The sequence below is a fragment of the Simochromis diagramma genome, unplaced genomic scaffold, assembly GCF_900408965.1.
Source record: "Simochromis diagramma unplaced genomic scaffold, fSimDia1.1 OVJJ01000553.1, whole genome shotgun sequence".
Classification (NCBI taxonomy): domain Eukaryota; kingdom Metazoa; phylum Chordata; class Actinopteri; order Cichliformes; family Cichlidae; genus Simochromis; species Simochromis diagramma.
The window spans coordinates 3561014-3627951 of record NW_024387095.1 but is presented as its reverse complement, the minus strand read 5'-3'; the positions used below and the strand labels follow the sequence as shown (position 1 = coordinate 3627951).

Genomic DNA, 66938 nt, shown 5'->3' with positions numbered 1-66938 from the left:
CTTGTCAAGAGACCAAGACAACAGCAGCTGAATTGAAGTTGTGCTTGCTGGCAAACTCTCTCAGTTCCAGTCAGTGATTCAAAAGTGTTAACAGGTGGACTAACTAGCAAACACGATTATTGCTAAAAGGCTTAACTGAGAAACTGAGAAGATACAGAAAGCTCTGAATTTTACAAGCCTTACAGATTTTCTAATGCCTAATAATATTTATAGTGTACTTTCCTGATGCATCCATTATATTTAACTATGTTCTTTTCAATATGGGTTCATTTTCGTACCAAGCTTCAGGCGGCTGCAAATATTATTTGACAGGCTGGTCTCGTTGCAAATAGATTACTGAAATGTAATCTATTTATTTTTGCATGAAGTCACAAACATGACTGAATCTACAATATACTTCAACGGAAGAACATTTTGTGTCTGAAGGACATGTTGATATGCCCACACTTCAACTGGGATTCATCACCATTGCAAGAAAAAAATTACAAGAAAACCAGACATTTGAAACAGTTACAACCAAAACAGTTATCATTTTTTAACCTGGTTGTTTTTCATGCTTAAACCCAACCAAGTAATTTTGAATGATTTAAAACGTTCCAATTTTAACCTTGGCGACAGCTCCCTTTGATACCTTTCATCTAAAGTTTGTGACCAACAATGTAAAGAAGTCTGAGTGAGCTGTAAATAACATGTTTGTTTGTATGCATTATATTACACTTTTTTCACATAATCTTACGCACAAAGCCGAAAGATTTATTTAGTTGATTCAGATTTAGATTTAGTTGCTTCATTTAAAGGAGTTGTTGGACACATATAAATAATTAATAGTTAAAGGACACTTTGTTTTCCCAAAATACAAACTCAGTTTTATTAAAAATTGTACGATCTCATTTTAAGGAAAAAAAGAAACACACCTACCACATACAAAAATAACTTTTGTAAGCAGCCATTTCTGCTTCTTAATGTGCTTCAGCACATCTGAAATGTGCACCAGGCTTACACTGGATTTTCTCATTGTCATCTGTTCTGCTGATTATCATCGTCTATTGTTCTCTTGACCTCCTAATCAGTGGGCTCAAACTCTAAACATGACATTTAGACTTCCAACTCTGAGTCCTTCCTCATGTCCTCCTTTCCCTCCACCTTCTTCCTCTGTGATAAGTGGGCACACTGGTGCTTGTTGCTGTAGGGTTTAGTAGTACTTTTCATCTGTCCAACAGTGTCACCCAGGGCCAAATGTTTGCATTCCACTTATGATATATATAGCACACACTCAATTAAATTATCTTGGGACAATAGTAGTGTATGCCACAGGAAATAGGACAGAGTTTTGCCACACTCTTTGTACATCATAGTAATCCAGTACAAGAACGGTTGTGAACCTGTCTTGTACTGGAAAATGTCAACAAGACAAGTTAAATCTAAATTTAAAGATGCTTTTTACAAAGGACAAACGTTCAGCTGCTAGCTGTCGTCTCTGCTCCTGCATTCTTTTTTAAAAGGCCTTTCAAGAGCAAACATGTTAGCTTTCACAGCATAGCCACAAAACACCTGTTTTTCATTTGTACATACAGTAAAGCCGTTCCATGAAAAACTCTTGCCAGTTTTCCTTCAATTTAAATTTTCAGTTGACATGACAGATAGTGATTTTATAAATAAACAGTAAATGTGTCAACAACAGGAATGGGATTGATTGTGTTAAGATACTGTTTGTTTTTCTGTTTCGTCAGTTCTGTACGGATTTTCACAAATGTAATTCATACCTTTCCATAACACATATTTTGAAAAATTAAAGAAACCCAAGCAAGAGGAGGAACCATCATGGAAGGACAAGCCCCTGCACGGTGTGTAGAGGACAGAGGAAGGTCCACAAAGCTGGTCTGAAAGACAGGACAGTGGCACAGAGGCACTAATCATGGCAGCACAGGAACAAGCTCTGAGCACAAGAGCCATAGAGGCTGGGGTCTATCACACCACGCAAGACCCCAGGTGCAGGCTTTGTAAATAAGTCCCCGAGACATTCCAGCACATAACAGTAGGGTGCAAGATGCTAGCTGGCAGGGCATACATGGAACACCATTACCAAGTTGCCGGGATAGTACATAGGAACATCTGTGCCGAGTATGGCCTGGAAGTCCCAAGGTCAAAATGGGAGACGCCCCCAAGGGTGGTGGAGAATGACTGAGCTAAGATCCAGATACAGATGGCTAACCAACTGAACATAGTAGCGGTAGACAAGTAAAGGAAGATGGCTGCAATGATAGCCGTAGCGATACTGAATGACAGCAACGTCAGGAAGAAGGAACATGAGAAGCTGAAGAAGTATCAAGGGCTCAGAGAAGAGCTCGAGATGATGTGGAGGAGGAAGGGAACAGTGGTCCCAGTATTAATCGGAGCGCTCGGTGAAGTGGCCCCCAAGCTGGGTGAGTTGCTCCAGCAGATCCCAGGAACAACATCCGAGATCTCTGTCCAAAAGAGTGCAGTCCTAGGAACAGCTAAGATACTGCGCAGGACCCTTGAAAGCCCTTTAGTACCAAATTCAGCATTGCTGACAATATCCATCCTTTTTATTATGACAGACATCTTTTGATGGCTGCTTCCAGCAGGAAAACTCACAATGTCACAAAGTTTAAATCATCTCAAGCTGCCTTCTAAAAATCTGAAAAAGTTCACTGTACTGAAATGGCTTCCACAGTCACCAAATCACAATCCAACAAATTACCTTTGGGATGTGGAGGACGTGCAGCAACTGTATGATGCAATCATGTCAGTGTGGACCAAAATCTCTGATGAATGTTTCCAGCTTTTTAAATCTATGCCACGAAAAATCAAAACACAAGGAGGTCCTACCCAGTACTAGCAATGACAGGAGTTTATTAAAAGCCCTAAAAAGAACAGAACAATTTTTACAATTACACATAACATAGTAAAGTTTTTGAGACACATGTTTTCGACAAGGGCACTGACATCACAGAAAGTGCAAATCTTTCAGCCACTGACTGCACGTGAGCTACAAAATACACAACGCATACTTTAAAGGCTGATGGTTGACACACAGAACACTTGACATAGATTTCCAGGGGCCTTGCTTAATCTTACGTGGAATCTCAATCAGAAGTGTGGATTCCTTAGTGATCCCTGAGAAGGTCACAGTTGTGTGGGCACACAATGAGCCTGGCATAGCAGCTGACCACAGTGGTCGGCTGCAGAGGTTGCATCCCCTGAATGACAGAATTAAGGGCACATGGGTTGGCTTTGCTCCGAAATGCATTTGAGGAGGATGGGGTTGGTCAGTGGAGTACATGGCATGATCTCATATCTACAAATTTGCAGCATGTTTTTTGATCCTGCTGCCTAGTTGCCATTTTTAAATGGAAAATAAATAGGCATAGACATGAGGCCGTCTGCGCAGGGATTTTTTAATGTTATGTTAAGACCCTCAATGCATGTTCCACAAATATTACAGCTGTTGACATCAATTCCTAATGGAACAAGCTGTCAGTATTTTGGACTGGCAACATAAAAAGGAAAAAAATAAGAGTATATAAAACAAACAGGTACAAATTCTATGGGGAAAAAACATTTTCAGTGAAGCTAAATAGCTTGGAAAATCAGGGTAACACAGAAAGAGATGGGACACAGTGTTCATTCTCTGTTGGTAGTTCCATACATGGCAGCTGCAGAATCTGTATCAAATATGTAACACCTTATTTAATTGCATCTAGGGAACATTAATGCTAGGGTTATAAGGTCAGTATTGTAAACATGCAGCTATCTGGGGTATCGGTGATCTCTCATTTGCCAGGGTCTGTTCAGCATGTGCTCAGGCTGATATACACACACTCGCACAAACTTCACTGACAACTTAAACCCACTAACCTGCCATGCATGAACTTGTACCCTGAGTCATTAATGGACCAGTGGAGTGGTGGATGATCAAGCAGCAGAGAATTAGCACCCAGCTCTGCATCTCCACCGGGCATTTTAGCTCCTTTTGGCACTTGTGTTTGGATTTTCAGAAGCTAAGTGTCTTTATGTTAAAAAGAATCAAACATCAAACATATCATAAATATGCCAACTTGGGGGGTAAAGTCATACCAGTTTGTATAAACTGTAAAACTCGAGTGTTGTGTATTTTACAACACTCATGAACCATACAGAATGTATTGAAGTAACTTATTTAATTTTACGTGAAATGCAGTGTTTTTCTAACTAAGAGCAGTGAATAGCTTTAGCTATTAACAGGACATCTAGCTATTAACCTTGTTAATAGCTTAGGAACACTCTTTTTTTTTTTTTTTTTTTAAATCAGCATAGCTGTGAGTCTGTTGACCTTTTAATAACTAAACACTAAAAATCACATCAAACATTCACAAGAATCAAAGGACATTTCTGTGTGCCGAAAGACAGACAACAAAACGTAGCAGTTGACAAATGTAAAAGTCACATGTAATCTTCAGTTCTATATGCCAACTAAATTAGAACCAAGAGTATGATGAATATTCAAACCAATGTTAAATGAATGCTAATGTTCTGTGCTTTGAGGATGGACCCGGTGGCAGTGGGCGTTTCCCTTAGCTTAACAGGGATTCTGGAGGATGGAGGAAATACACATGGTTATGACTAGGGTTAGGGTAAAAGAAAAGCACACATTAACATGATAACGCATTTCATGATCAGCATGTTCCATTTCTACTTCTTTGATTTCACCTCACAAAGCATGGCCAGAGTCAAACCTGTAGCTGACTAAGAACTCCAAACTCCAAAGAGAATAGTTTAACTTGTTATATGGTTATATTTATATACATGTATATACAATAGTTCCATAACTTCATGTAGTTGTAGTTGTAGCTGAAAGTCCTTGGCTGACATCAGACATTGCTGTGGAACATCATCATTATGTCTTTTTATATTCTACAATGGGGTTTTTCCTGCTGTGGTCTAGTAGGCTGGCTTAGGGGACACTAGCCTCAATTTGTGTTGTAATATGTGCCCCAGGAGAACCTGATCATTTAAGCCATACTGTCTGAGAGTTTAGAACTGTTTAACTGTGCTTCTGGGATATTAGTGTGCCCTAAATGTGCAGGCTGAAGGACAAAGGTAGTAAGTTAAACACGCCTCACATACACACACTCCTTCCCCTGCCTTTGCCTCCTGCTGCTGGTGGAAAGCTGGTCTGTTTTCATCTCACTCTCGTAAATAAGTCAAAATAACAATGATGAGATTTATGAAAGGTCAGGCACTCTTCCAACATGGCCCCCCTGTTGCTGACAAGTGCAACATATTGAAGAGAGAAGTGTAACACCATCAAATACTGGGTCAGGGAAAGGCACAGAACATACAGTTCAAAATACCAAAGGAACTATACGACTGTCCAATGAAAATCAGCTTTTTAATCCTGTGTACATATCCATATGCTAAATGAACTGTCTATTACATAGAGCCTCATTCACACAAGCGCTTTATCTATCTAAAATTCACACCCGACGAAAGGATTGGAGAGCAACTTGGGGTTCAGTATCTTAAAGCCACCCACTCTCTCTTTTTTCATGCTAGAAGAATATCATGAAAATAACAAGCTACCAGTATCAAATTCAGGCATTTTAATTTGGAATTGACTCAGTGGACTCAGAAAACTGGGGTTATGTAGCAAACCTGAGGAACCAATCCTGTCACTTTGGTGTGGCTAACCTGTCAGAACTTCCAATCAGGTAAAAACGTTTCTGTAACACTAGGAAGACATTCACATAGATGTTGCAGTACAGACTGCAGCAGTTTCACAGTGTTTGAGCAGAGTCGGCTGCAGATAAAGGAGGAGACCGAAATAGAGATCAGTGTCTATGTTTATAGATCCACCCAGAGGGAGTAAATGTGTAGAGTTATATCTCAGCCACTTTGAGCCTTGAAAGGATTTTAAGACTGTATGACAAAGGCACAAAATTAAGATTATTCATTTATAGCTGGATAATATAGTTTGTTATCAATACACAAATAAACTGTGTATCTTATTATTATTAAAAGTTTCGTTTCACCCCAGTACCTTTATCATTATGTCTACGTTGTAACAAAAAATGTTTAGTTAACATTTGCAGCCATTTCCCCTGTAACTGTGTCTTTCTAACATTTGTTCAAAATGTTATTTATGTAATGCTGAGCAGTTCATTTAAAGAATGAGCCAGCTCTCCCGCTGACCCTTGTAGGTACCCCCGTTCCCTGGAATCCACCAATGGCAGGGGGACAGGGATCATACGGACCTGGGGCCACAGGTGCAGCAGCACCTCGAAGCCCCACAGAGCCTGGGGCAGCCCACACAGAGCCTGGGGCAGCCCACACGACCCCCACGCAGAGGAAAAGTACACCCACACCAGCATTCAATGGACTCCCAAAGACACCCAAGTTGAGTTCATCCTCCACTTCTGCTATATCCCTCCCCCACCTGCAGAGGGGGCAGTGATTCTAGCTTAAAGGTACTCTGCAGGTTGTTAAATGTCGTGTTTGTGTTTGTCAGGTGTTCTGTTTAAAGAAAACACTTTGGAGCCACTTGGATGCATACAAACAAATTCACAAGAGGACCAAACTGATTTGAAGGAAAATAAAAATGCTCAAATTTTAAAGATTGTGAGTTATTTTTATGGGCAGAAATCTGTGCCATCAGAAACTGAATTTGAATAAGTTAAATTCGAATTTGAATTGCTCGGATTGAATCTGAATTGTAACTTGAATAAATGCTTTTACAAACTGATTATGAATTACCCCAATTTGAAATTAAATTTATTGGTTTGAAAATGATCATCACTAAATTGAATTGAATTTTATATTTTGAAAATGAATTCATTTGCTTTGAAACTGTATTTTATCGTTTAAAATTTAGCTCTCGAATAATTTCAGATTCACACCATTCAGTTTCAGTTCTACAATTCAATTTTTTTGGGACTTACATCCGGTTCCGGTTCAAGAGTAGTCAAGCGCAGATTAATAGAACTACGTTTTACTAGCAGACCAAAAAAAGTGTTACTGACGGGAATCTACAGCGTCTTGAGCTGAATTAACACTTCAGAAGTCATTCGTCATGTCGAATGACCAGCGGATGAACTCTCAGGTTGGTAATAAATGTATTACATGTATAAGAACAAGCGTCATGTTAACAAATGATAGCCGTACAGTAACTTTTATCCTTATTGTAGCTGTTAGCTAAAAATGCTAATTTAGCGTAGTTTGCCCTGGATTCAGCTTTGACAAACAAATATGATCGACTGTTTCTAGTAGAATTCCAGAGTTGTCATCTTGTACCCTCTGAGAGTACCCCCTCTGTATGCTTGTAGAGACCCCTACAGTAGGGAAACATGCAAAACGGTGTCCAAACCTTTGTATTTTAGCTTTATTTATGTCTTACACAGCATCCCAACTCTTTAGCTAACTTAACTTTAGCTAAAGTGAATAGTTAGTCTAATTCATGTCAAAGCTGAATCCAGGGCAAACTATGCTAAAGATTTCTGCCCATATATTTTGTTCATGTGTTAGATGAAATATAATGACATGCTGTCAATGACATGCTGTCATTATATTTTAGTCAAGTTTTTGAGTTGAAGAGAATACAAGGATATTTATTGAGTTGCAGTGAAAGAAAGTGCCTGTAATGTAGATAGAATTTTCCGTTTTATAGTTAAAGGAAATGTCTGTAAATAGTAAAGAAGGACATACTGTAAATCTACAGAATTTTCCATTTTACCATGTACAGAAAAGTCCATGAACTTACATGAAAAACAGAAAATGTCATTGTAGAAAATTACAAGGAATTTTTTTGTTGAATATTTTTTATAGTGCACTGCCTTTTGATACTGGAGCATGCTGACAGGACACAAAGATTATTCTGCTGTTAACAGAAATGCCAGTGCAGGAAAACAACACTTCAGAGATGGATGTTAGGAGAGGTAGAGTTTGTGTGTTTTCTGAAACAATCTCAGGATAGTCTACCTCTTTGAATAAATGTTTGTTTTTATCAGTCTTTACATCATACACACAGACTCTAATCAGGTTTCTGCAGTAATGAACATGGAGAAAAAACACAAAACAAAAGAGCCCTGCTCAAAAGCAGTAGTATGTGACTCTGGCTCCCTCTTGTGGTGAATACATGTTTATTCAGACTTAAGTTTCAGGATTTCTGCATCAGATCTTTTTTTTTTAATTAACTGACTAAGGCTAGTTATTTTTATTCCACCTCTCATTGTGAAAACAAAAAACAATACAAAAAGAAAAAATAGAAACAGACGTGACCGGACAAAAAGCAACTTTAGGCATCTACGTCACCAAGGTCCTCACCTGGACACTGGCCAGGCTGTATTTCCTGAGGAGGCTGAAGAAATTTGGTATGTCGGCCAAGATCCTCAGCAGGTTCTACAGCTGCACTCTGGAGAGCACCAGGACCCCGCTACCCTCTCTGCAGAGCATCTACCATCGCAGAGTCTAGAGGCTGCCTCCATCTTCAAAGCCCACACACACCCCCAACACAGACTGTTCACACTTCTCCCCTCAGGACGAAGGTTTAGAAGGTGAAATCCAGAACATCTCGACTCATCAACTCCATCTTCCCCACTGCTATCAGACTCTTGAACAGCTGACCTATTTTAACAGTAATAATAATTTTTTGCACATCAGGTCATCTTACATATCAAACCAGCATATTAAGCTCACAGCTCTTTTGCACACACATCTGTCTACTTCAATTTTGTTGTCTCCATTTATTTATTCATACTATTTGTATTTATCTGTTCTAGTTCTATTTGTATATATTAACCAGCATCTGTGTGTGGAAAAAATTTCATTGTACAGAGAAATGCTTTTCTTTGTACACATGACAATACACACTTTGAATCCTTGAATCCTTTGAACATAAAATGTAAACATCAGATAAAACATTCATATATTAAAGAGATTAAATAAATCATTTTGTTTAAGTGATTATTAAAGAAACAAATTTTTTTTTTTCCACATTTGGACATCAGATACATCAGACACCCTCAAGCAGGTGACCCAGTTAGGTATCCAGGTAATCTGCTGTCCTCTGCAGATCCACTGCCACCTGCAGGATACTTCTGCTGCTTACTGGGCCTTGAGATGCCTAAAACCAGGGGTGTCAAACTCCAGGCCTCGAGGGCTGGTGTTGTGCAGGTTTTAGATCTCACCCAGGGTCAACACACCTGAATCAAATGATTAGTTCATTAACAGGCTTCTGGAGAACTTCAAGACATTTTGGCTGTGTCCCAATTCAGGGTCTGCATTGTCCCGAAGGGTTAAAGAAATCTGAGCTGGCAGCAATCACTTCAGAGTGTCGGGTCAGAACACTTGCAAATGTTCAGATGTGAGAGGAACAAACAGGCAGAGTCCAGGAATAAAGTTGTCATTCTTTGTATTTACAATTGAGAATGTGCCCGCAGCTGGGCGAGAGAGTGTGTGTGGGTGTGTGTGTGTGTGGTTTCTGCAGACAAAGCATAATGATACAAATCAATTAGGAATCAGATTACATAATAAACATAAAGATACAACTGAGGTGTACTCAAGTACAGTATATAACTAAATAAGCTGACATTATACTTCAGCCTGGTTACATAAACTTAAAGTCAGACATTATGCATCAACACACCGCATACAACTATGCACTGAAGGCAACTTTACATCGGTTTATCATCTGTTACACAGAGCACAGAATCAACAACACGATAACAACGAATCTCTCTGCTAGAAGCTAATTAGCAAACAAATCTGTTATGCTAGCGAACTGCCACTTGTACATAACGTCACTTAAACAGAAGCAGAAACTGCTGGTAAGTCATCAAATACACTCATGGCTGAACACCAACATAACTGAGTGAAGTAAAACATTAACTTACGGTCTTATGAACGCACACACTGTCTGTTGTTAAGCTGCCGTTTGTCTCTGAACTAAAGTTGCGGACATGCACCCCGATGGTGCATTCAGGGGACATAGGAAATCCCATACACAAACCTAACCCTTTTGTACATGCACGCTTGAAGTACGCATTTTAAGTGCGATTACGTCACCGCCACGCGACGACGGCTGTCCCAATTCGAAGTGTACTTCAAATGCATACTCCAAATGCGCCGTCGATTTCCCCAAATATCAAGCGTGGTCCGGTGCACGCTTCGTGGTCCCATATATCCCACAATTCATAGCGCGGCGGTGGGTGTGGATAATTTTGCCGCAAAACACGGCAGAAGGGAGCGGCCGAAGAGTGAAGTGTCAAAAGTAAGTACTGAATATGACATCACTTATTTATGTGCGAATGTTTAATAATGACGAACATTAAAACATTACTGTTGGCCACATGTCGGCAAAGTTGTGTGACATTAGCGATGTTTGCACTTTCAGCGTTAACTTGGTTTTAAAGCATATATATATATATATATATATATATATATATATATATATATATATATATATATATATATATATATATATATATATATATATATATATATATATATATATAGAGAGAGAGAGAGAGAGAGAGATGGATAAATTGATATATCTCATAATAATCTGACAATACTATAATATTGGCCATATTATATTTACATTACCACAGTGAGATGATTTTAGTCTCATGAACAACATTAGCTAATTGTTATTTACTAACTAATCTTAAATGACTGTTCAGTACAGAAATAAAGCCCAACAATCGTGTTTTACAGTCCCGTGGTCTCAGCCTCAGATACTCAACTAATCAAAGTGATGTCATGACAAAAATTAATGACCAAAAAAACATTTTTTTTCTCCTTCATTTATATCAAACAAAGCTGTATGAAACGTTTCTCGTGGTTAGTATCGTGGTTGCTAGGCAACCTGAACAGCGCGACGAAGGCTAGACCGTCCCATTTCACAAGCCTCTCACTTCCGCACTTCTCGTACTTATAGTACGCACCGTACGTAGTACGCGTAGTGCGCGTACTTCAAGCGTGCAGACCCTGAATTGGGACACAGCCGTTGAGGAGGTAATTTAGCCATTTAAATCAGCTTTCTTGGATCAAGGACACATCTAAAACCGGCAGGACACCGGCCCTCGAGGCCTGGATTCGACACCTGTGCCTAAAACAGAATGGGCTGCAATATTGGGGGCCCTGGGTTGCTGACCCAGTGCTTTGTGTTTAATTATAATTTTAAATCATTGTTATTCATGGTTTTAGTTCTTTTGAGGTTATTTTTGTTTTTCTAGTTTCAGTCAATGTGCCTTACCTGTATCCGTGTTACTACTCTGTGCTGTTTCTCCTGTCCCATGGTTCATCCCTCTGTTTAGTATCAAGTCTGTACGTCTGTGCCTGTTGTCCTGTTTTAATTTGGTAGTCTGTGTCCTATGTTAATGTGTCGGGTTTTGCTTCCCTTGTCTCGTTAGCCCTGATTTGTCCTAGCTTTATTTCCCTCCTGTCTCCCATTCCCTGATTGCTCCTTCTGTGTATTTAAACCCTGTGTTTTTCGTGGTCTGTGTTGTGATCTCCCTTGTTCTGTACTGTGTGCTCTGTCTGCCAAGCCTGTTTAGTTTATTTGTAGTTTCAGTTTAGTCAGTTTTTGTGTCTAGCAATAAAGCTGTTTTTGAGTGCATCTTTGCCTGCTGTGAGTCTGCACTTTAGATCCACCATTCCTGCCTGCACACAGCCTTCACTTGACATGCAAACCCTCTGCATATGACGTTACGGGCCAAGACCTTGCTCAAAATCCCACACTTTGGTAATGCATTCATCTCCTATCTCTGTGTACTTTATTGTCCTTTTAAAACATTGTATGGGGGTGTATTACATCAAGTTTTATTTAAAGAACAGCAAATTGAGATCAAATGTTGGGGATATTTTGTAGATGTCTTTACTTTATCCTTGATTTGATAATGATGAATACTTTATTGATCCCTGTGGGGAAATTCCTCCCTGCATTTAATCCATTCACTCAGTGAAGCAGTGGGCAGCCACCAATCTAGCGCCCAGCAATGTGTATGGATGGTACCTTGCTCAGGGTGGCCTTTCATTGAACCGTTCGAATTCCCGACCATGGGGCCACCACTCTACCTACTGAGCTGTCCCTGCCTCCCCTATTTACCTGCAATAGCTCAAGAACTGTTTCAGCCAAAATCTGTATTTTTTTTTTGTAAACGAAAAGAAAAAAACTGATTTAAAAAAAGCAACAAAAAAACCCATTAGAATTTCTGTTAAAGACCAGCTTTTGAATTGATAGTTAAACAATGCAGTGGAAGGAGAGTTACAAGAGAAATGGTAACATAACAGAGAGGCTTGGAGTCTAACAGCTGTCATTAATCAGGGAGGTTTATCATGTGTCTGTGGCTAACAAAGCTTTAGCATACAGTGAGCCTTTGTGTAAGTCACTCTACACAGTGAATCACACAGACACACCTGTGTGACCTCTGCTCCATCCTACCTGCCTACGCATACTGTTTATTAAAAAATAATAATAATTAGCCATTGCAGGTGATACAAAAAGTTGTACTGTGACATAAAGACAAAAGAGCTTCATTTAGTTTCACTGGAGTCAATACGGTACACACAGACAGCTTTCAGAAAGGCACGTTTTTTGTGAGGTAAACTTCACATTTAACGCTTTGCAACTTCAAACCCCCTCTATCTGGAATCCTGAAAACCAAACTTAAATAAATATTTACACTAAAAAAGAGTGGTAGTTTTCACATCTGAGTAAGTAGTACTATGTACTTAATGAATCTTTACTTATATGCTGTATACCACATATTTGGACTGTAATTAGTGATTACAGGACGTTATTTAAATATAGTAAATGTAGTTAATGTACTGAATGTACCGTCCACTACTGAATCTGCACACCAGAGAAAGTAAAATAACCGCAAAGGTTACTAAAGGTCAATTACATTGGTAGTTGCCTCAAAGCACTTTATATTGCAAGGTAACGACCCTACAATAATACAGAGAAATCCCCAACAATCACACAAGCCCCTTTGATCAAGTACTTGCAACAGTGGGAGGGAAAAACTCCCATTTAACAGGAAGAAACCTGCGGCAGGACCAGGCTCAGAGGGGGCAGCCATCTGGTCTGACCAGTTGGGAGTAAGGGGAGGAAGATAGGACATTGGACACAATGTGTAGGAGAGCCAGCGATTCAAAATGCCTAATGATAGGGAGTGAAAAGAGGTGAATGAGCGTTGTCAAAATGACAAGTTTTAAGGCAAATCTTAAAAGTAGAGAAGGTGTCTGTCTTCTGAATCCAAACTGGGAGCTGGTTCCATAGAAGAGGGGCCTGAAAGCTGAAGATTCTTCCATCCATTCTGCATTTAAATATCCTAGGAGGTTCCTACAAGTGCTCTGCTGTTTATCTTTTGTACAATGCTCAGTGACCGCCAGCTAACCTACTGCTTCTGCATAAAGAGAGACTGATATGTACAATATGTGATCTGCACAGCCTCCCCTAGCTAGCACTGCACCCTAAACCACCTACCCTGTTTCTCCTCCCACAGCTGAGCTGAGCCAAGAACCACATCCCGTACCCACAAACTGGCTTTTTATTAACAGAGATTTCGCATGTTTGTACCGAAAAAAGAAACAAAGATAGAGGAAACAAACAGTCATGCATTAGCTGTGGAAAGCTGCTGGGTATAGGAGTTATTGTTCCTGTGTATTCACAGTACAATACAGAATTGACCACACTACCAAAATGTGCAAACTCAAAGTTAAGACACGTTAAAACATGATTCACTTTCCAGCACACCAACCACACCCATTCTGGATAGATACCAATTAAAATACTCATTTAAAGGTCTACTTAATCCGCAGCTAGCTGTACCATGAACATTTTCTTTAACATATCTTTATTTTTTTTATACCTACGATAAAGATAATGGCAATCCCACAAAAGTACTACTGATTCGTCACTTCTCTGGGAAATATTGTCACCATTCCCAGAAAGCCCCTCTGACATCAGGGTGTGAACAGGATAAAGGTTTAAAGTTCGTGGAGGTTGTCTAAACTCTTTTTCATTCTCAATGAAATGAGCATAATTAAGAAATATATTTAGATGTTTTCTCCTTCTTCTTCTGGCCACAAGCAATTTAAAGCTGTTTCATCATTCTACATGTCTTGATAGTAATATAACAGTAAAACAGGGAAACTTAACCTTTTACTTGTTGTCATTGAATATAATTTACAAGTACCCACACTTACTGGTTTAAGCTACAAATTTATACTTGTATTTCATTTGAATGTGCTTTCTATCTTGCATTCCCACACATTTACACACTGATTAACACATCAAGAGTAACTCAAGGTTCAATATCTTTCCCAAGGATACTTTGGTACACAGACTGGAACAGCCACAGATTGGAGAATCAACCTCCAGATTAGTAAATGACTTGTTTTGGCTGTAGAATTATAGTTTGCCCTTATTTTATAAAATACTCTCTTGTGCTGCCAGTTCACCTAGTCCATATTTGTGATTAGTAACACCTTCCCTCTCACATGAATGTGCTCATACCTGGAATGGGTAAGCCTGACTTTATGACCACCAGCTCGTGATTGCTTAGCCTGAATGATGTAAGTGTACAAGTGAAAAAAGATAAGGAAAAGATATTGTGAAATATCCTGGATAGTGGTAAGAGCCATGGGTCCTACTCACATTCTTCCCATATTAGCTTGTTGAAATTAAGCTGCATTAAGCATGAATTTTTTTTCCCAATCAGGACAAAAGACTGGTTATTGCGTCCTGTCTGATTCCCAGTGTTTCTATGCTGCAGATGGAGATTTTCAAGGATAATTCTGATGCTAAAATATTGTGAAATAACATTGTATTCTCCACCAAGCTGAAAATCTACCTCGCAGTGTATATAAGACTAAACCAGGGGTGTCAGACTCTTTTTACATCGTTGGCCATATACAGCCCACTTTGATCTTAGTGGGCCAGACCACTAAAAGTGTCCTTTCTGTTACTGTACAGAAGTTTATTTCCACATTTAATCCTGGCGATATCCTAATATAAGAAAAAGGTGCAATTAAATCTGTATGTTGTTTTGTACTTGACAGAGAAATGCTGCAGCACTAAATGAAAGAAATCTGCATGATTCGTTGGTTTTAAATTGTAAGAAATAAATGTGTAAAACTGCAGAAAAAGTTCTGGTAGCTCATTGTCCAGACTGCCCTGTAAGTTTTTTCTTCTTTTACCTATAGTTGCAATAATCACGCAGTAATTTCTATAATAGAAAGAAAAACAGAAACTTCGTCCAATGGGCCTGATTGGAGTGTTTGTTTGCCTGATAATGGCCCCCGATCCTTATTTTTGACACCCCTGATTTAGACTATAGTTTGAAGACATTACACAGATTTACATTAAAAAAAGTGAACTCTGCTTTGTCAGCAAGTGTTACGCTAGTTGCCACTCAGGTAGATGGGTGGGGTTTTGTCTTGGTAAGCTCACCACGCAATCTTTGAACAGCATAAAAAAAACCCCCATATATTAAATAAACACACGTGAAAAACGTGGATGGAAGTTTTGTGTGGTGCCGACAGCACAGTGTGGTGTTCTACAGGTTGTACAAACACGTCCACAGCTCTGTCCAACTGCATTTTTGTTTCTTCCTCAGTATAATACCGTGTTTTGTCACCGTCAGTGACTTATCGCCCATTCACGCGTTCCACCCACCCACACTGAAGCCTGTCCTGTCACACCACACTGTGCGCTCTGTATAAATGAGCAGCGGTCAGCCTTCGGATCCCCTCACCGTTTCTAGGATATTTTGGGGAAATTTTGCCTTCCTTTACGTTTTGCTTTCACTTTCCCTGTTTTTCTGCGAGCAAACCGTACTTCAGCCGCAGGAACATTCGGTAATGTAAAAACAACTTCTGCTTTCGTACCAACGCACATCGAGCGACGAGCTGTATTTGTATTTGAGATGCGTATTTACACCTGCTAAAGTTGACGTGTGACGGTTTAAATCCCGGTAACTTGCCTTATACTTTTATCCCGTGTTTTACATTCAGCTGCTTCTTGAATTTGCTCTATGTTTCTGTAGTGACGGTTTAGGGTGTTTAAAATGTAAAGGTTCATATGCATTGCGGATTGTGTTACATGACAAAATGCGTATAGTGCATTATTTATTTTTAGTTTTGTTGCACTTTACAGGAAAACCGTACGTCGTCAGCCATGTCCGCCGTCAGCAGCTCAAACACAGCCTTTGCCTTGGAGCTGTTCCGCACTCTGAGCCAGGCAAACTCTGCCGGGAACATCTTTATCTCTCCTCTGAGCATCAGCTCAGCCCTGGCCATGGTCTACCTGGGAGCTAAAGGAGACACTGCAGCTCAGATGGCTCAGGTCAGCACACTGTCACTTGTTCCCTGCACTGCATTTTTGCACAACTTTTAGTAGTCCTAAATAAAGTAGTGATACATTATGAGAGTTTTTAAAAAATATATATATATATCTTGTGACTTTTGCGCTTAGTCTATCAGTATTGGCCCAAATACCCGCCTAACCATAAACTGAAAGGTGTGTCCTGGGAGAGGCACTGAAACAGCATCTGGACTTTGACCTCAATAAACGCCTCTCAACAAGATATCTATTGTTTGCTTAAAAAACAGAACACTGTAAAAGAAAAACTGGCAGGTGAACATTAATTTCAGTTTAAAAAAACAGTTTGGTTTTGACAGCTTTAATCCATAGTTATAAATCCTCGCTTGTCCTTTACATAGAATAATGACTTTTATACTGGGAGAGTTTCATCTAATACAGTTTAATCTCCAGTGTGACAGGCAGCAGGCTAATGAATGAATGATATTACGGTAGTATCAGTTTCACAATTTGGATTAGAAACCTCAATTTAAAAAAAACTGCAAAGAAGATGATTAACTTCCAAATGAGACTAATGTGTGTAACAACAGCACAAACAAATCATGGGTTATTTTTGGAGACTCTTTCTGCATTGAAGTACTCCCCGAATAGAATGGAGTACATGGATACAAATCTTGAAAGATTGATGTACATATTTGTGTACGTCAATCACCAAGGGCCATTAGCGTGCTGCCTGCTGTAACCCATAATTTCCTTCGGGATTAATAAAGTATTCTGATTCTGATGTCGCATTAAAAGAGATAGAAGCTTCAAAAGTGCCTTACTCAGTGGTTAACCCTCTCAAGGCAGGCGTTGCAGATTTGCAACAGTTAAAAGCTAACAACCTGATTACCCCACATACATATTTTATGAGGTTTTTTTTTTACTCAGAAATACCACTGCAGGTATTCTTTTGTGCATTAGCAACAAAAACTTAATTTGAGCCTGAGAGGGTAAAATGGGTCAGTGTTTTTTGTTTATCTATGTTTTTATTTATTTATTTATTTGGCCACAACTGTGGAATGAGAGCAGATCTGCATAAGTTGTGGTTGTGGTACTTCACCATCTAGCTAGCAATACTGGAAAGGAGCAAGCATAAAGGGAGTGATGTTTTTTGAGTGGCAGGTAGTCTTAAAGGCAAGGTTTCTATCAGCTCAATAAATATCAGCAAACACACAAACTGTTTGTGTGGAGTTTGTCTCACAGTGTGTTGTTACCTAAAGGTCCAGCTGCTGAATTTCACAGAGGGAGAACAGAAAGAGAGCTAGCTGTTTTGTTTTGATGATATTGTGAAACATGCTACTAATCAAACTGAGGTAGACGACCTGTGTTATTTAAAGACTACATTACAATGCTCTGCAGTTTAGTGCAGGATAAACAGGTTAGATTGCAGTACAGCATTAACTGAATTCCTCCTTTATTCCAGTTTTTTACTGTCTAGTATAAAGACAACATAAACAGTGTACTGCCAGTGTAGAGGATGGAAGTCAGCCAGCACAACTTCTGCTGACATGTTGTTGAATTTGGTTGTGTAAATCCACAACGAGCAGTAAATCTCAGAGCAGCAGTAGCTCAGATCAGCTGATCACAGCTCGTACATTAAGAAAATCTAAAACTCACAATAGAAATTATTGCGAGATGAGATTCTTTCCCCCACGCTGAGCTAATGTGACCGATTTTAGGGTTCCCTCATCTTTCTGTATCCCAGTTTTCTCATTCTTCTTTCAAAAGTCTTGTTTCTGTTTTTATTTTGGTTAAATAAAATGTTTTTTCAAGGTGCACCATGTGAACATTAATTTTTATCACTTGGTTGAAGGCTGAGCGCAGGGTGTCCTTCCAAGACTGCTCCAGCAGAAACTCTTCCAGGAGTGAATAACTCAAGCCGGCAGCGCCACACGACCCCCGCATCACCACTTAGCGCAGCACAGACGCTGCAGGTTATTATACCCCGGCCAATCTGTCCCCAGAATTAAGGGATGTGTCAGCTGTGGGTTAACTCCAGCCTTTACTCTGTGTTTTGCCCTTGTATTTAATTTGCAGCTGCACTATGGGATGTTCATGTATGTCCCCATGCACACAGCTAAGCTCCACCCACTCTGCCTCCAACAATTCCCTGGTTCGAATCAGTGTTTGGTGAACCAGGGTCTGCGTGCAGCCCATGTCCACCAAGGCCTGGTGTATACCCCCTTGACACCTTACTGGTACGCTGTATACCCCTCTCAGATCAAGGAGAGGATGTGTAGCCACCAGGACCTGTGGAGAAAAAGCAGAGGTAAGCAGGTTAGTGCCTCTCGCAGCTGCTGCTCCGTGGCGGTGGGCCATGGTGGTGAAGAACTCCTCCAGCCAATGGGACGCTTCTGCTGTGGCCCAAAAGACCTCCAGGAAAGCATGGGGGCCATCTCCCTTTCCCGTATGGTAGTGGGACACAGCTGGGAGCGGCAGATGTGTCGGCAAATAGCCAGCCCGAGCGACCTGATGCTCGACTACATTCAGATGCTCGACTGGTCCTGCAGCTGTTCCTACTGGCGGTGAAACACTGAAGCATTCTCCCGCTGCATAGCCGCAAGCTAGGCCATTTCCCGGGTGTTAAACGTTTATAGGTGTTTTTTTGACATGGTTTTTTTTTTTTACCTACTTCGTTCGCGCAGCTTTTCAGATGCCTTCTCCTTTCAGCACTCCACATGGCTTCCTACTCCGGTCCCAGCAACATCCTTAAAAGGAGAGACATGATTTGATGATGGTCAGGTGCGTGAGTCAGCCTCTCCTGACACCACACCCTGAACCCACTGCTCCACCCCTCCCCTGCAGCTAAACCACAAAAATTTAGCTGCAATAAGAATTTTTGGAAACTGGGACAGTGGTCAAGCACATGAATAATAAACTCTAGCATAACACATCATAATAGCCTCCTATAGACATGAAAAGTAAATATTAAATATATTAACAGCATATAGCAGTTTCACAGTAAGGCTTATTATTAAACATGATGCTGAAAAAATAAAGTTGTCAACTTTCTGCCTTTGGACCATAAATTGTTACATTAGGGTCACTCAGGCTCAGTGTCACATCCTTTCAGTCTTTGTCTTCAATGCCACACAGGCCCTCTCATTCAGCTCAGGTGAAGGCGTCCATGCAGACTTCCAGAAACTGAACGCTGACATCAACTCACCGTCTGCATCCTACATCCTGAAACTAGCCAACCGTCTTTATGGAGAAAACACTGCCCACTTCCTCCCAGTGAGTGTCCACATCAATGATTCTCTTCATAAAGTTCTTCATTACAAAGACTGGATTAATAAACAGATGTCTGCTCTCTGCAGGACTTCCTTGACGCCACACAGAAGTACTACCAGGCAGACCTGAAGACTGTGGACTTCATCGGAGCTCCAGAGGCGTGCAGAGCAGAGATCAACAGCTGGGTGGAGCAGCAGACAGAAAGTGAGAATGTGCATCTTCCACAGCCTGAACAGCAGGGAATCATTTTAGCATCCTCTGTGGATTATAATGAAATATTGTGGTGTTTCTGTATTTCCTTTCAGATAAGATAAAAGACCTTCTGAAGCCAGGAACAGTACGCTCAAATACCAGACTGGCTCTGGTCAATGCTATCTACTTCAAGGGCAACTGGAGGAACCCATTTGATGAGGCAAACACCAAAGAGATGCCCTTTAAAATCAAACAGGTAAAAATTAAATGTAATCTTGTTTTAAGTATGGGGACATACAGTTTAAACAGAGAAAGCAATTTAACTCAAGTAAGATGGATTTCTTGTGTTTGCTGTTTGTCAGAATGAGACCGTACCAGTCCAGATGATGTACCAGATGAAGAAGCTGCCCTACAACTACATTCATGACCATGGTCTGCAGATCCTGGAGTTGCCCTACGTGAATGAGGAGCTCAGCATGTTTGTTCTTCTACCTGCAGAGTCCTCGGACGGCTCTGACCCTCTGCTGAAGGTAAAGAACTTAGTAATAAATACCTATAAAGAAAAGTCAGCATTTTGCTTTATTATCAAAGTTTAATGACTATAGAGTAGCTCTCAGGTGATGTTTACAATGTTAAAATTAAACAACAAAGATGCCATAAAATGTATTAACTGTGTTCCAGCTGGAGAAGGAGCTAACACAGGAGAGGCTGAATGAATGGACCGACAGGAAAAACATGGATGTTGATTCAGAAGTTGTCCTTCACCTACCAAAGTTCAAGCTGGAGGAAGACTACGAGCTGAATGATCCTCTGGCTAAACTGGGTATGAAGAACGTGTTCTGTGCAGGAAGCGCTGACCTGTCTGGCATGAACAGTGAAGGGGGGCTCTTCCTGTCTACGGTGGCCCACAAGGCCTTTGTGGAGGTGAACGAGGAGGGCACAGAGGCCGCTGCAGCCACAGCTGGAATGGTAGCATTCTGCATGTTGAGGGAGGAACACTTCAGAGCAGATCACCCCTTCCTCTTCTTCATCAGACACAATAAGACCAAGTCCATCCTGTTCTTTGGCCGATTCTCATCTCCTCAGTAAGGGAAAAGGATGGTTCAAATTAAAATAAAACATCTTAAAAACAGTATAAATGAAGCCTTTATTTTGTGATGTTGAATTAATTAAGAAATTGTATTTTGCTTTATTCGCGAATAAAGTTTGATTATTTTACATTAATTCATTCTTAATTACGTTGGGTTTTTGTTGGGGGGGGGGGGGGGGGTTAATATTGGAAACAGTGGCTGTAGAAATGAATGTAGAAATTAAGGCTTTTAATCGGTCCAGTCTTTTATTAGTTTATTTTGAACAGAATGGTATTGTGGCACAGATTGCATCGACACAGCTTCTCAGTTGCACACAGTTCTTTATTTATAAAAACACTGATGCACTCTGCTTCTCAAACAAGTCACAAGTCTGGCTCTTGTTTTACTTTTTTTACTACAAGAATACTATAGAATACACTAAAGATCAGTATGGGATTAAAACTACTTGTAAAATGAACAGAATTGTCTGTGTTGTCCCTTAGACCAGAAAACCTTTTTCATATTTTTGTTGCTCACAGTATTTCTGCTGAAAATCATAAACCTTATGACTTTCTAGTCACCCATTTTTGTCCCTAAAAGTCCATTTGTTTTTGCTGAGTGTCCATCATGGAGTGGCTCTTTAGCTAAAAGGTGTGGACCGTGTCAGGCCCTGGTGTTTTTAGCTCTTTATGCCTCAGACTCCTTGTTGAAGTCTCGATATGTGATATAGATTCGTTTTGTTCAGCTATTAAAACCATTAGCCATTTGATGCTGGTGTAGTGTGATGCTTCTTTCTAACAGACATCTCTCCAGTTTTGCTCAGTCTCAGCTTCGGGAGGGCCTCCCCTTGTGCCATTGCTCCCTCGTAGCTGGGAATTCATCCTTGACAAGTCTTTGAAAAACATATAATTTATTCTCTAAAAAAGAAGAAGAAATAAAGGTCATAAGAACTTTATTTATCCCAAATGGAAATGTACTGTTTGACATAGCTCATCTGCTATTTTCATGAAAAATAAAATGCGTGATGGCTGTGGGTGTGAATGGTTTTAGAGAGAGAGGAGTCTTCCAGTACTGATGTTCTTTGTTTGATGAAGTTGCTGCAAAGTGGCTGATCAGAGTTATTAAGGATGGCTCTTTAGTGTGCATATTCTATTGTTCTAGACCAGCAGCCAGAGTTTTGACTCTTTTTTTATTATTAGATTATAAAGCCTCACTTATGGACATATTGCACTTCTGTTTTTTTAACCCAAGACCTGACTGAGCTACGGCCATAGCCAACTAACTCTTAATAACAAGCTGCCAACAAGCCAACTCCCTCTGGCCTTTTGGATCTTGGTTTCAAACCTTCCATCACATATAAAGCAGTCATTGCGCTTTGTATTCTGAATCTTATAGCAAAGTATCTCCAGGGCTAAAGACTAATGGGATAATGTTGCAGTGACATATAAGGTTTATTGGTTTCTGAGGCTGGTAGTGGCAATCTTATCTCAAGACCTCACAGTAGAGCACTTCACTTCCAGACTGCAGGCTTACTTGTGGTTCCTACAGTAGCGGTTTTTGATACGGGCGACACGGGCGGTTGCCCGGGGCGGCATCGTGGTGGGGGGCGGCATCACGGGCATCGGCAAAAAAAAAAAAAAAAATGCTCGTACTCATGCTGCCCCGACGTCAGCCAGCGCATATTGGGAATGGCATAGGCACCGATCGGTTTTCTATCGCCCATTTCCTGGGAGTAAGGGCGCCCTTCGTCTGCGAGGTGCGCCTGCTGCTTGCGGCGCAGAGAGGAGAGGGCGGGGCGGCGGGGGATTCTCTGACCGGCTGGAGCAGCATCTAAAAACCAACTCGCAAAATAAAACAAAATAAAAACAAACCAACAAACAGGAAAACAGCAGACATTATAATACAGACTTATAATTTGCACCGATGTTTTTTCGAAATTCTATACACGAAAAGTGAGCGCGAGAGCCCTCGGTGCGCCTGCTTGCTGCTGAAGTCAAAGTAAACTTTATTGTCATCTCCGCTACAGTCCAGTATATAGAGAGACAAGACGACGAGGCTCCAGTTACAGCAGTGCAAGTAAACAAACAATATATATAATAAGAGTAAGAAAATAAATATACACTTTAGGACCAGGGGTAAAGGGATCAATAACAATTTAAAATTTACAGTTTGATGATTTAAAGTCTCACACACAACCCGTCAAAAGGGGAGGGGGCCCTGCTGCTTCCAAATAGAGCGTATTTCATTTATAATGTTGTAAATCCAAGCCCATGATTTGAATCCTGGGTTGTGTGAAATCTCAGAAATGCACCCTAGACAAAGTGAATCTGTGAACTAAGGTTTAGGTGTGTTAGGACATGTTGTGGTGATCAATGGATTGAGGGATGGGTGTTCATACTGGAGTACAAAATTAAAACCAATGGAAGATGGACAAGAAAATTTCAAAGCCATCAGGTGCTCAGTTTAGAAAAAAGAGAAAAGAAGAGGAAGAGAAACGAGCAAAAGATACAGGTAAGCAGATGTGTCATTGGATAATGGCATGTCATCCTGAAACAATCAGAATACTTTATTAATCCCTAAGGAAATTATGTGCATTACATTTGCTGCAAGAAGAAATGGTAAAAATAGTAACAGTAACAGACTAAACTCCAAACAATACATTATGTTACAGATTTTAATATTAATTAGTCATTGTCAATTGTTGATTTGTCCTGTTCTCATTGTATGACGAATTATGATGGCTGTTTGGTAGCCGTTTGCATACTATGCATACTCTCTCTCTCTTCATATGTGTGTGTGTGTACAACAGCTTTATGTTAATGTACAATCCTTAATATGTTTTGTCTGTGTGTGTGTGTGTGTGTGTGTGTGTGTGTGGGGGGGGGGGGGGGGGGGGGGGGGGGCGCCAGAGGGAGTGTTCGCCCAGGGCACCAAACAGGCTAGGACCGACACTGGGTTCCTAGGATATTTAAAAGTAGAATCGGGGGCAGAGCCTCCTGCTTCCAGGCTCCTCCTCTCCAGCTTCTAACTTGGATTCAGCAGACAGACACCCAGGTTTAAAACAGGGGTGTCAAACTCAATTGCATAGGGGGCCAAAACTCAAGGCACACTTTATGTTGCAGGCCAAACAAGATAAACATTTTTTAAACACACTAAAACAATGTTTTTTTTAAAAAACATAAATATGAATAAAAACACAGGAATATTATTCCAGAATAAATAAACTTAAAAAAATAAACTTTAACTTTAAATATTTTGCTCTCCATAAAATATATATCCTGTCACAATTATGCAAATTAGAAATATGAACATGCTGCCAAAAACCACAGAAAAAATAAATGAAAGCATACACAAGGTTGGAGCCGCATGTAGACGGAGCAAAGTCCGCTGACTTGGTTCAACATTACTTGGCAACAGGGAAAGTGAGGCAGGTTGCACTGGTGCATTTGTGACAGTTTCACTTGAAATGCCTTCACCGCATCATACATGCCATATCCATGAACTGACAGATTTCCTTGCTGAGCTCAAAAACTCTATGGAGAGCTTTTCCCCCAACTCAGCCAACAGACCTCAGTATGATAAGGAATGTCGGCAAACTCTGAATCTATTTCCCACATAAAAGACTGAAATTGAAGGTGATTTAAACTTTTAGCCCAGATAAAATTTACGGTTTGCGGTACGGTGATCATTACGTGCTCATCATTTTTAGGACTGTACCACACAGCGTTTCCTGGTGTGTGATGCAGTGATATGCTGTTAACTCACCGGTACAGTTCTCCTCCTGCATCTTTACTAGATCCTACATCCTGCACAACACTGCAACACCACCAGCGCCCGATCTGTTGTCCCAGGGCAATCATGTCGGTTACACTTTGACATACGTTTAAAAAAAAAAAAAAAGTATTTTCCTGTCGTTGTCCCGTGCATCGATTTAATTTCTAATATTTACACTCCACGGATGAAGATGGTCAGCTGTGCAATGTCCATCATGTCTGTACTTTCATCCACAGCAAGAGAGTATGCAATGAAGTTTTTGCTTCTTTCACACAACTGTGTTCTTAAATCAGGCTCACATTTGCCAAAATCTGCGTTTTGTCTGGACACAAGACGTCGCACACCTTCATCATGCAGCTCTTCAGAGTGGTACTGGGCTGATTTGGCTATCTAGCAAGGGACTGCAGTTAGACTCGTGTCTCAACATGTAAATGAGGTAGTCCGCTGGATTTGTCTTCGTTTTAGTAGCTTGTAGTCTCATATAAGTGAGCAGAGAGTCTTTGCTGACAAGTTTCTGAAACGGGCTGCACCGTGTCCGGTGTCTTAGGTTCAGTGGGTGGGGCAGCTCCGGTTGTTTCTGTCTGTATGCGCTCTCCTAAAAAAGTCACTTTTTCTCGATGCTTTAATCTAAAGTCTCTTGTTGTGTTTCCGGTATGTAATGCTGTAGCAGCTTAAACGGTTGTTTGCATGTTACAGGAGAACACCATCAACCATGTCCGCCGTCAGCAGCTCAAACACAGCCTTTGTCTTGGAGCTGTTCGGCACTCTGAGCCAGACAAACCCTGCTGGAAACATCCTTGTTTCCCCTCTGAGCAAGGATGGACCATGGCCAGGGCTACCTGGGAGCTAAAGGAGACACTGCAGCTCAGCCATGCAGACACTGATGGCTCAGGTCAGCTCACTGCACAGGCACCACGCCATCAGTTGATCTGCTAGCATGGTGCCTGTGCAACTTCAAGACCTCGTTGCATTTTAAAAGCAGTCAGTCTGACCTGTTTTCACAAAACGTCTTGTCAGATATGGCCGTCTGCGTTTTTCCATATAGAAAAAAAAAACATTTCTGTTTTGTTTGTCTCTATAAAAAACACACATTGCTGCTGTCTATAGATAAACTGCATAATCTCTCAACCTCTGTAAGTTTATGAATAAATAAAATTCACCTTTTGGTATTTAGTTTAAACGTGTTTCAAAAGCTTGTGGGAAACAAGCTATTTGCCAGACGTCAATGGGTCAGTGTTTTTTGTTTATTTATGTTTTTATTTATTTAATTGGCTACAACTGTGGCATGAATGCAGATCTCCATAAGTTGTGGTTCACCATCTAGCTAGCTGACAGGGGATTTCTAAAAATCTTTAAAAACAGGAAGTGGTTTAGTAGCTGAATAAGTTCATCACAAAAGTATTTAGGTGAAAAGTCACATAGACATATAGATTGCTTAGTAAACAGAAAAAGCACATTTCATGAAGCTGATCAAATTATATAAAAACAAAAATCCCTTGACACTAGCAATACTGGAAAGGAGCAAGCATAAGTCTCACAGTGTGTTGCAGCTAAAGGTCAAGCTGCTGAATTTCACAGAGGGAGAAAAGAAACAGCTAGCTGTTTTGTTTTGTTTTGATGATATTGTGAAACATGCTGCTAATCAAACTGAGGTAGACGAACTGTGTTATTTAAAGACTGCATTACATTACAATGCTCTGCACTTTAGTGCAGGATAAACAGGTTAGACATGTCTGACTAGTGCACAGTGGCTGTGGTGCAGAGTATGACAGAGATGAATGTATAGCACTTTACTAGTCCCTGAGGACCCCAAAGCGCTTTACACATCCAGTCATCCACCCATTGGTGATGGCAAGCTACATTGTAGCCACAGCCATCCTGGGGCGCACTGACAGAGGCGAGGCTGCCGGACACTGGCGCCACCAGTAGGCGCCAGTGAAGTGTCTTGCCCAAGGACACAACAACTGAGACTGTCCAAGCCGGGGCTTGAACCGGCAACCTTCCGATTACAAGGCAAACTCCCAACTCTTGAGCCACGATCGCCTGAATTTGAAGCTCAGCTGATGATGCTTGAATTTAGTAACTGAAGAAAAATCCTTTAATTGTCCAACAAGGGAAAATTTGGGTGTAACAGCAGCAAGAAAGACACATATACAAACAAACAGCACACAAGCCACAGAACAGAAACATACACAAATTTTACATATTTATATCAAGGACAATGGTTACCAAAAACAGAGTACTGTACCGTTATTAAATTCAATAAAATTAAATACAGATAAGAGGCAAACACTGGTTATAGTGTGAATCGGTTGATAAAATAGTACAAGTTACTGCACTGATGTAAACATCTATGTTTGTTGGGAGCAGTTCTGATTGTACAGTCTGACAGCTGATTTAAAATCTCTCCGATTCACAAGGTCCTGATTTAATCCCCGATTCAGAGAAATTTATCAGTACTGAGACTTGCGAGACTTCATCAGAGGTGTGAGCATCACAGCAGATGCCTTTGTGCCAAAGTAACCGAGGATAAAACACATTTCTGCGGTATTGAACAGCGGAAATGAGGCTTACTTGTCGGAGGTCATTTGTGGGGGGGGGAACAGCGTAATAAGCAAACAAATAATCAGAAAACAGACATTTGAGATGGGAAACTGTTCTTGAAGTACTGAGAGACAGAGCTGTGCAGGAAGTGTGAATTTTATCGTGGTGGAAGAAAAACAGCAAAAGTAAGAGGGAATTAATGACGATGTTTATCAAATGTGAAGCGCAGTTTTGATCTTATTTTGCTGCTGGTTCAGTGAATTTTGGTCAGAGTGACAAAACCTGCAGCTTCAGAATCTGTGAGCCATCGGCTTTCAGCCCTGACGGCGTGTCCGTGTACGTGTTGTTGGGTGAGAAAGCTGACATCTCAGTTTCTGATGCGTCGGGTCTGTGCTTGGTGTTTACGTCTTTGTGTGGAATTCGTTTATTTGCTCTCATTTGCTGTTTCAGCTGTTTGGTGGTTGTTGAAATGAAAGATTTAACCTGAGATTCTGGCATTTCTGGCAAAATATATTTATATTTAAAAATAATAATATCCATTATTCAAGCTAAAATTGATTTTAATCGATAAATCGATAATTGAAACCCAGCCCTACTCCTCAACATGTCTTGAAGTTCTCCAGAGGTAATGAACTAATCATTTGATTCAGGTGTGCTGACCCCGGGTGACATCTAAAACCTGCAGGAGACCTGCCTTTGAGGCCTTGGAGGTCCCCACCTCTGGTCTAGTATAAAGACAACATAAACAGTGTACTGCCAGTGCAGAGGATGGAATCCATCAGGACAACTTCTGCTAACATCTTGTTGAATTGAGTTGTGTAAATTCACAAAGAGCAGTAAACCTCAGAGCAGCAGTAGCTCAGATCAGCTGATCACAGCCTGTACGTTAAGAAAATCTAAAACTCACAATAGAAATTGTTATGAGTTGTGATTCTTTTCCCCACATTGAGCCACTGTGACCGATTTTAGGGTTCCCTCATCTTTCTGTATCCCACTTTGTCTCTAAACAGGATAATGAGTAGGGAATGGGACAAAGTCACACTCTACAATGTAGGCAGCATAAAAACAAAGGTTTTTTTTCCCCCATATTTTATTTTATTCATCTTCTACTTAACTGATTCAAGCTGAGGACATTTCTTAGAATTAAGATAAAGTTTGTTCCCTTCTTCTAATATTATTTTATTTGTACACTCAATAAACACTTCCATCAAAGCCTCAATAGGCAAGTTGTAGTAACAGTTTTTAAAGGATATTTCCTTTAAAAAAAATGTAGTTAGTTTTCCATTACTAATGTCATTTCAGTTAATTTAAGATTTTATTTCAAAAGTCTCGTTTCTATTTTTATTTTGGTTAACTAAGATGTTTTGGTGCTAAACCCTGATATATTGCCAGTGCCAAGCAAATGCTTTACACTTGCAGCTTTTCTGTAAGAACCACTGCAAAACATGCAGTCGTTCTGAACCTTAACTCTATGGATGTGCAAATAACATATATCAAACTGGCTTTAGTAGCAAAAGAAGTAGATCTTCCACATGTTCATCCCATGTTAGTGTATTGTTAGTGTGTTGAAAACAAACCATTATTTAAGATTGTAACCAGAATAAGGACCCATCCACACTATAGACTATATGCATTAATACATACAGAAATACATGAAGTCTGGGTATACAAGTCTGGACTAAGTCTTCTTTCAGAAAGACCGCAGGAGTTGGGTTAACTGTCTTTAACTAAGTTCCACAGAAGAATTGTTTACATCAGAGATGTTTCCAGGCTCAATCCAAATTTGGTGCAGCCATACTTGAACTTATTGTTGTGGAGTATACAGTAGGTGTGACTTATGAGCATGATTTTCTGAAAACAGAAACAGGCAATATCATAATTAGTAGAGTCACAATCACATCTACTCATCACCGCAATATCTCAGTGTCCACAAGGGGTCACTGTAGACCAGTGTTTCCCAACCACTGTGCCGGCGCATAGTGCCGTGAGAGATGATCAAGTGTTACGTTGAAGATTATCTGGTTCCTGCGACCGGCGTGAGTAACTTGCAGAACAATTACGTTGTCTTCCACTAGCAGGCAGTACAACTACCTGCTCTAATTAAATTAGTTGCCAACTGCCAGTAAGCAGAAGAAAACGAAGAAGAAATTACATAATGGTCATGCTGTTAGACGATACAGCGTGTGTAATAGCAACAGAAGAGAAAAAGTAGTCAATCTGACCTGGGCCCTGGAGAAATTTCTCACCTGGATGAAGGCCCTAGCATGAGTAGTGGTCAGAAAAAAACAACAAAAAAGTTATACTGGGGACAAACTGAGCTAATTCTTCTATACCTGGTGCGCGGGGAAAAATTGTCAATATCCTTTTTTTGTCATTTTTGTTTGGTGGTATGCCGTGTGATTATTATTTATTTTATTTATTTTAAGTAAGTAAGTAGAGTTTATTTATTAAGCGCTTTTCATAGACAGGCCGTCACAAAGCGCTGTACACAAAGATTAAAATAAACAGAAAGTTAAGTAACAAAATAGACAATATACACAATATAAAAGATTAAATGAAAATTTAAAAAGTGTTGATCAACAGAAGGCTTGTTTAAAAAGAAAAGTTTTTAACTGCTTTTTAAAGGATTCCACAGAGTCAACCAAACGTAGTTGTGGTGGTAAACTGTCCCACAGCCTTGGTGCCACAGACTGAAAGCATCTGTCCCCTTTGGTCTTCAGTCGTGTACGGGTAACAACCAACAAACTCTGAGTCTGTGAGCAGAGACAAGCAGCAGCAGTATATTTTATGAGAAGCTTGGATAAATGATCTGGGTCCTGGCCGTTTAGTGCATTTAGTGTTAAAACAAGAATTTTAAAGTGTATTCTAAAATCTATTGGGAGCCAATGTAAGAATATAAAATAGGAGTAATGTGAGCACGCTTGCTAGAAGATGTTAGTAGCCTGGCCGCTGCATTTTGTATAGTTTGGAGGCGAGAAAGAGATGATTTGTCCAAGCTGGTAAACAGGGCATTACAATAATCTAAACGTAATGACACAAATGCATGAACAATTTTTTTCCAGTTCAGCTAAGGAGACTATTTTTCACAGTTTAGAAATGTTCTTTAAATGAAAGAAACAGGAACGAGACAGAGATTTTTTTCAACTTTACAACTTTTACAAAACTCGGCAGCTCATGTGCTGATGAAGACCAGAGGGCGGGCCCACATTACACCGGTTTTAGAATCGCTACATTGGCTCCCCGTGTGTTTCAGGATCGATTTTAAAGTTCTTTTATTGGTTTTTAAATGTCTTAATGGTCTTGGGCCTTCTTATCTCTCAGATCTGCTTTTACCATATGAACCCTCGCGGACCCTGAGGTCCTCTGGCACTGGCCTTTTGATTGTCCCTAAAGTCAGGACACATACTCACGGAGAGGCAGCTTTTCAGTGGTATGGCCCTCGTCTGTGGAACAGCCTGCCGGAGGGTTGGGGGGCTTCTTTGCCTCCCTCCTGCTGTGTGCCCAGCCTGGAGGCTGCGGTCTGTGACCGGCTCCTGGTGCAGACGGCTCCCTGTTATAGTGTTTCCTCACTTGGCACATATGTACCCAGCCCAATTTTACTCTTTAAGTGTGCGTGTGTGTGCGTGTGTGTGGGGGGGGGGGGATATGTGTGTATTCACATTGTTTATGTTAATGAGAGTGTGGGGAGTGAGTTGGAGGGTGGGCTGCTTTTAACCATGTAAAGCACTTTGTGCTACATTTTTTTTGCATGAAAAGTGCTTTATAAATAAAGATTGATTGATTGATTGATTGATTGATTTTACATGCGAGTCCAGGCCCAGAGAAGAATCAAATATTACTCCCAGATTTCGAATATTTGACTTGGGAGAAGAACAGAAAGGGGCAACAACCTGATTGATTTTAGAATGTAGTTCAGGAAGAGCTATGATCATGGTCTCTGTCTTCTCCATGTTTAATACAAGGTAGTTGCTAGAAAGCCAACCAGAAACCTGAGTTAAGCACTGGACTAGGGTGCACAGCCTATCCAGCTGATGAGGTTTAAAGGACATATGCAGCCGAATGTCATCGGCATAGAAATGATAAGAAATGTCACTAAATGATTGAATAATGCCAGCTAAAGGGAGCATGTAAAAAGGAAATAATAACGGACCCAGAACTGAACCCTGTGGAACTCCGCAGGTTAGGGGGGCAATGTTAAAGGTAAACCTGTCAGTCTTAGAAAAGGTCCTATCTGATAAGTAGGAGGAAAACCAGTCTAAGGCAGATCCAGATATACCAGCCAAAACCTTCAGCCTGTTCATTTTGTGGTCAATGATATTGAAGGCTGCTCTAAGATCAAGCAAAATGATCACAGAAAAATTTCCTGCATCAGAAGCCATTGACAAATCATTATAGACCCTTAAGAGAGCGGTCTCAGTGGAGTGCTGCTTTAGAAAGCCAGACTGGAAAGGGTCAAAAATCTGTAATCTGCATAGTAAGGTGCTGAACTGATTTTCTACAATTTCTTCCAGTAGTTTACTTATGTGAATTTTGAAATAGGCTGATAATTACTGGCAGAGCTAGCATCTAGATTCTGTGTTTTTAAAAGTGGAATTACCTCAGCATGTTTTAAATAGGATGGAACACAACCTTGCCTCAGTGAACTGTTGATGATGGATAACAATGTGGGAACAATGATGGTGAGAGTACCAGACAGGACAGAGGGAGGCAATATATCTAAAGAACACAATGAGAATATTATTTTACCTATTACTGTAATTAAGTCATTGAGTGCGCCTAATAAAACCTTGGGAAGGAGACTCTGAGTTGACAGATTAAAAGAAACTGACTTATGATCGCTAAAAACAATGTCATTTAAGTTCAAGTGTTCAGGGAAACACCATAGGTGAAGACCAAGTCCAGAGTATGCCCAGCAGTGTCAGTAGGACTTGAAACATGCCTAACCCCCTAACCCCTAACCCTATTTATTTTTTCCGAACGTGAAATATGTGCCATGGCTCCAAAAGGTATGTTCTACACACTGCTGTAGCACATAAATTGGCTAAATAGCACATGTCTTACAAGTTGCAAATACTAAGGCACAAACATGGCAAACTACCAACAGTTAAACTAAACAATAGAAATGTCCTTTATTCCTAATACCGCTGGATGTAATCATTGCAGGAGATTATGGCCACTGCTATTAACTTTGATACCATGTTGGTAGGATTATTTGGTACTAAGTACTGAGACATATCCTTAACATGTACAAAACCATTATACCCCTTATCATACAGTAAACCTTCCAAAAGGAATATGACTTACAGGACAAGGTCTTTTGTTTTTTTTTGGGGGGGGGGGGTTCTTACTTTTCTTTTTTTCTGAAAAATTAAAGTTGTCAACTTTCTGCTTTTGGACCATAAATTGTTACATTAGGGTCACTCAGGCTCAGTGTCACATCCTTTCAGTCTTTGTCTTCAATGCCACACAGGCCCTCTCATTCAGCTCAGGTGAAGACTTCCAGAAACTGAACGCTGAAATCAACTCAATGTCTGCTTCCTACATCCTGAAACTAGCCAACCGTCTTTATGGAGAAAACACTGCCCACTTCCTCCCAGTGAGTGTCCACATCAATGATTCTCTTCATAAAGTTCTCTTCATAAAGTTCTTCATTACAAAGACTGGATTAATAAACAGATGTCTGCTCTCTGCAGGACTTCATTGACACCATACATAAGAACTACCAGGCAGACCTGAAGACTGTGGACTTCATCGGAGCTCCAGAGGTGTGCAGAGCAGAGATCAACAGCTGGGTCGAGCAGCAGACAGAAAGTGAGAATGTGCATCTTCCACAGCCTGAACAGCAGGGAATCATTTTAGCATCCTCTGTGGATTATAATGAAATATTGTTGTGTTTCTGTATTTCCTTTCAGATAAGATAAAAGACCTTCTGAAGCCAGGAACAGTCAAAGAAGATACTAGACTGGCTCTGGTCAATGCTGTCTACTTTAAGGGCAACTGGAAGAACCCGTTTAAAGAGGCAAACACCAAAGAGATGCCCTTTAAAATCAAACAGGTAGAAATTTAACTGAAGGTTACAAATTCTGGACACAAAGTCTGAATACAGGAAACTGTAAAATGTTTAAGGTAAACACCATCAGAAGCTTTATGGTAACATGATCTGGTCGCCTGGATTTCCTGTGTGTCAGAATGAGACCGTACCAGTCCAGATGATGTACCAGAAGAAGAAGCTTCCCTACAAATACATTGCTGACCATGATTTGCATATCCTGGAGCTGCCCTATGTGGGTGAGGAGCTCAGCATGTTCATTCTGCTGCCTAAGGAGTCCTCAGACGGCTCAGACCCTCTGCTGAAGGTACACAGCCTAGAAACAAGTTCCTGTAAAGAAAAGACAAAAACTCTTCTGCTTCGCTTCAGTTTACTTAAATTTGATCATTTAACAGACTGCTTCTGATTTCGTGTATAAAATGAATTTAAATATGAGCAAAAGAAATATGACAAAATGTATTAACTGTATTCCAGCTGGAGAAGGAGCTAACACAGGAGAGGCTGAATGAATGGACCGACAGGAAAAACATGAGCACCCGTTCAGAGGTTGTCCTTCACCTGCCAAAGTTCAAGCTGGAGGAAGACTACGAACTGAGTGATCCTCTGGCTAAACTGGGTATGAAGGACGTGTTCTGTGCAGGAAGGGCTGACCTGTCTGGCATGAACGGTGAAGGGGGGCTCTTCCTGTCTACGGTGGCCCACAAGGCCTTTGTGGAGGTGAACAAGGAGGGCACAGAGGCCGCTGCAGCCACAGGTGTTATGATCAGCACTTGTTGTTATATACCGGACACACACTTCACAGCAGATCACCCCTTCCTCTTCTTCATCAGACACAATAAGACCAAGTCCATCCTGTTCTTTGGCAGATTCTCATCTCCTCAGTAGACAGAAGCAGAAGAGGAAGATGACGGTGCAATTCAAATTAAAATAAATCTTTGAAATAAAGTTAATGGATTGTGATGTTTTGCTAATTACGAACTAGGGCTGCCACGATTAGTCGACTAGTCACGATTACGTCGACTATCAAAATCGTCGAAGACTGATTTAATAGTCGACGCGTCGTTTGAAGCTTTGTTAGATCCCAAAAGACGCAGGAATAAGAATTCATAGCGCAGCCCAGCTCAGTTTCCAACAATGGCGGCAGCTAGTTAGTTTTAATATTACTCTTATTATTCTTCCTGGGTCACAAAATAAACGTTTAACATATTTTAAGGCGAGAATGTAGCTTTGTAAACCTCAAATATCTGCTCAGTTTATCAAGACACCACATATTTTCAAAAGCGCTCTGACGTTTTCGGAGAGTCTGTTACCCACTAGCTCGATAGCGAGCCGGGGGCAATAGTGATGGTAAACTTGATTCTTTTTACTGAATCGAGTTTTAATGAGTCACTCACCAAAGTGAATCGATTTTTTGAGTCATTTGATTCACTGAGTCAGTTGACCAGAGAGTGCAAAAAATTTACATTTTCACTCAAAGTTAATTTGTTTCTCTTTTCATGTAAATCCTTCTGCTAAGATGAATGATTCTAAACGAAAACAACTATTTTATAGAACCAAAAAGAGCAAAAACATTTCTAAAATTAAGCAATTTCCTATCAAAATTGCTTAATAAATATTTATTTTTTTATTTTAATATAGTTTTATTTTTTATTTTATTAGTATTTTCCTTAAATGTGTTAAATATATATTTTCTCATCTAAATGTCCACTGAGCTGTGAGCCAGGGGGCGGTAATGCGCCTTAACATTGGTTGCCAACCAAGAAAAAGAAGAAGCTGTGAGCCAGGAGGGAGGGGGTGAGTGAGTGAGGGAGTGATTCGTTCGCTCTATGATTCAGCACAGGAGGGAGGGGGTGAGTACCTCAAATGTGTTGTTAGCATGTTAGCAGAGCGATGCTACTGTGAACCGAGGAGCTATTTTCTTGATGTGAGCTTCTACTCAGGGTTTTTTCTTCCAGTTCAGAGCAGAAATTTTTTTGTTACGATACTGGATGTTGTGTTTTTCTCCACAATTTTAATTAGAAGCTAGATACATCAGGGCCGTGCAGAGAGGTTTAAAGGGGCGGGTGCTCAAAGTTAAAAAGGGGCACATTGAACCAGGCTGAATAACAACAACACACATTCATCAAGAATCTAATATGGGAAGGGCAGGGCTGTGTTGATCTGAGACTGTAGACATTAAAAAGTCCATAAGAGAGCTGGTAGCTGATTAAACAAGTGTCATGAGATAATAACAAAATGCAAAGATTGGTGACAGCACTTGGAACCATAAGGCAACAAAAAACTGTGAGAAATAATTTAGGCTCTGCCTGTGAATCACTCTTTGCTTCTCTTCTTCCTTCCATCCCATCATTTCATATATCACTCTCCACTTGCTATGTGAGAACAAGGCACAACTTGCTATTGCAATAAACTATAATCTAATTATCCACACCTAACAACTCTTGCACTTAATCTATAATAAAATGATGACAGAAAAATGTTATAGCCCTGCCTTTAGTAGCCTCACACAGCTCCTACTGTTTCCTCCTCATGTCCTTACCAGGCATGTCTGGACAATGTTATATCATGAGTAATTTTTTTTTTTTTTAAATTCCATCTAAATAAAACACACACATGCACGCACACACAATGACGTTTTAGACCTTCTTCAGAATACTGTATATACTATGGGCATCATGGTGCTGATCCAGAATCTTTTTTTTTTTATTATTTATTACTAGAGCTACAATAATAAAGCAATGAGGAGGGGGAAGTAATAAATATGAAATAATGTATTTATGATGATTCCATTTGTTTCACTATCCACTCTGTGCAGGGGCAAAGCTTATTACATTTTTAAACTGTAGAGATACAATCATTTCACTGCTGTAAAATCCAAATTTTATCTTATTTAAAATATAAATCTAATATAACCTGCTTCTTAATGTATGTTCTTTAAAATACAGCTTGTGTTTTTTAATATATTATAATAATTATTATGTGGACATGCATATTAGATCGTTTTTTAGTGAAATATAATCCCCCCAGAAAGGCAGGAAAAGCCCGGAAACTAAATACTTTAAAACTAAATATGTTCCCTAAAACGGTGACAGAGCTACAGACCCATGACAGCCTTACACAGGTAGCCAGCAGCTATGACCAGCACTACTTGTGCAGTTAATAAAAGGACAGGTAATGTTTGTCGCGCTGTTGCACACACAGCACGCTCGTTTGTTTCAGTTCGTCAGTTGCCACAAGACAGCTTACCAACGTGTACGTAATAAGCTAATACTCCTGTGTGCTACACACTACAGTGTGCGCTGTACACCTACTTACTGGTTGTGTCGCATCAGTCTGTGTCTCTGAGTTAACTTGTGTTTCTCCTACAGCTCCGGACCGCTAAAAATGCGCGTGCTCTTTGTGAGCTCGTTCCCGGCTCGTAACCAGCGCGTTCTGCCGTCAAGGGCGATCATTGGTTAAATGTGATCAAATTCAAATTCAAATTCAAATTTTATTTGTCACGTACACAGTCATACACAGTACGATATGTAGTGAAATGCTTGGACAACTGCTCGTGACTAAAGAAAACAAAAAAAAGGAAAGGCTATGAATAAGATAGGAAATAAATATGAAAAATTAAAAAGGGTAAATTTAACTAGGAAGGAATAAAATATAAATTAAGGTTAAAAATGAAATAACTGTACAACACAAATTAGAATGAAGGGTAAATTTAACTGGGAAGAATAAGATAAAATATATAAATTAAAGTTGAAAATAAAATAACTGTACAACAAAATACACAATATAGAACTATATAAGAATGTATGAAGAAATCTAAATATAAATAATATATACACAATAACAGCAGCTGTACAAGTATTAACCGGAAATGAAGAATATAGTGACCAGTGTTGTGCAAAAACAAAGTCCAGAAAGTCCAGTGTGTGTGTAAGAACTGTATGTGTGGGTCAGTACTGTGTGGTGGTGTGATTGAGAGACCGTATCGCCTGCGGGAAGAAGCTCCTCCTCAGTCTCTCTGTGTTGGTCTTCAGGGAGCGGAATCGCTTTCCTGACCTCAACAGAGAGAACAGTCTGTTGTTGGGATGGCTGAGGTCCTTCACGATCTTCCTGGCCTTGGTCCAGCACCGCCTGCTGTAGATTGAGTGCAGGTCAGGGAGCTCGGAGCGGATGGTGCGCTCAGCTGACCGCACAACCCTCTGTAGAGCTCGTCTGTCCTGCATGGTGCTGTTCCCATGTGTTCATCATGTGACTGATGCAAGCCAGATCCTTTTATTTAGCAAAACTGTGATTAATAGTTAAATATTATTGTTGAGGGGCACAAACAGGACTCCGCACGCACACACACATTAAAAAAAAATAATAATTTTTTTTAAAAAAGTTGCCTCAACAAAAGGGCACTTTGGGCACCCATCAGGAAAGGGGCGGGTGCTCAAGCCCCTCTAGCCTCCCCCTCTGCACTTGCCTGCTGGACAGGTGACTAATGATGTCATGTATATCTGTAGTGTGTGCTACAGCCCTGCAGGCCTGAGCACCATTTGAGAAATGTTGATACTGAACAGCATAAGTAGTGGAGTTAATCAGATATCAGTAACGTCTGTGATGCTGTGTTTAATGTATAACCCCAATTTTAAAAAAATGTTGACAGACTATGTAAAATGTAAAAAAAAAAAAAACAGTCTGCAATGATTTTCCCACATTTTATTCTCAGCAAAACACAGAAAACACATCAGATGTGTAAACTGAGAAAAACTGATAATTTTGAGTAACGAGCATCATGACTGTCTCAAAAAAGTTGGTACAGAGCGTTTGCCACTGTGTAGCATTCCCTCGTCTTTTAACAATTCTGTAAACATGTGAAAAAAGCAGCTGCTAGATGTTTTTTGTGATATTGTTACTGCTCATTTTTCATTGTGGCTGTAATACCTGCAGTATGCAGTTTAGCGTCATCATAGTGTAACATAAAAGGCCTTCTCTGACAAATATGCTGCTGTAATAACTGCTGCTTCTGTCTACTGAGGAGATGAGAATCTGCCAAAGAACAGGATGGACTTGGTCTTATTGTGTCTGATGAAGAAGAGGAAGGGGTGATCTGCTGTGAAGTGTGTGTCCGGTATATAACAACAAGCGCTGATCATAGCACCTGTGGCTGCAGCGGCCTCTGTGCCCTCCTCGTTCACCTCCACAAAGGCCTTGTGGGCCACCGTAGACAGGAAGAGCCTCCCTTCACCGTTCATGCCAGACAGGTCAGCCCTTCCTGCACAGAACACGTTCTTCATACCCAGTTTAGCCAGAGGATCATTCAGCTCGTAGTCTTCCTCCAGCTTGAACTTTGGCAGGTGAAGGACAACCTCTGAACGGGTGCTCATGTTTTTCCTGTCGGTCCATTCATTCAGCCTCTCCTGTGTTAGCTCCTTCTCCAGCTGGAATACAGTTAATACATTTTGTCATATTTGTTTTGCTCATATTTAAATTCATTTTATACATGAAATCAGAAGCGGTCTGTTAAATGATCAAATTTAAGTAAACTGAAGTGAAGCAGAAGAGTTTTTGTGTCTTTTCTTTACAGGAACTTGTTTCTAGGCTGTGTACCTTCAGCAGAGGGTCTGAGCCGTCTGAGGACTCCTTAGGCAGCAGAATGAACATGCTGAGCTCCTCACCCACATAGGGCAGCTCCAGGATCTGCAAATCATGGTCAGCAATGTAGTTGTAGGGAAGCTTCTTCCTCTGGTGCATCATCTGGACTGGTACGGTCTCATTCTGACACACAGGAAATTCAGGCGACCAGATCATGTTACCATAAAGCTTCTGATGGTGTTTACCTTAAACATTTTACAGTTTCCTGTATTCAGACTTTGAGTCCAGATTTTGTAACCTTCAGTTAAATTTCTACCTGTTTGATTTTAAAGGGCATCTCTTTGGTGTTTGCCTCTTTAAACGGGTTCTTCCAGTTGCCCTTGAAGTAGACAGCATTGACCAGAGCCAGTCTAGTATTTTTGTCGACTGTTCCTGGCTTCAGAAGGTCTTTTATCTTATCTGACAGGAAATACCGAAACACAACAATATTTCATTATAATCCACAGAGGATGCTAAAATGATTCCCTGCTGTTCAGGCTGTGGAAGATGCACATTCTCACTTTCTGTCTGCTGCTCGACCCAGCTGTTGATCTCTGCTCTGCACGCCTCTGGAGCTCCGATGAAGTCCACAGTCTTCAGGTCTGCCTGGTAGTACTTCTGTGTGGCGTCAAGGAAGTCCTGCAGAGAGCAGACATCTGTTTATTAATCCAGTCTTTGTAATGAAGAACTTTATGAAGAGAATCATTGATGTGGACACTCACTGGGAGGAAGTGGGCAGTGTTTTCTCCATAAAGACGGTTGGCTAGTTTCAGGATGTAGGATGCAGATGGTGAGTTGATGTCAGCGTTCAGTTTCTGGAAGTCTGCATGGACGCCTTCACCTGAGCTGAATGAGAGGGCCTGTGTGGCATTGAAGACAAAGACTGAAAGGATGTGACACTGAGCCTGAGTGACCCTAATGTAACAATTTATGGTCCAAAGGTAGAAACCGGACAACTTTATTCTTTCAGCATCAGGTTTAATAATAACCTTTAACATACTGTCAGTCTCACTGTCAGCATCATGCTCTCAGTAACTATACTGCTTGTGCGTTTTATGGACTTTCATGCCATTTATATAACACATTCTAGCTTCATATGTTATTTACATGATGGTATATTGTTAGAACAATGAAGTTTTGACGTTATAACGTGATATAGTTCGATTTTTCTTTTGCCTGGGTGGCAGCTCAACGCTTCCGTAACTGCTTTTGAAATACAACGAGGGCTTGCTGGCTTACTATTCAGCCAGCACTCTTGTAGCAAAAAAGTTCAGATTTTATTTATATATATATATATATATATATATATAAACACAAATCAAAACAACAAAATAAAATTATATCTTCTGTATAGAAAAACACAGGCAGCCACATCTGACTGCTTTTAAACTGTAACGAGGGCTTGAAGTTGCACAATCATGCTCGCCGATCAACTGACAGCTGGTGCAGGGAACAAGTGACAGTGAGCTGACCTGAGCCATCTGAGCTGCAGTGTCTCCTTTAGCTCCCAGGTAGACCATGGCCAGGGCTGAGCTGATGCTCAGAGGAGAGACAAAGATGTTCCCGACAGAGTTTGCCTGGCTCAGAGTGCGGAACAGCTCCAAGGCAAAGGCTGTGTTTGAGTTGCTGACGGCGGACATGGCTGATGGTGTTTTCCTGCAAACAACCGTTTAAACTGCTAAAACATTACATACCGGAAACACAACAGAAGACTTTATATTAAAGCATCGACGAAAAGTGACTTTTTCAGAAGAGCGCATACAGACAGAAACCACCGCCCCACTCACTGAAGCTAAGACACCGGACACGGCGCAGCCCGTTTAAGAAACTTGTCAACAGCGACTCGCTTATCTGAACTACAAGCTACTTTATTCCCACACACATAAAACGAAGACAAATCCAGCAGAATACCTGATTTACAGGGTGAGATATTAGTCTAACTGCAGTTCTTTGCTGGGTGTAAATAAAGTTGGAGGATTGAAGAAGGGCGATCCTACGGAAGAGGAAAGGGCTTCGGAGCGTGATGTCACGGGAGGGGGCGGGGCCAAGAGTTTTGGTTTGCAGGTAAACAGAAACAAATGATCCCTGTTGTCTTTGCTTAATGATTGGATTTGGTCCTGACAATCCACATTGCTGGCATCGTATCTTTCAGCATGTGTGTGGGTCGATTTGAATGATCCAGATGTAAGTGCAGCCACTCATCCTCTACTGCAGATGTGTCACAAATTAATCTTGTAGTAAACTATGGCACTTGGCCACAGGTGGCAGTAGTGGACTGACCTCCATTTGAGACTGCTCCAGCTGCTATGTGATAGTCAGTAGATCTGCTACAAATTGCAGATCATATGGAAGTTTTGGAAATAAATCATGAATATTCCTTGCTTAGCATTTAAAGTAAACATTTCTAGCTCTCCCCCACACTCAAAAACAGATGACAAACCTACTGACACACCTGAGTCACTCACTTTCTTAACTCCACTCACTCTCACTGGCTCTGTTTATTACTAAACTTGTGTCTCCCATGAGGAGTCAACTATTTAGTGCAGTGCCCACTGAAATTGATCATAAGATCAAAATCATAATTTCCATTTTGTTGAGATGCCCTGCTCTCTGTATCAAAATTCCTTTCCTGATATTGCTGCACCTTTACCTCTCTCAGTGCACATGGATCTATTATCATATACAAACTGATTACCAGTTCTGTCTCTCCTTCATCTGCAGCTGATTCTTCTCATGTCAAGGCTGTATGTGTAAGGCTTCTATCAGAATGTTAAAGTGGTGTGCTGTATGTTGCCGTCTATAGCCTGAGGAACATAAAAATAACAGTGGCTCCACACTGCTCTCCAACTGTCATTGGCATTGTATGCATCTGATCTCAGACTCTATGTTATGGTTCTGGGTCATTTTGAACCAGCGTTCTCAGTTTTCTTGCATTTTTGTATTATATTAAGTTTATTATTTTAAGGATTTATTCTATGGTTCCTAGATTGTTCTGTTTAGTTTATTAGACTCCCCCTTGTGTCTTTGCCCTCTGTATGTCTTCCTTTATTTAATTGTTTGTTCTTGTGCTTTGTTTCCTCTCCCTGTTTTGTTCCATCATGTTTCCCCTGCCTGGCATGTCTGTGCTCTCCCTCGTGTTCTCTCTCCCCCTCCAGTCTGTGTCTCAGTGTACTTCCTGTTTTACTTTGATAGTCTCCCGTCAGTGTACATCACGATGTTTGCTCCTGCCCTGTCTCATTATGGTTATTCGTTATCAGCTGCCCATTCCATAGATACTAATGCACCATCATACCATCAGAGATGCAGACTCTTGATAATAAGTTGGAGTTTCCTCTTCAGTCTGGAGGACACAGTATCTATGTTCTCTAAATCTGCTAGAACTTGTGCTTTTATACAAGTACCATCTATTTTATTAAAATAAAAAATGTAATGAAAAATAGAGTTCGTAATAGGGCTGCCACAAACGATTATTTTGATAGTCGACTAGTCACCGATTATTTTTGCGATTAGTCGACTAATCAGATCATCATCCATTGGAGGTAAAACGTACAGCTTATTGCACCAGCAGCATCTGCTCTTATATAACTATCATTAGCTGACAGCTTTAATTGTTTAAGGTATGTGCTAACTAAAAATAAAGACAAGATGATAGTTTATTAAATTTTAATGAAATTTGCAGATTGTTTTGGTGAAGTTTAATAAACTCCTTGCTATCTAAAATATAACAGGACACCGGAGTATATTCTCGAGCATCTCACACTTCTGATAATCAGCTGTCTGCTTGAGGTTTATTCAGCTGTGTAAAAACTATAACTTTAATCTCAGCCAAACCGATTTACTCAGGAACAAATAAAACACTGAAAAAGCCAAACAATAACATTATTAAGTTATCTAAGTGACTTATATATATTTAACCTGAGTAGCAAAAGATGGCGGTGGGTTTGAAAACTATTTGCCAGCAGTCCGGTGTTCTTACGGCTCTAGTGAGCCTTCCCCCTTAGTGATGCGCGAATCATGAACGAATCGTTCAATACTCGAAAATCACTTTACTGACTCATGAATCATGATTCACAAGCCCAACTGACTCATCCCTGTTGCTGTTAGCAGCAATGTATCTCAGGCACGTGCAGATGGGGGGGGCTAGAGGGGCTTGAGCACCCGCCCCTTTCCTGATGGGTGCCCAAGGTGCCCTTTTGTTGAGGCAACTTTTTTTTTTAAATTTTTTTTTTTTTTTTTTTTTATGTGTGTGTGCGTGCGGAGTCTTGTCTGTGCCCCTCAACAATAGTATTTAACTATTAATCACAGTTTTGCTAAATAAAAGGATCTGGCTTGCATCAGTCACATGATCACATTTAACCAATGATCGCCCTTGACGGCAGAACGCGCTGGTTACGAGCCGGGAACGAGCTCACAAAGAGCACGCGCATTTTTAGCGGTCCGGAGCTATAGGAGAAACACAAGTTAACTCAGAGACACAGACTGATGCGACACAACCAGTAAGTAGGTGTACAGCGTAAACTGTAGTGTGTAGCACCCAGGAGTATCAGCTTATTACGTACACGTTGGTAAGCTGTCTTGTGGCAACTGACGAACTGAAACAAACGAGCGTGCTGTGTGTGCAACAGCGTGACAAACATTACCTGTCCTTTTATTAACTGCACAAGTAGTGCTGGTCATAGCTGCTGGCTACCTGTGTAAGGCTGTCATGGGTCTGTAGCTCTGTCACCGTTTTAGGGAACATATTTAGTTTTAAAGTATTTAGAAACATATTTAGTTTTAAAGTATTTAGTTTCCGGGCTTTTCCTGCCTTTCTGGGGGGATTATATTTCACTAAAAACGATCTAATATGCATGTCCACATAATAATTATTATAATTATAATATATTAAAAAACACAAGCTGTATTTTAAAGAACATACATTAAGAAGCAGATTATATTAGATTTATATTTTAAATAAGACAAAATTTGGATTTTACAGCAGTGAAATGATTGTATCTCTACAGTTTAAAAATGTAATAAGCTTTGCCCCTGCACAGAGTGGATAGTGAAACAAATGGAATCATCATAAATACATTATTTCATATTTATTACTTCCCCCTCCTCATTGCTTTATTATTGTAGCTCTAGTAATAAATAATAAAAAAAAAGATTCTGGATCAGCACCATGATGCCCATAGTATATACAGTATTCTGAAGAAGGTCTAAAATGTCATTGTGTGTGCGTGCATGTGTGTGTTTTAGTTAGATGGATTTAAAAAAAAAAAAATATTACTCATGATATAACATTGTCCAGACATGCCTGGTAAGGACATGAGGAGGAAACAGTAGGAGCTTTGTGAGGCTACTAAAGGCAGTGCTATAACCTTTTTCTGTCATCATTTTATTATAGATTAAGTGCAAGAGTTGTTAGGTGTGGATAATTAGATTATAGTTTATTGCAATAGCAAGTTGTGCCTTGTTCTCACATAGCAAGTGGAGAGTGATATATGAAATGATGGGATGGAAGGAAGAAGAGAAGCAAAGAGTGATTCACAGGCAGAGCCTAAATTATTTCTCACAGTTTTTTGTTGCCTTATGGTTCCAAGTGCTGTCACCAATCTTTTCATTTAGTTATTATCTCATGACACTTGTTTAATCAGCTACCAGCTCTCTTATGGACTTTTTAATGTCTACAGTCTCAGATCAACACAGCCCTGCCCTTCCCATATTAGATTCTTGATGAATGTGTGTTGTTGTTATTCAGCCTGGTTCAATGTGCCCCTTTTTAACTTTGAGCACCCGCCCCTTTAAACCTCTCTGCACGGCCCTGCTGTCCAGTCCAGATTATGTAGATGAAGGAGAATCCCTGCAAATACAATCCATGAAAATGATGGAGAGCACAGATTTAAACCATGCGGCACAAAGGCTGATGGTTCAGAGAAGGCAGGCAAGAAGATGATTGGACTGCAGTAATGACAGTAACAAGTGACAGTGACAGCCAAGACTGAATACATGTGACATGTGGGATTCAGACAGCCAAGCAGGTGAGGCAGACAACATTTAATGGACAGTGAGCAAAGAAAGATGTGCAGCATTTAATCATTAACATGCACAGAAACTCCACATGTGGCTACACAAAGCAAAACCTGTATAGACTTATGAAGTTACACTTTGCAGAAAATCAGCAGGAGAGATTACACAATGGATTTTAATATAAAAGACTCAATATGGTGGATTGAATGAGCTTCCATACAATGACTCATGTGGATATATCATCCTCAGAACCGAGTACAAAAGAATCTTTCCATTGAACTTTTTTTTGTCACCCACCCAAACACATCAGATATCAATGGAAAGCCCAGGATGGCTTCTATTTAGTAGATCAGGACATAGTAAGATATCTCAAATGAGTCAAAAGACAGACTAAAAACAAATGTCCATTGCACAGGAAATAAATGAATAAGCTGGTTCTCAGGAGGATATGAAAGCAATGCTAAATGTACCTCCCTATCAGGAAACAGTGACACAGTAGTGTGCAAGGATGATGCAAACATATGAATCCTGCCTGTCGCTGAAGCAGTGTCGTGGTTATGAAAGAGCCTCGGGCATCTAGGTCCAGCAAATAAGTCCCTGAGCCCCCTCAGCAGAAATCTGAAATTGCACAACACACATTGACATAATTTTGAAATGAAAAACCTAAAAACCCGAATGCTGATAAACTATTTCAGTGGCAATCATGATAACCACCATGACTGAGGAGGTGGGTGTGATACAAATTTCTTTATTTTGTTATGATCAAATGTTTTTGCAATTTCACTTTAGTAATAGTAATATCACTTTTTGTGTCATGTAGTTATATACATATATGATAGCATCACATATGTGTTTTATGCTTTATTACACAAACACAGTTAGGTCATTGTGAGTAAGTTAGAGACATCCAGGCGTTGTGGGGATTAGACAGATAGTGGAACTCCTTCTCCTTTACTCATGGAAGGAGGAGGCTTCAGGAGGTTAATCTTTAGGTGACGGTTAAGTAATAAAAAAGGTCATAACTCTCTCAGGGAGTGTTGTGGAATGTCTTTGTCTGTATGTTTTGTCACTTTGCATACAAGGCACGCACAAGGCAGTACCCATCTTCAGACGGGCGCTGCCTTGTGTGCTGCCTTTGGCGTTTAACCAGAGTGCTCTCTCTGCTGCAGCATATTATTAAACCAAATCAAAAGAACGTCTTGATGCACGCTCAATCATCCAGGTAAGTAAATCCCAAAAAGTTGATTCTGTTCATCTGAACGTAGCGTTTTCAGTGGGAGAAACATTTCATCACTCTTTCAAGTGACTTCCTCAGTCTCAGCTGACTGCAGGTTTCCCCAATCTTATAAACAGTACATTTGCATAATGACTGAAACTAGCACCACTGAATGAACAATGGCCTGGGAGGTCAGTTTCTAGATCATTAGTATGAAAATTCTCATGAACATTGATCAAAAACCACTGATCAAAGCTCATTGATCAAGGACCGCTGATCAATGGCCATGAGTACCATTCACAGACAGTTGGGGAATGGCTGCAAAGGGAAGAACGCTGGTTTAAGCGTGGAGTCAAGGAGACCATTTGGGTGAAAAGGGAAATACCATCTCTGAATCGAGGAGGGGGCCTAAGGGTACATCTTTCACCATCTTACAATGCTGTGATTGCAGCCATTCCCTTTTCGTTACTGTTCGTCTGATTTTAGGTCCGCTCCATAAACACACCAGCGTACCCCATCGTGACACGAGGTTCTAAACACTATCAATCACGGCCATACTGATGAGGGTTAACTCAATGATCCAGCATTGACTGAAGCTCAGGTGCAGCTACCTCCAGCACCGGAACACTTCTGGGTTGAGAGGTCGCTTCGACGACACAAACAAAAACAGCGCACATGGACACAACGGGCAGGTAGGCCACGGAAGACTGCCGGCCCCTGACGGTTCCTCCCAATCATGCCCCTGGAAGTCTCACTGTAGTTTCCCACATGAGAGTTGAAGTCTCTCAGTAAGACAATGCAGTCATTTCACTAAATGCTTCTATATTAACGTGAAGCTGCCGCAACCTGAGTGGGTTGAAAGGAAGCTTGTGGAATGACCAGGCTGAAAATGCGAGCTCGTTAACATACTGGCCTATTGATGCCAGTATTGAGCTGACTTATGTTGAGTGCGGGTTTGCTAGAAAAATATTGCAGTCATATTTAAGTTGATCACTAATTGGTGCTAAAAGAGTGACTGACCATTGCATTTGCTTTGGCTAAACCGAGCATGGAAATACCTGAAACACCAAGGCCACATAAAGCAAGTTCACAAGAATACACAACTCTGAGAATTTCCAAACTTTTTTTTCTCTAAAAAATCACATCTTAGGGATGACAGTGTTGACATTCATTTAAAACAAATATGCTCTCAATTAAAACACATAATTATATAGCATTGTCAACACACAGGCTCAATGTTTGAATGAATGCAGAGAGTATATAAAGGAAAATGGAAACAGCCTATAACATGCATTGTGTTTGGCAAGTGATGTACATGTGTATATATCAGTGGCTGTCAATAAAGTTTCTCTCTCTCAGACTGCGTTCAAGTCCAGAAAATGGCAAACGCCTCTGTGTTTATTCCCCCGTAATTATCCTCAGTGCAGTCTAGATAATACACTGGAAAACTTTCCAATGAGTCAAGCAGGAAGGACTATGCATTCCAAATGAGCAACAAGGAGCCGCTGTTATTTTTATGTTCCTCAGGCTGTAGACAGCAACATACAGCACACCACTTTAACATTCTGATAGAAGCTTTATACATACAGCCTTGACATGAGAAGAATCAGCTGCAGATGAAGGAGAGACAGAACTGGTAATCAGTTTGTATATGATAATAGATCCATGTGCACTGAGAGAGGTAAAGGTGCAGCAATATCAGGAGAGGAATTTTGATACAGAGAGCAGGGCATCTCAACAAAATGGAAATTATGATTTTGGTCTTATGATCAATTTCAGTGGGCACTGCACTAAATAGTCGACTCCTCATGGGAGACACAAATATGTAAAAAAAAAAAAAAAAAAGTAAAGTCGTTTTTGCCGTTGAAAGAAACGGACTCACATTAATTACCTCAAACTGGCAATAAAGTATTTGCTGGAACTAAGACATGATAAAATATGGACATGGATACAGAGGTCTGAAATGAAAAGCCAGTGCACTGCAATGTCCTTAAACCTGCATTCTTTTTAATGGGCAGCAGTTAGCATTACTTATGGTTGCAAAAAGTTTCACTTCTACAGAATACTGTGAGGCCAAAAAGATTACGGTTCCACAGAGAGGCCGGGCCCTCTCACAAGCTCTCTATCGCCATCTGCTGACACTCTAAAACCTCCATCACTCCTACACTGTATGCAACTGTGTGTGCCGCTGTTCTTTCATGGAAAGGAGAACTTTTGGCTGTTTTACAGTTATTGAATGATTTTAGTTATTTTTAATATATGACACTTTCATCTGTTAACAGTTAAAGTTGAAAGTTTTAAGAATAACCATCACTTCAATATGCTTCCAATCAGCAATGAAGAAAAAAATTATTTTAGTGATGTTCTTTGTTTGTGTTTGTTTTTTTGTTTTTAGATTTAACATATTCATTGCTCGAAAAACAAACTCACCCTGAAGATCAAGAATGCCCATCATGAAGAAGAAGAAAGCTGGATACCAGAATCAGGAAAGCCTTGAAGGATGTTAGCCGGCTAACAGAGGTACAAGAGGGCATCATGAGATACAGGTCCTGGATGATGTAACAGACGAAGAAACAGTAACACCAGTTAGCAATGAGGAAACATTTCCGGCCAGAACACAGGAGTATTTTATAGAGGAATGTACGTATGTGCATATGTTGTACGAGCAATATGTGAGTTTTTCCTTTTTGGGGTTAAGAGGGTTGGTTTAAAATGCACACACTGCATTGGTGCACGGTCGTGGGGCGTGACTCATGGGTGTGTATTGGGCAATAAATGTTGTTGCACTCACCTGTTCAGCGCACCTGCTGTTTGATGAGCAGAGAGGTAAGGTGAGCATGGGGTAAAACATTCTGTTGACCGCAACTGAATGTGCAGTGTGTTTGATTCTGCAGGTGGATATTGCAATTTGGCATAATAATTGGTGTGAAACGAGAGTGCCAGTCTTCTTTCTTTGTGGAGTCTGTGCATTTGTTTTATATTGGGTCCCATGTAGGGGAGACCGGGGATAGTTGTAACATTTTTGACATTTCTGTCTGTAAATTGGAGCTCGTTTAAGGTAGTGGATTCAAAATGTAATGCAAAGTATTTACATGTGTCGGCTATTAAATAGTGCAGCTATTTTCTCTGCAGCACAATTACCCATTGCATGGTATGGCCTCAAACACAAAGAGTGAAATGTTACAATTAACCCCATAGTCTGGGTTAGTTGTAACATATCCTGGGGTGAAATCTAACACAATGAAATAAGGGTACTGACAAAATATTAACATGTAATCTTTGTTTATTCAACACATGAATGCACTTAGAGCCGTGTGTGTGTGTGTGTGTGACAGAATGCAGAAATCTAGCTTTTGAACATATTCCAACCCCCCCAAAAAAGACAAATTATGGAATTTCCTGAAACTGAATATTTCATTAATTTTGGTTGGTCTTCCTTGAGTTTGGCCTCATTGGCTCAGTGGGCATTATAACCTACAACTCTTGCACCAATTTTAAACATAACAATGAAGCTGAAAAAATGTAGTTGTTCACCAGCATCGCAATTCCATTTTACTTTTTATCATGGCTTACCTTGGTGTGGTTTGCAAAGTGCTTCAGAAAGATGATGAAATCTGTTTCTTGCATCCATCCTGATTTATTTCCACTACTTCCTACTGGTCCATCTCTGACACAGTGGTCTGCATAATGTATGTGTGGGAACACAAACAGTGGAGGAATTGTGTTGCCAATGGCATTAACCACATATACAAAAGCGACCAGTGAACCTCTCTCTGCTGATGTCGTTGCCCCAACTTGTTCAATATAAGTTAAAGTAATAGTGTGGTAAGTTGTAACATCTGCATTATTGTTACAACTAACCCAGACTGTTGCTGTTACAACTGACCCAGACTCCTATAGCCATGAACTAGCTAACATTACAGCCAACAGCTAAAACACTAGCTCTAAAGACCTACACAGAATATATCCCCATAGACATACAAATAACATAATTTAAGTTTGATGAGTTTAACTGTGAAGCAGATAATGCTATTAGAAATTGAAATAAAGTAGAAAAACTTACTTTTTGGCATACAAATTACTTTTTTTCATGTTAAACTGTCTGTGTTTGACAAAATGTGCTGATTTTTCACATGTGATAGCAGAACTGAATTGGGCATGCACAGGATGAGTCACATCATTTGAAACTTAGCCCTGATTGGAGAAATTGGAAGTGTTACAACTGACCCACGTTACAACTATCCCCGGTCTCCCCTACTGATGTGTGGTTTGAATAGTATAATGGTTGAATAAAGAGAACAGTAGCTCAGAAGTGCATTTCCTGCGTTGTTGTTGCGTGTCGTCAGTATCCCCATGTTTAGCCTTCCGCGGCCGTTGGTTTGGAGAAGCCGTAATATGTGTGGTTAATAATCAGATCGGAGAGGAGCCACTTTGTTCTGTGAGTTCAACTTACAGTCCGAGATTGGAGCCAGACTGTAAAATGTGCTATTTAGAACAGGCTCCATGTCTCGTAGGAACTAAATGAATAACCAATGAGCTGCACTACAGGAACTTCATTCTCTGAAACATTCCCATCAGCCGTTCCCGTCAGAGGCGATCGATCGAGTTCAGGTTTACACACGAGATCTAGTCATGCTGTTCTCTGTAAAATAAGCCATCACCAGAAGAGGATTCCACTGGAAACAGAAAGAAGTGGGGACGAGTTTTCTTACAGAATTCTGAGATTAAAGTCCCCACTTTTTTCTTCTTGTTTTTAAAGCCCTGATCGTCTTCCGTAGGACCGCATTTCTTTATTCCACCAACCTTATTTACACGCTTTCCTCATTCCTGTGCTCATCCTCGTTTTATGTGTCTACGAGTTTCACTTATCGTTCTCTTCTCATCTTTGAGTTTGGTCACAGAAATCAGCTTTGTGAAAACAGCTCAGGTTGTTAAAATAAATGCACAGCTGGCAGATGATTGGGGTGATTTTCTACATTCTCCCAGCAGTGCTGGTGTTACTTCCTGAAGTGTGTTGTGTTTTGTTTTTTTCCCCCTCATTGCTTTAATATAAAGTCTTCTGTTGTGTTTCCGATATGTAATGTTGTTGCAGTTTAAACTGTTGTTTGCATGTTACAGGTGTAGCGTGGTATAAGCCACCAAGTAACCACTGTGGGCCTCTCTTATTACTAGTACGAACTTTCAGACCAAAAAAAAAACTCACAGGATCGAATCCAGAATAAACAGGACAAGAGGGTCAATATCAGTAAAAGATGTTCAACAATTTATTAACATGACAAGACACCAAAGTTTTGAGAAAAAAAAAAAAAAAAAAAAAACCTAAAACATCGCTACAACAAAAAAAATAGTAGCGGTGCAACCTTGCCAGCAACGAAGCTATCACCTGAGGGTTTGTTTCTCCTTGGCGGTCCCAGGTGCTCGTCACTCTAAAAGAGACAAATCCACCTCAAACATAAAAAGGCCCAACCGAACACTGATAGCATGCACTAAGTGCTAGTTCAGGCAATAGACGGTGGTAATACAAAAGCACTCTTAATAAACCTTAATCACGGCAAATCCACACACAGAGCACCACTAAAAAAATCCTCGTTGCCCGCTTAGTATTACACCAACCCAATAAAAATAAACAAAACCCGAAATAAAACAACAAAAATAATTAAAAACGGTGACCTGCTAAAACCAAAAAAAACACAACCATACAGAGGAGGGAAAAAAACAGTGACAAGTTCGCATGTGCAGCCTGCCCTACAGGAGGGAATACAATATAAGTTAAATTATAATGCATAGACTTTTCCCCCCCCCCCTTTTTTTTTTTTTTTTTTTTTTTTTTAATGTCAGATATATTAAGTTAACATACCTCGAGTAGGCAACTGTATTTGCTGCACACCTGATTTGTCTTGGCCTTTTCTTCCACAGAAATCACTACTAAAACATAAATTATAATAAACATCAAATACATTTCAACAAACTTTAAGAAAGGACACTAAAAGACAAACAGCCTATACCTTGAACCTCATCTATAGAGGTTTAAAACCACAGTTTGCGTCGTAGGCGATTAAACTTCTCGGCTCTTCACCTACTCACGCATCCATTACTCACAGCCGCTTGTCAGTGGGAATCATCAGCACCTGTTACTACGCCCTCTTTTATGCCCTCCATTGAGTCCCTTGGGTCCTAAAGCCTTCCCCATTACAATTGCCCTCGTTTTAAAAGGTCACCGTCCCGGCGACCACTTACTGCCAGGGCCTAAATACATTTTGGGGCAAACCATTATGGACAGGGGAACTTTGTGAATCACCGGTGAGAAAAACAACCGTCGAATTTACTGACCCCGGAAGGTTAAAGGGGTTGGAATGTTTTCCTGCTGTACTTCTTTTAGGCCGCTCCTGAACTCTTCCCGGGTCCTGCTCTGGAACATTCTCCCTATTATCAATCCCACTTTCCCTTGGCTGTTCTGGAACTATGGTTACAGGGTTCAGGTTGCTCAGGCCTAGACTCCTAGTTTCACCAACAGGCTCTGAAACCGATACCAAGGGTAGCTGATCTCTGGGTGGGTTTGGAGCCATGGCGAGTACAACTCCACCCACCTCACTGTCATCATCTGGTATATCCGATATTGATTGCTGGGGTGACTCAACTACCAGCCCTGGGTCAGCGAGGGGATGTTGGTCTGGAGCAGGTGCCATAGTACCCAAAGGTATTACTCTCAACTCTGCCCGATTTAAGTTTTTGTCAGGGCCTGAATGATCTCTAGGGCGTATTTTATAAACCCTGCCTTCTTTGTCCATACTCTGCACAACAACATACACCGTAGAATCCCAGGCATCATGGATCTTATGGCGGCCTAAAGGATGACTTTTCCGATAAACCAAAGTACCTGGGGGGAGAAGGGAAATAACTGTGGGCTGAAAATGTTTATTTCTCCTCTCTGCAGCTTGTTGGAGTTGTTCTCTCGCATGCACATAAACAGAGCTTAAACGTTGTTTATGCTCCTCCACCCACTCCTGCGCAGATCTAGACATTGATTCCGACTGGGAAGCCCCCAGTAGGAAATCAACAGGCAACTGGGGCTTCTGGCCAAACATAAGCTCATACGGTGAAAAACCAGTAGACTGATGTTCTGTGGTATTGTAAGCATACAATACCTGTGGCAAGTATTGCGGCCACTTTCTTTTCTTATCAGGAGGGAGTGTGCGCAACAGATCATGGAGTGTTCTGTTAAATCTCTCGCATTGTCCATTGCCTTCAGGGTGATATGGCGTGGTCCTGCTTTTGTCTATGCCATACAGGTGACACAGACGTTTCAACAAATCTCCCTCAAAGCTCTTTCCTTGATCACTATGGATACGCTTAGGGACCCCATAGATATAAAACCATTTTTCAGTTAACACCCGTGCCACTGTACTTGCCCGTTGATCTACTGTAGGGTATGCTTGAGAGAACTTCGAAAACACGTCAGTGACCACAAGTACATTCTCACGCCCATCACTAGACTTGTCCAAAACACTGAAATCAATGGCAATGACTTCCAGGGGTTTAGCGGCCACCAAACCCCCCCTAAATGTGCGAACCTTTGGTTGTACAGCCTTTGCCAAGACACAACGATCGCACTCCTGACAATATTTCTCAATGTCTCGTGCCATAAAAGGCCAAAAACACCTTTCTCTCACCAGGCTGGTAGTGCGTCCAATGCCTTGATGACCATGATCATCATGTAAACTTCTTAGAACCTCTATTTGCAAGCACTGGGGTAGCAACAGTTGAAGCAAAACTTTGCCATTACCAGGTGTCTGAACTTGACGATACAAGACACCTTCCTTCAACTTGATTCTGGGCCACTGTTGCAACAACTTTTTCACTCCCTTACTTACTTTTCCTGTTTAGTAGGCAGCCTCCCACTTTCCCAATACTGTAAGAAAGGGCCAATTACCGGGTCAGCAGCTTGAATATTAAGTCAGCTTTAGGTCGGGATGGAAATGCACCTATGGCCCTACACGTAGCGGCAACAGCATCTCCCAGCTGCCCCACATCTGTCTGGTCTTGCACTTCCTGTGGGATCTTCACCCCTGGAAGCAGGCCAGATGGACTCTGTGGGTGTAGCTGCCATGACAACGCATCAGCATTGCGGTTGCTGGGACCTGGCCTGTATTTAATCTCAAAATTAAACACAGCTAGCTCTGAGGCCCATCGCTGCTCTACAGCTCCCAATTTAGCAGTCTGCAAATAACTGAGAGGATTGTTATCTGTGAACACGACAAACTTATTTCCCAACAAATACTCCCGAAACTTTTGAGTGACAGCCCATTTTAGAGCCAAAAATTCCAACTTTCTAGAGCTGTAATTGGACATATTCCTTTCACTAGGTCGCAGGCCCCGGCTAGCAAAAGCAACTGGCCGTCTCTTCCCTTCTTGCTCCTGGGATAGTACTGCACCTAACCCTGCCTGACTGGCATCTATCTCAAGGACGAAAGGTTTAGCAAAGTCGGCATAGGCCAATACTGGGGCACTAACCAGCAACCTTTTTAATGTTTGGAATGCATTCTCACATTCCTCACTCCAAAGGTGACCCATTGGCCCACTGGTACCACTTCTACGTTTCTTCTTGGTACCTCCCAGCTCACCCACCAGCCGGTGAAGCGGGGCAGCATACTTGGCAAAACCTTCTACAAACCGCCGGTAATATGAGGCAAATCCCAAAAATGACTGTAGCTCTATACAAGTAGTCGGTCGCGCCCACCCAGCCACTGCACTAATCTTAGAGGGGTCGGTCGCCACCCCAGAAGCCGATATCACATGCCCGAGGTATTGAACCTCTGGCTGGAAAAAGTGACACTTCTCCAGCTTCAACTTTAGATTGTGCTCTTTCAGCCGCATTAAGACCAAGTCAAGACGCTCCAAATGCTGTTCAAAAGAGGATGAAAACACCACGATATCATCCAGGTACAATAAGAGGGACTGGAAACTTTGGTCCCCAAAAATCCGCTCCATTAGCCGCTGAAAGGTGCTAGGGGCATTACAAAGCCCAAATGGCATTCGATTGAATTCGAACAACCCAAAAGGGGTACAGAAAGCAGTCTTGGCTTTGTCCTTCTCGGCCACTGGTACTTGATGATACCCACTTGCAAGGTCCAATGTAGAGAACCACTGTGCTCCCGTCAGGGCATCTAATGACTCCTCAATACGGGGTAAGGGATAAGCATCTTTCCATGTCTTGGCATTAAGCAAACGGTAATCAACACACAGCCTAATCTCCCCATTTTTCTTGAAAGCCACCACAATTGGGGAAGAATAAGGGCTACTGCTTAAACGCACTACTCCCCGATCCAATAAATCTTTAATATGAGCTTTCACTTGTTCATACTGAGAAGGTGGGAGCCTACGATACCGCTGTCGCACTGGGGCATCGTCCATTAAAGGGATCTCATGTTCCACCAATGTGGTACATCCTAAATCTCCCTCCCCATGACTAAAAACTGAACAATGCTTCTGCAAAAGTGACACTCCTTGTTGGACCTGTTCATTGGACAAAGTAGGCCATGAGAGTTCAGAAACATCAAAGTGCGAATGCGCCTGTACGGTCACTTCATGCATCATTATCGGCAGCGTGGAGTCCTCAGACTCTGCGATAACGACAGGGTTCCCAGATGATGGGGGGTCAACCAGATGCAACTCGCCTAGTTGTGTACGAGGCGGTAACCAAACATCCTCAGTTCCCACATTAACCACCGGAATGTCAACCACACCTTGTTCAACAGAAATGAGGGTCGGAGAAACCAAGATGCCCCCCGGCAGGGGATTACCCGTCGCTATAGGCTCCAAGAGCACTGATGGGAAATTAATATTAGCAGCAGAGGGGCAACTAGTGCGTATCCATTTCAACGACCCAGCAGGGACACAAACAGCTCGACCATAGACTTTTGCTTTACCTAAATACCCAGATGTATTCAAAGCCTCAATGCGCTGACACTTATGAAGTGTCTCCTTCCACGTCTTACTGGCATTTTCAAGGGCAGGGGATTCAAACAGACGAGGGCCGAACTGTTCCGAGAGTAGGTGGTAACAACGGCTAATGATATTCATCCCCAAGAGACCAGGCACACTCTGTGGCTGCTGAACGCTACCATCTCGAGGGTCCTCCACCACTAACACGCCCATTTTTGTCAGGATGCCGCCAAAAACAGTCACATCAAGCTCCATGTAGCCTATATAGGGGATTTTCGACCCATTAGCTGCCCTGAGGCGTAACCATTGGCATTTCTTTCAGTGCCCCACCCCCTGCGGCCTAAAGTGCTTCTCAAAGAAACTCTCTCGAATAGTGGTGACCATGGACCCAGTATCCAAAAGACAGGGAACTATAACACCCCCCATTTCTATTTCCACCACTGGACAATTTCCAATTAAGCGAGAGGGCTCTCCCATAACAACTTCAGCTGAGCCTACAAACCCTGTTCCCGATGCCTGGCTCTCTGCACCAGAGGGACCTAGTTTCCCGACAGCTGAGACTCAGGGCCTTGTTCCACAACCTGACTGTGTGCATGTGCGTCAGCATGAGACCCACCACTGTTCTTCGTGGCTAGATGTTTGACCCTACAGAACCTGGCAATGTGACCAGCCCTACCACACCGATGGCAAATTGGCTTTCCATCTGCCTGGAAACGAAAGGGCCCAGTGGTGGGAGAGATCGAGGGGATGTTAGTCTGAGACGGCTGTGAGAAATGGACCGACATCTGCTTCATAAGCGTATCCAATTGAACCTGTTGTTTACGAAGGCACTCTTTTATCTGTAGAATGTCATCATTAGACCCGAGGGTGACTGCATGCATCTCTGCATTAACTCCCTCTACTACCTGGCAATTCGTATCACAGGAATAGGCTCGGGGCCTAGTTTTCCCTCCCTGCCTCCCTACATCACCCCACTTAAGGGCAATACTGCGCAGGGCAAGAAAGGACAGGTCTGGTGTTTGGAGGACCCGCTGTTTCAGCTCTCTACGCAGCATATCATCATGGACATGTTCAGTAAACTGATCTCTTAACAATATGTCAGAATTTGGAATACCACCTGGTGTCTTACAGCTTACAATGTCCATTAGAGATTTAAGAGCATGAGAGTAATCTCGCAGAGATTCCACTTCTCGCTGGGTGCGCTGGAAGAACTGTAGCTGGGCAGCTACATATGACTGAGTGCAGCTATAGTTCTCGACCAAAATATCAAAAATCTTGTCAGGAGTGTCTCTGCTGATACTCGAATGAAAACAGACCTCCGATTTGGCACTGCCATCAAGATGGTCCATCACAAACATCACTTGTGCTGCTCTTGACATAGGACGAATCTCCAAGCACCTACGTACTTCTTCCACCCACTGGTCAACTGTTAACAAGTCCACTGACAGTTTACCGGTGAACCTTGGGCATTTACGCTCCCGAGGTGCATAAACGTAACACACATTGGAAGCTTCATTTATTGAATTCATATTTGAGGGCACAGTAGACAGACCTGGCACTGGGTCTGGCACTTGGCCAGTCACAGGAGAACGTTCCTGTAATTGGTCCCTCAACTGTTCATTTGCTGCTTTTAGCTGTTGCAGCTGCTCCAAAAGGGCCTGTACGTCATCCATAAGGTCGGCGACGGAGGTCTATTATCCCCACAGCAGTCCAAGCGTTGGCTTCCCTCTCCGTAGAAAATGTCACTGGTTTTTTTTTTTTTTGTTGTTTTTTTTTGTTTGTTTGTTTTTTTCCTCCTCTCCTTTAATATTCTTCCTAAAATAAGCAGGGCCACCGTCAAAATAAAAACCAAACACCGTAACTGATATGACCTAGATTCTGTCGACAACGCCAATTAATGTAGCGTGGTATAAGCCACCAAGTAACCACTGTGGGCCTCTCTTATGACTAGTACGAACTTTCAGACCAAAAAAAACTCACAGGATCGAATCCAGAATAAACAGGACAAGAGGGTCAATATCAGTAAAAGATGTTCAACAATTTATTAACATGACAAGACACCAAAGTTTTGAGAAAAAAAAAAAAAAAAAAAACCTAAAACATCGCTACAACAAAAAAAATAGTAGCGGTGCAACCTTGCCAGCAACGAAGCTATCACCTGAGGGTTTGTTCCTCCTTGGTGGTCCCAGGTGCTCGTCACTCTAAAAGAGACAAATCCACCTCAAACATAAAAAGGCCCAACCAAACACTTATAGCATGCACTAAGTGCTAGTTCAGGCAATAGACGGTGGTAATACAAAAGCACTCTTAATAAACCTTAATCACGGCAAATCCACACACAGAGCACCACTAAAAAATCCTCATTCCCCCGAGGTATGAGCCCCACTCAGGGATTGCACGTTGCCCGCTTAGTATTGCACCAACCCAATAAAAATAAACAAAACCCGAAATAAAACAACAAAAATAATTAAACTGTGACCTGCTAAAACCAAAAAAACACAACCATACAGAGAAGGAGGAAAAAAAACAGTGACAAGTTCGCATGTGCAGCCTGCCCTACAGGAGGGAATACAATATAAGTTAAATTATAATGCATAATAGACTTTTTTTTCCCCCTTTTTTTTTTTTAATGTCAGATATATTAAATTAACATACCTCGAGTAGGCAACTGTATTTGCTGCACACCTGATTTGTCTTGGCCTTTTCTTCCACAGAAATCACTACTAAAACATAAATTATAATAAACATCAAATACATTTCAACAAACTTTAAGAAAGGACACTAAAAGACAAACAGCCTATACCTTGAACCTCATCTATAGAGGTTTAAAACCACAGTTTGCGTCGTAGGCGATTAAACTTCTCGGCTCTTCACCTACTCACGCATCCATTACTCACAGCCGCTTGTCAGTGGGAATCATCAGCACCTGTTACTACGCCCTCTTTTATGCCCTCCATTGAGCCCCCTGGGTCCTAAAGCCTTCCCCATTACACAGGTAAACACCATCAGCCATGTCCGCCGTCAGCAGCTCAAACACAGCCTTTGCCTTGGAGCTGTTCCGCACTCTGAGCCAGACAAACCCTGCTGGAAACATCTTTGTCTCTCCTCTGAGCATCGGCGCAGCCCTGGCCACGGTCTACGAGGGAGCCAAAGGAGACACTGCAGCTCAGATTACTCAGGTCAGCTCACTGTCACTTGTTCCCTGCACCACACCATCAGTTAATCAGCCAGCATGCCTGTGAAACTTTAAATGTCTTGTCAGATGTGGCTGACTGCTTTTTGTTCTGTTTTTTTGTTTTTTATTTTGCTTTTTATATATATTTATATTTTCAGAAAAAATTCACACCTTGTGAGACCAGTGCTGTCTTATAAACTTTCTTTTCAGTAGGTTTATGATTGGACAGAATTCAACTTTTGGGGTTTTGTTACGTGTTTGAAAAGGTTTGTTTATGTGGCCAAAACACTGATGTTCCCAGTCTGACATCAGCAATTTGTGTTTATAAATGGCATCAGAGTCCATAAAACCTACAAACAGTGTAGTGAGTGAGAGCATGATGTTCAGTGAGACTGACAGTATGTTAAAGGTTATTATTAAACCTGATGCTGAAAGAATAAAGTTGTCCAGTTTCTGCCTTTGGACCATATATTGTTACATTAGGGTCGCTCAGTGTCACATCCTTTCAGTCTTTGTCTTCAATGCCACACAGGCCCTCTCATTCAGCTCAGGTGAAGGCGTCCATGCAAACTTCCAGAAACTGAATGCTGAAATCAACTCACCGTCTGCATCCTACATCCTGAAACTAGCCAACCGTCTTTATGGAGAAAACATTGCCCACTTCCTCCCAGTGAGTGTCCACATCAATGATTCTCTTCATAAAGTTCTTCATTACAAAGACTGGATTAATAAACAGATGTCTGCTCTCTGCAGGATTTCATTGACGTCACACATAGGAACTACCTGGCAGACCCGATAACTGTGGACTTCATCGGAGCTCCAGAGGCGTGCAGAGCAGCGATCAACAGCTGGGTGGAGCAGCAGACAGAAAGTGAGAATGTGCATCTTCCACAGCCTGAACAGCAGGGAATCATTTTAGCATCCTGTGGATTGTAATGAAATATTGTTGTTTCTGTATTTCCTGTCAGATAAGATAAAAGACCTTCTGAAGCCAGGAACAGTCAACAAAGATACCAGACTGGTTCTGGTCAATGCTGTCTACTTCAAGGGCAACTGGAGGAACAGATTTGATGAGGCAAACACCAAAGAGATGCCCTTTGAAATCAGACAGGTAGAAATTTAACTGAAGGATACAAAATCTGAATCAAAAGTCTGAATACAGGAAACTGTAAAATGTTTAAGGTAAACACCATCAGAAGCTTTATAATAACGTGATCTGGTCGCCTGGATTTCCTGTGTGTCAGAATGAGACCGTACCAGTCCAGATGATGTACCAGAAGAACAAACTTCCCTACAACTACATTGCTGACCATGATTTGCAGATCCTGGAGCTGCCCTATGTGGGTGAGGAGCTCAGCATGTTCATTCTGCTGCCTAAGGAGTCCTCAGACGGCTCAGGCCCTCTGCTGAAGGTACACAGCCTAGAAACAAGTTCCTGTGAGGAAAAGCCACGAAAACCTCTTCTTGTACCATCCCTGATTGAATGATGGTCTCTTATACTGATGCTTCACAGAATTTTTATTAGAGGTGTGGTTCACTGAAACATTTGGTAAAGACGCTGTCAAAAACCCAACATATTAATACCATAAAATTAAAATATTAAGGAAACACTCATTTCTCCTGTACACTAACTATAACATGAACTTCAAATTTACACTTTATATCATCAATCTTATGCATATTTTTCACCTCTCAATCCTACATAATCAAAGGGTGGTAAGTCCTTTCACTAGAAACTAAAATTCTCTTATGACATTGCTTCAGTTCAACCGCTTTGCTCTTACTTTAATAGCTTACAAAAACTCTAAACAACATCTTGATTGCACATAACCTATTACATTAAAGGTAACATTAACAAAACTCGTGCCACTGTCAGCCGGGTATTAATTAATACAGACAAAATGATGATCTGTCTTCGTAAGGCCATATTGTAAAACCCACGTTATTAACAAACCATCATCTTGTGTTTTGCGCTAGTTTCCTGTTTCAAAATAAAACCAAAGTAGTTCCAAAACAATTCAATTCAGTAAAACTTTATTGATCCTGAAGGTTGACACCGAAGGAAATTGGCCTATATAAATATACATGTCAACATTACCAAATTATGTCTAGCCAAATTAGGTCATTTACACAAATGCTTCGCTTCTGTTTACTTAAATTTGATCATTTAACAGACTGCTTCTGATTTCATGGATAAAATGAATTTAAATATGAGCAAAAGAAATATGACAAAATGTATTAACTGTGTTCCAGCTGGAGAAGGAGCTAACACAGGAGAGGCTGAATGAATGGACCGACAGGAAAAACATGGAAGTTGATTCAGAAGTTGTCCTTCACCTGCCAAAGTTCAAGCTGGAGGAAGACTACGAACTGAATGATCCTCTGGCTAAACTGGGTATGAAGAACGTGTTCTGTGCAGGAAGGGCTGACCTGTCTGGCATGAACGGTGAACCTGGGCTCTTCCTGTCTACGATGGCCCACAAGGTCTTTGCAGAGGTGAACGAGGAGGGCACAGAGGCCGCTGCAGCCACAGGTGCTGTGATCAAGCTGGAGAGTTTTATACCGGACACACACTTCACAGCAGATCACCCCTTCCTCTTCTTTATCAGATATAATGAGACCAAGTCCATCCTGTTCTTTGGCAGATTCTCATCTCCTGAGTAGACAGAAGCAGCAGAGGAAGATGATGTTGCAATATAAATGAAAATTAAAAAAATCTCTGAAATGAAGTAAATGGAGTGTTGTGATGTTTTGCTAATTATAAAACTTTATTTTTCATTTTAAAAAAATGGGGGTGGGGTGTTGGGGTTTTGTTTGTTTCAAATAGATGGTATTTGTACAAGCACGAGATCTAGCAGCTTTGAGAACATGGATACTGTGTTGTGCAGCTATTATGAGTAGCCAGATTCCAATATCAGACAAATCTCGCAGCTGCTCTCATCACATGTTTACAGACTGTTGTTAAAAGAAGAGGGAATGCTACAAAGTGGCAAACACGACTCTGTGCCAACTTTGAGACATGTTGCCATCATATTTAAAAGGCCCTTTTTGCTTAAAATTAAATCAATTTTTCTCAGTTAACACATCTCGTATGTTTTTCGTTTCACTAAGAATAAAATATGGTGACCTCATTGCAGTTGTTTACACTTTACATAGTTGCTCAAGATTTATTTATTTTTGAACTTGCCATTCTAAATTAACCACAGGTTTTAACACCATTTCTCTTGATCTGTTTCACAACAGAGCCCCACAGACTTCACTGATATCTTATTAACTGAACTGCTTATGCTTTCCAGTATCAACTTTTCTCAAATGATACTCAGGCCTGCATGGACGCAGGTATAAATGACATAAGTTACCTGTGATGGGACCTGATTGGTCCTTAAAGACACGCTTTGAAAGGCAATGATGCATTTTCAAATGCCATCAACTTATCTCTTTTGCCTCATATGCTTCTAAAACATCTTATAGTTCACATGACACAATGTTTTCAAAAATGAAATGCTACCACTGACAAGTTTAATGTTGAAACTTTGTAAATTGAATGTTCTATATGAGTCATTGTATGAAATATGTATGTATAATAATTCCCCTCCGTGGATCGCTACCATATTGATGGAGGAGTTTGTGTGTCCCAAGGACCCCAGGGGCTATGTTGTGGGGGGCTTTTGCCCATGGCAAATTGATCCTAGGTGACGGCCCAGACAAAGAGCAGTTCAAAAGCCCCTATCAGTAGAGGATCCAGGGAACATTTCACCCTGCCTGGGATAGGGTTACTGGAGCCCTGCCCTGGAGCCAGGTCCAGGTGGGGTGTCCGAGAGCAAGCACCTCGAGGCCAGGCCTTAGTCCAAAAAAAGGGACATGGGCCTACCTGTAGGGAAGTCCCTGTTGTCTGCGGCTATATACCAAATGATAGGTCAGAGTACTGGGCCTTCTTGGACTCGGTCATCTTACTGGGAGACTTCAAAGCTCATGTGGGCACGGATAGTGATAACTGGAGAGGCGCGATTGGGAGGAACGGCCTGCCAGATCTGAACTGGAGTGATGTTCAAACATGGTGTTAGTTATGAACAAACTGTGGTTTGCACAGAAGGGTGTCCATGAGTGCACGCGGCACCAGGACACCCCAGGCTGAGGTCAGTTTTGTAATTGTATCATCAGATCTGCGGCCGCATGTTCTGGACACTTGGGCAAACTCAGGTGTTGAGCTGTCAAATGATCACCACCAGGCTTTGAGCTGAATCAGGTGGTGGGGGAGGATGCTGGACAAACCTGGAGTGCCTAAACGTAAAGTAAGGGTGTTCTGGGAATGCCTGGCAGAGACCCCCATCTGCAAGATCTTCTGCTCCCACCTCCGGCAGAGCTCTAACAGCATTCCAAGGGAGACTGGGGTCATTCTGTCTGAATGAACCATGTTCAGCATCTCCATTGCTGAAGCTGCTTCAACCCCTGAACCAGATGGTGGACACCGGAGGTGAAGGGAACCATCGGGCTCTAGAAGAAGTCCTATTGAGCTTAGTCAGCCTGTGGTACTTCGACGGCAGCTGATGGGTACCTTCAGGCCAAGCGGAACACAGCTCGGACAGTGGCTGAAGCAAAAACTCTAGTGTGGGAGCAGTTCGGAAAGGCCATGGAAGAAGACTTTCAGTTTGCCTCGAACAGATTCTGTCAAATCGTCAGGCAACTCGGGGGGTATTACCTGCCTTGTGTATCGTGCAGGTGAAGTGCTGCTCATTTCAGCTAAGGATATTGTTGAGCAGTGGAAGGAATACTTCTAGGACCTCCTTAATCCCACTGGCACGTCTTCTGTAGAGGAAGCAGAGTCTGGGGTTGAGGAGGATGACTCGTCCATCACCAGGGGTGAGGTCATTTTAATAAACATCTCCTTGGTGGCAGGCCCCCTGGGGTGGATGAGGGTTGCCCCGAGTTCCTGAAGGCTCTGGATGTTGTAGGGCTGTCTTGGTTGACACGCCTCTACGATGCTGTGTGGAGATCAGGGGCAGTACCCCTGGATTGGCAGACCGAATAAGGGAGTGGGAGATTGACGAGACACCGACAGGTCAGCAGATCTTCCTTGACCTCCAAGTACTTACTAACATGGATGTGTAAATAAAAGAGTTTAAAACTAATTGATTGTGTTTGCTGTGTTTGCTAACAGCTGCATGACTCTCACATTTACTAAATACACAAACCAAATAAAGTGTTATCAAAAAAAAAAAAAAATAAAAGAAAATAAAAAAATGGGGTGAGATTTCCCCTATGGAGGTGTGGGAAGATCTGATCGCCTGTTGGCGATTAGTTGAGTTTTAATTTTTTATTCTTTTATTTTGACCTGAGCACTTGTGGCCATTTCCCTTGATAAGTGCATCAAAACAGGGATTATACGTCTGCATCCTCTCTATATATGCTATCATGCGGGATGTTTACCAGGCCTTGACATACAATGGAAGGCAGAGGAGAAGCACATATGTAACACTAGGAGATCATAAGGAGAATAAGGGTCCAGTCGGCCGCTCGGACCGTGCACCTGAGCTCCAAATGGAGATAACTGAGCCATAATTTCTTAATACCTAACCAGCCTGTGCTAGGGGTCTGTTATGCTGGACCCCTCCTGATTTTGATCTGAAATAAAGTGTGAAATGAACTTTAATAGAGAATGTGTTTCGTTGATCTTTGACCTTGCCACATATATTATAGATACTGTGTATCTTATATGGTGACATTATTGAATGGACATGATTTACTATGTTAAACCCATTGAAGCAGGGCAATCAGGTCCTGAAAACCTGACCTGGGCATAAGGCCCTGACCTTAACCTTGAGAGGGTTTTGTGGCGCACATGTCCCAGTAGCCAGCTCTCAATGAAGCGTGAAGCAGCGTGATACCGGACTCTAGCGAAATTAACAATTTGCAGCCCTTGGAATGCGGAGCGAGGGTACATGTTTTTAAGTTGTATTTCTTTGCTTAATTGATATTTTGTTGCATTTTCTGCTTTATTTGAGTTCATATTTGTAATAAGCGTCTAAGAAAATGTATTTTGTGTTTCTGTTTAGTTTACACGGTGCATTGGTGCACCTCAGCACTGTTAGAATCTGAATGACTCTCAAAGTAAAAATTATGAAACAGTCGGTATCTGGTCGAGGGACTGCTACAACCAGTTCACTTTCTTCTCGGTTAGTGTCCATCCTTCAGCTGTCTTTATGGTCGAGCAGAAGGGTTAGTGTGTAGGCTCATATATATTACACATTTGATGTCCACTCCAGGACTGCTCACAGTCCCCTCTGCCAACACCTCGGGGTCGCCTGTCTTTCAGATTGTTGCGGTCATAGGTGCGTGTTCAGAATGAAGTGATGCCACAAGGTTTGATGAAATGCCAAGTCTGGTATTATGGCCGATGCCACTCGGGCTCCATGGTGCTGGGTAGTGATCACAAGGCCTGCTAGAGGATGTCGAGTCTTGATTGTTTTGTCGGAGACATTCACACCAGTAACCTTGTGGACGGCTCTTATAGTGCTCATCGTGTTCCTCCTCGCACAAAAGAAACAGATATTGTCCCTGCTGATGGGTTACGGACCCCCCCAGGGGGGTTATGGCTGTGCTGGGCGACACGGCAAACCTGGCCGTGGCTGGGCTGGCTGTGAAACCAGGTATCTCCTCATGCTATTGCTTTGGGAGTTGTCTCGTCGTTGCCCCTCTAGTGCACCTGTTGTTAATTTCATTTACACCAAAGCAGCTGAACTGAACTCATTAACATTGCTCTCTGTAATTTGCCTCAGCTGATAAGTTTCCCTTCATGTGTCTATATGCAGTCGCCTGTCTTTGACTGTGTACGCTCTTAGTGTTGGTGCACATCAGGACAAACATCATCGCCTCTGTATGTGATCCTGGAGCACTCAGCTACAATGTAACATTTATATTTGTTACTCCCCCTGACACTCTCTCACGGTCTCCCTCCACCCCTCACATCTCCCTCCCCCTCACGATCTCTCCCTCCACCCCCTCGCTCTCTCTCCCCCTGTCTGTGGCCAAACGTATAGAGAATGAGAAGTGTTGTTTGTTTATTTACAAAGTTTGATGTTTCAGTGATAGTTGTATATCATATTATATCACTTCAAACAGAGGTGATCCAGTAATGCTGCACTAATGAATTAGACTAACTATTCACTTTAGCTAAAGTTATTAAGTTAGCTAAAGCGTTGGGATGCTGTGTAAGACATAAATAAAGCTAAACACAAAGGTTTGGCACCGTTTTGCATGTTTCCCTACTGTAGGGGTCTCTACAAGCATACAGGGCTCTGAGAGGGTACAAGATGACAACTTTGGAATTCTACTAGAAACAGTCGATCATATTTGTTTGTCAAAGCTGAATGCAGGGCAAACTAGGCTAAATTAGCATTTTTAGCTAACAGCTACAATAAGCATAAAAGTTACTGTATGGCTATCATTTGTTAACATGATGCTTGTTCTTATAAATGTAATACATTTATTACCAACCTGAGAGTTTATCCGCTGGTCATTCGACATGACGAATGACTTCTGAAGTCTTAATTTAGCTCAAGATGCTGTAGATTACCTTCAGTAACACTTTTGGTCCGCTAGTAAACCGTATTTCTATTAATCTGCGCTTGAACCGGAACCGGATGTAAGTTCCAAAAGCCTGACTTGTAGAACTGAGACTGAATGGTGAGAAGTGAAACTGAAATTATTCGAGAGCTGAATTTTTAAAGGATAAAATGCAGTTTCAAAGCAAATGA

The 66938-nt window shown here is 41.3% G+C and overlaps 3 protein-coding genes and 1 long non-coding RNA gene across 9 annotated transcripts; 2 read left to right on the top strand and 2 right to left on the bottom strand.

Moving 5' to 3' along the window:
- Window positions 1-8114: 8114 nt before the first annotated feature.
- Window positions 8115-10053, bottom strand: LOC120742945. Its single transcript, XR_005697995.1, has 2 exons — window positions 9888-10053; window positions 8115-9475 (listed from the first exon to the last, which is right to left on the bottom strand). It is a non-coding gene; the product is annotated as an uncharacterized LOC120742945 (long non-coding RNA).
- Window positions 10054-15651: 5598 nt separating this feature from the next.
- Window positions 15652-34139, top strand: LOC120742889 (leukocyte elastase inhibitor-like). 4 transcript variants are annotated; one of them, XM_040046378.1, is made up of 8 exons: window positions 15654-15861; window positions 16160-16348; window positions 19463-19600; window positions 19684-19801; window positions 19903-20045; window positions 20152-20319; window positions 20471-20798; window positions 34032-34126. In XM_040046378.1, exons 1-8 carry the CDS (start codon window positions 15727-15729, stop codon window positions 34109-34111), a joined length of 1299 nt encoding a protein of 432 aa, XP_039902312.1. In that variant the 5' UTR covers window positions 15654-15726; the 3' UTR covers window positions 34112-34126. The 4 variants fall into 4 exon arrangements, with proteins under 4 accessions (XP_039902310.1, XP_039902312.1, XP_039902311.1 ...); XM_040046376.1 differs by lacking the exons at window positions 19903-20045; window positions 20152-20319; window positions 20471-20798 and adding exons at window positions 33090-33232; window positions 33366-33533 and having other exon boundaries at window positions 15652-15861; window positions 33701-34139; XM_040046377.1 differs by lacking the exon at window positions 34032-34126 and having other exon boundaries at window positions 15660-15861; window positions 20471-21013.
- A 3770-nt stretch (window positions 34140-37909) lies between these two features.
- Window positions 37910-40883, bottom strand: LOC120742892 (leukocyte elastase inhibitor-like). Of its 3 annotated transcripts, none has more exons than XM_040046382.1 (7): window positions 40751-40883; window positions 40312-40495; window positions 39562-39699; window positions 39361-39478; window positions 39117-39259; window positions 38816-38983; window positions 37910-38646 (listed from the first exon to the last, which is right to left on the bottom strand). In XM_040046382.1, the coding sequence occupies exons 2-7, from the start codon at window positions 40477-40479 to the stop codon at window positions 38236-38238; spliced, it is 1146 nt and encodes a 381-aa protein (XP_039902316.1). In that variant the 5' UTR covers window positions 40480-40495; window positions 40751-40883; the 3' UTR covers window positions 37910-38235. The 3 variants fall into 3 exon arrangements, with proteins under 3 accessions (XP_039902316.1, XP_039902317.1, XP_039902318.1); XM_040046383.1 differs by having other exon boundaries at window positions 40312-40514; window positions 40751-40875; XM_040046384.1 differs by lacking the exon at window positions 40751-40883 and adding an exon at window positions 40627-40721.
- Window positions 40884-58993: 18110 nt separating this feature from the next.
- Window positions 58994-62146, top strand: LOC120742891 (leukocyte elastase inhibitor-like). Its single transcript, XM_040046380.1, has 6 exons — window positions 58994-59188; window positions 59717-59854; window positions 59938-60055; window positions 60153-60295; window positions 60429-60596; window positions 61438-62146. Exons 1-6 carry the CDS (start codon window positions 59021-59023, stop codon window positions 61846-61848), a joined length of 1146 nt encoding a protein of 381 aa, XP_039902314.1. The 5' UTR covers window positions 58994-59020; the 3' UTR covers window positions 61849-62146.
- Window positions 62147-66938: the final 4792 nt, after the last annotated feature.

What these genes read in the sequence shown, in the direction of transcription:
- LOC120742891 (XM_040046380.1), top strand. Translation starts at nt 59,021, where the DNA reads ATGTCCGCCGTCAGCAGCTCAAACACAGCCTTTGCCTTGGAGCTGTTC. An exon ending in ACATTGCCCACTTCCTCCCA is followed by an intron (nt 59,855 to 59,937) that starts GTGAGTGTCCAC and finishes TGCTCTCTGCAG; the next exon opens with GATTTCATTGACGTCACACA. An exon ending in TGCCCTTTGAAATCAGACAG is followed by an intron (nt 60,296 to 60,428) that starts GTAGAAATTTAA and finishes CCTGTGTGTCAG; the next exon opens with AATGAGACCGTACCAGTCCA.
- LOC120742889 (XM_040046376.1), top strand. Translation starts at nt 15,727, where the DNA reads ATGAGCAGCGGTCAGCCTTCGGATCCCCTCACCGTTTCTAGGATATTT. An exon ending in GGTGGAGCAGCAGACAGAAA is followed by an intron (nt 19,802 to 33,089) that starts GTGAGAATGTGC and finishes ATTTCCTTTCAG; the next exon opens with ATAAGATAAAAGACCTTCTG. An exon ending in GCTCAGACCCTCTGCTGAAG is followed by an intron (nt 33,534 to 33,700) that starts GTACACAGCCTA and finishes ACTGTATTCCAG; the next exon opens with CTGGAGAAGGAGCTAACACA.
- LOC120742892 (XM_040046382.1), bottom strand. Translation starts at nt 40,479, where the DNA reads ATGTCCGCCGTCAGCAACTCAAACACAGCCTTTGCCTTGGAGCTGTTC. An exon ending in ACACTGCCCACTTCCTCCCA is followed by an intron (nt 39,479 to 39,561) that starts GTGAGTGTCCAC and finishes TGCTCTCTGCAG; the next exon opens with GACTTCCTTGACGCCACACA. An exon ending in GCTCAGACCCTCTGCTGAAG is followed by an intron (nt 38,647 to 38,815) that starts GTACACAGCCTA and finishes ACTGTATTCCAG; the next exon opens with CTGGAGAAGGAGCTAACACA.